At 35.6% G+C, this 62,171-nt stretch overlaps 3 protein-coding genes across 3 annotated transcripts; 1 reads left to right on the top strand and 2 right to left on the bottom strand.

The window, feature by feature from the left end:
- Positions 1 to 22,908: 22,908 nt before the first annotated feature.
- LOC143604385 (FBD-associated F-box protein At4g10400-like) lies at positions 22,909 to 25,785 on the bottom strand. Its single transcript, XM_077080883.1, has 3 exons — positions 25,703 to 25,785; positions 23,301 to 24,325; positions 22,909 to 23,223 (listed from the first exon to the last, which is right to left on the bottom strand). The coding sequence occupies exons 2-3, from the start codon at positions 24,309 to 24,311 to the stop codon at positions 22,960 to 22,962; spliced, it is 1,275 nt and encodes a 424-aa protein (XP_076936998.1). The 5' UTR covers positions 24,312 to 24,325; positions 25,703 to 25,785; the 3' UTR covers positions 22,909 to 22,959.
- A 6,312-nt stretch (positions 25,786 to 32,097) lies between these two features.
- LOC143604387 (putative cyclic nucleotide-gated ion channel 10) lies at positions 32,098 to 44,425 on the top strand. The gene is made up of 5 exons (XM_077080885.1): positions 32,098 to 32,502; positions 33,920 to 34,117; positions 34,239 to 34,532; positions 35,111 to 35,222; positions 44,276 to 44,425. The coding sequence occupies exons 2-5, from the start codon at positions 34,101 to 34,103 to the stop codon at positions 44,423 to 44,425; spliced, it is 573 nt and encodes a 190-aa protein (XP_076937000.1). The 5' UTR covers positions 32,098 to 32,502; positions 33,920 to 34,100.
- Positions 44,426 to 46,370: 1,945 nt separating this feature from the next.
- LOC143604386 (uncharacterized) lies at positions 46,371 to 48,925 on the bottom strand. Its single transcript, XM_077080884.1, has 7 exons — positions 48,642 to 48,925; positions 48,254 to 48,536; positions 47,942 to 48,167; positions 47,817 to 47,826; positions 47,084 to 47,375; positions 46,876 to 47,041; positions 46,371 to 46,375 (listed from the first exon to the last, which is right to left on the bottom strand). Exons 1-7 carry the CDS (start codon positions 48,923 to 48,925, stop codon positions 46,371 to 46,373), a joined length of 1,266 nt encoding a protein of 421 aa, XP_076936999.1.
- Between the last annotated feature and the right edge of the window lie 13,246 nt (positions 48,926 to 62,171).

Genomic DNA, 62,171 nt, shown 5'->3' with positions numbered 1-62,171 from the left:
TTTATAAAAATGATATTGCATTTTTGCATTTTTATGTGATTTGACCCGACCCGACCTGACCCGTCTCTACCATGTCGGATAGTTATTAAATCTAAGCACCAAAAAATTCCGAACCCATATGAAATTTTTTCTGGTTCCGCCACTGACTGCAAGTTTCATAGCATTACACAAACATTTGTCAACATTACACAAACATAAGTTTCAAAACACATAATGCAAGGACATAAGTTTGTCAACATTACACAATAACATAAGTTTCATTACATAAACCTAACACATGTTTAAAAACACTTAATGCAAGGACTAAGTAGCAGCCCCACCTTTTGTTCCATCCCTTTTCCTTTTACCAGCACCATTAGCATCCATAACTTGTTTTCCAACCCTTGTTCTTTTAGCAGCAGCCTTACCAGTCTCAAATGATTTTGCAGCAGCTTTTCAAACAGCTTTAGCAGATCCAGCAGTTTGCTTACTAGCCTTAACAGACCCACCTTGTGCCCTCTTGCCACATGACCTCTTTTTATGTCCCACCTACTTGCAAATGTCACATGTTACAGACCCACCTTCCATTTCCAATTTACCACATTTTGGAAGTTTTTAGCTTAATTCAAGAATCTCCTCAGCAGACTTCTTTTTCATCTTCTTTGATCTACCTATTTGAATGTGATACTTTGGGGCTGTTAAGGTAGTTGGGTATGAAGAGATTGGCCATAACTCCATACTATTAATTGGTTCTAAGGTTTTTGCATAAACCTTTTTCCAAGTCTCTAACCAATAGGCCTCATCCACCCACCTCTCTGTTATCCCTTCATCTTGTCCATTCATGGCCATATTATAAATACAAGCCACTGCATGCCTGCAAGGCATGCCCATAAGTTCCCATCGTCTACATGAGCAAGTCCTCTATTCCATGTCAAAAGCTCTCTTCTCATTGGTAGGACCAGTAACTTGATATTTGGAATTTCCATTTCAAATAACAGTGTATAGATTTGCTTCAGTCTTGGTTTTCTCAAATATTATTGTGGCAATAGGTGTTAATATACCTTGACACTTAGCAATGGTCTTATGCACCACAACCATCATTCTCATCATATATTCCCTAATGAACTCATGCAAGTTATAACTGGTTTGTCCCTTGCAAGAATCAGTTGCCTAAAGACCTCACAAAGATTGTTCAACATAACATCACATTTTGGCCTAATTGCAATAAATTTAAGGAAATATAATATCAGACAACTTATATCTACATGTTAATGAAACAACTGATATATATCAAACAACTTATATCTACATGTTAATGAAACAACTGATATATATCAAACAACTTATATCTACATGTTAATGAAACAACTGATATCAAACAACTTATATCTACATGCTATAATGAAATGTACATACCATTGTAATAAGCTCTTGACTAGTGTTTGGGTGGGATCTCTTTCAACCACTCATGGAGTGCCTTATCTTTATCTAGTATTGTTGTCATACTTCTTTCAAATTCCTGTATTGTGGTTGCAAAGGCACCTTTCTGAAACATGTTTTTGTACATAACACCTCTCCACCTTGGCTTCATGTTCTCATGTATATGCCTTAAGCAATACCTGTGTTCAGCACATGGAAAGCATCTTTTGTATAGTTGGTATTATGCCCTAAACAAAACAATTAAATGTATGTAAAATAAGAAGACAATCATATGTACGTAAAATTAAGCAAATAGTTACATGTGTTAAACAAACCTTTTGCCTGTCATTTATGAAGGTGAAGTTACTATTGGAATACAAATTCAGATCTTCACCCAAACACTCCAAAAACCAGGTCCAACTAGCTACTGGAATGCTACTGGATAAATTTCATTATTTGCATCAATTCCAACAACTGTTAAAATTTGCCCTGGAAAGGGCCCTTTCATAAAACACCCATCAAGACCAAGTAAATCTCTACCACCTAGCTTAAACCCTTCCTTTAGTGCACCAAAACAAATATATATTCTCCTGAACTGTCTTGTGGGACTACTAGGTTGCAACAAGCTTCAACATCTAGCTTCACCGTTGTACATGGATTAGATCTAATAAGCTTTTAGTGTAATCCCTTAGATAACCATATTGAGCCTGAAAATCTCCAAGTACCTTCCTTTCAGCCATGGTCTTAGCCCTGCTCATCTGATATGGGGTAATCTGCACTTGATATTTCTTTATCAAGTCTTCTGCCAAATCTCTTGGCTTAGTGATTGAATTGCTGATTTTAATGGTTGGTTCAATTTCCCTTGCCAACCAATTTATGGTGCACAAGCTCACATCTCTTGTTTGCAAACAAGTGTGCTCTTTAATGTATGTTTTAACAGTCCAACTACCCTAATGTCTAATATTTGATATGTGTAATGTCCAAGGGCATGTGGGAACCTGGTCCTTTTTTTTAGGTTTGGATTTACAGAATTACCCTTTGATGTCCCACTAGAAGATGTTAGAGATTTATCCTTGGAATTCCCAACTACTTTTGTCCCATCCTCTTTACTTTCATACCTAACATGGCTTGGGTCCACACCTAAACAAATTACCCTATATCTATGGTTATTATTTAGTTTAACATGTAATTGTCTTCTTGAATCAAATGCAAGCAATTGCATGTTGCTTGACCAACCACTTTATGGAATCTTTATCATCAAAAGTTTGGCCAATATAAAATGGATAATTCACATCTTTTGTACCATTATTCTTCTTCCTGCTAAGCTTAAGAGCTTGTTTCAATGGTGTCTCATCACCATTATCACCATCAAACTCATCTACATCAATCAAACCTAAATCTTCATCTCCATCTACTTCATATTCTTCACCTTCATCACTCATGTCAAAGTGCACAGCAGCCCTAAATTTATCTTTATCATTGTCACACCCGGTCCATAGGCGGAAACAACCGGTATGCGACTCATGAAAGGTTTTTCGAGAGCGCGGTTAAGCAAACAACTATATGATAAAAATACATGAGGATTTCATTCATGATATAAGTTTTACAAAATACCAATAATAAAGTTTACATGTAACATATTGAGATTTCACAGTTATGTCCCGCCGAAGGGGGAATAAAACCATGAAAACTCCAAAATATAAAATCCTCATACATGAAATTTTCCTAGTTAAACATAAAATCGTAGTGAGACACCGTGACCTCTCCACGTGGCTAAATACCTGAAAGACACGTAAAATAATTTAATCAGTATAAACTGAGTGAGTTCACAAGTTTTGTGACTCGGTAAAATGCTTTCTAATATAATTCTCATAACGTCATGAATGCAATATCCATGACTTGCAGTGTAACGTGAATACATGAGTTCGTAACCATTCCTTGACTATATATATACACCATAAAGCCCCACATAACATCCCACGAGTCCACGAGGGAATAAATAAATCGGAAAACTAAGCACCCGTCTTATAAAGTGGCGCGACCACTTACGAGTGGGTTGGTCAGACCAGTAGTACTACCCGTAGAGTTCCTCGGCTATAGTTGCCTATAGTTTATGGTTACAATATATACCGGGGACTTTATGTACCATGAGCGCGCCAAATATCTCATGTACACGCACATTGTAAATCAAGATATACACCATGATAAAACATATTTAAACACGTGTCCCTCGCCCCGAAAACAGTTTAAAACATAGTGAAAATAGTGAAAATAGGGGCTGTGAGACTCACCTTAAATCGAGGAATAATGTTCCGTTATACTTGGTGAGTTTCCTGTATTATATCGTATACGTACATTCTTCAGTACATAATACTTATACTACTATTAATACTTAGCCCGATACATACTTATGAGGTGGCGGTATATATGTATTTTTATACCTTAGCGATATGGACGTTAGACAACGTCTTATACTTGTTATATATATGCCCGTTATATTCTCTTTATATATATATCCTTCGAGCATTAGGGAATGCTCGATACAAATTATTAGTCGGTAATCATGACGTTCGTGACATGCTTTGGCCTAATAGGTTTTGGAGCTCTCATCGTTAGTCCCCAGGTAGGTAACGGGCCCACCTATGATATATTCAGTTACCAGCCTAGACAGGACGTCCCGACTACCGGCACCTCCACCCTTCCAGTTACTCGCAATGTCCATCACAAAAACCCGTATTTTATATTTATTGCACATATATAGGAATATATGTGTATGACTTGTATACTTATTTTGTTATGTATATATTATAAGTATTATTAATATCCTTTTTAAATCTTATAAGCATATATTATATATATCTTACTAGTACTCATATTTTATCATTATTATTATTATTATTATTATTATTACTATTATTATTACTATTATTATTTTTACTTTTATGACGAACCCGATACGGTTTTTAATACGTTAGTTATATCCTTTGTAAAGTTTAACATAACCAAAATTCCATTTTTACATTTAGATCATCTTGTTTATTTATAAATGGGTTTTACTACTGAAGATCATTTTTACCTTAACCTTCCTTAAACACCCCTTTAAATCCTTTATATCTTTTACTTAACATGATTTATCCTTACTTATATGTCACACTTCAAGTTTATATTCATGATTTATCACCTCATTAAATATATGTATCTTAGGCTTAATCCATGTTTTTCTATTAAACATAATATGATTTTATTACCTTGGAAATGTCGGTTTTTTCGAGACGTTCTTGAGCGTGTTTAGGCTCTTGGATGATGGTCTTGTAGTGTAGGCTCTAGAATATGTTTATTAAACATGAACACAAGTGTTAAAATCAAAGGAAACGAGTGTGTGTTGGCTGGACAGAAAAGAACCATTTTCCAGCAAGTATTTTATGAAGAACAATTAGACTTTTAGGCTTACCAAGTGCTGAAATTAAGCCGGAAATGGATATTCGAAAGATGGTTCGTGATCCTTACGAGTTTCCTTGGATTTCTAAACAAGAATCACCGAAAAATACCAAGTAGTTTGTGAGATATGAACAAAAGAAGAGAGGTGGGTACTGCTGGAAAATGCAGTTTCCCAGCAGTGACCTTCGAAGGTTCAAAGCTTCTTACCGAGTTTTCTGGGCAGAGATCCGTTCAAGGCTTTCCACTACGGTTTAAGGATTTCTTCTAGCTTTCCAACGATATATAGGGTTCAGAGGGTTCAGGGCAGAATTATAGAGAAATTGGGTTGCAAAGAGGCGGTTGCTTGGTGTTGCGCTGCTGCTGTTCTTCAGCCATGAAAAGAGAGAAATTTGGAGTGTGTTTAAGGGTTTGTATGAGTTTGTGTGTGGTGTTTTTCATCAAAATAATTGGTCTTATTTATAGGCAAACCCAAGGGAACACATCCCTTGATTTGGGGGATCCAAAAGATTACAATCCCTTGATTTAAGGGTGTCAAATCTTACACCATAAAGTGAAATAGTTAGTCAAAGCATGGTTTTTATTGTTGTTTATTTGATGGAATGGGGGTAGGCGGCCATAGGGAATGGTTAGGAAGATTTTGCTTGATCTTGTAGTACTTTCAATATTGTGCCCATACCTTGGTAGGTAAAAGATAAGATCTTCCAGAAGCATAGACTGGCTCATTTTGGGCGGAAGTATTCCCTTTCCGCAGGTCTTCCCGCAGGTCTTCCCGCAGTGTCTTCCCGCAGGTCTTCCCGCAGGGTCTTCCCGCAGGTTCTTCCGCAGGGTCTTCCCGCAGGGTCTTCCCGCAGGTCTTCCCGCAGGGCTTCCCGCAGGTCTTCCCGCAGGGTCTTTGAGCACTTTGAGCACAGGGTCTTTGAGCACTTTGAGCACAGGGTCTTTGAAAAGGATTTTTGGTTTTTAGGGTTTTTCGCAAGGATTCTTCCCACGGGTTTCCCAATGTCACGCAGAGTTTTTCCACTCTTCTGTTTGAACTTTGGGTATATTATAGATGATATGGAACCCGTATTTATTTTGGTTCCCGGTATGATGTATATTTAAATTTAGCCCGGAGTTATATTTGGTTAAATAGTGCTCCATATTGTAATCCTTTATGGATTGTTTAAATTATTAACTTCATATTATTTTTGACTAGTATACCTTTAATTCCTTCATAGTTTCATATCTTGGTCGTCTCACTGTATAATGTATCATTGATTTGGCCGGTTCGGCGACTATATTCCATTATTTAAACGTTTATGGCGTTTTGGTCCTAATTAGAGTATTAGAACATTACTGGGCATGGTCTTACCATTACCCCTTATATTGGATCATAGGTATATATTTAGCTTGATATGTTTGTCACCTCTGACTATTACTGGGCTGTCTTTATCATATAGTCGTTCTCATCGGCACTTTATACAATCCTATAGGCATTACGACTGTTCTCGTTCACATTTCAAGTATACTATGGTTTATACGTCATATAACTTATATAATCAACACATAATTTAAATCAAGTATATAGATTAGAGTGTGAAATAATTACCGGGTGTCACATTCTCCCCCTGTTGGAAGAATTTCGTCCCGAAATTTGTTGTTAGTTATCCGTTATAGTTGGGTCCGGGAAAAGGTGTGGGTACTTCTTTCGAATTTGATCTTCTCTTTCCCAGGTAAACTCGGGTCCTCTTTTAGATTTCCACTGTACCTTCACTAACTTAATCCGACTTCTTCGTAGTTTTTGTTCTTTCCAGTCGGTAACGGCTATCGGTTCTTCAACAAAATGTAACCGATCGTCAATATGTACTTCATCTAAAGGTATAATTAAAGATTCATCGGATAGACACTTTTTAAGGTTCGACACATGGAATGTGTCATGTACCCCGTTAAGTTCTTCCGGTAGCTTCAACTTATAGGCCACTAGACCTATCCATTCCAGGATCTCGAACGGTCCGGTATATCTTGGGCTGAGCTTGCCCCGCTTTCCAAACCTTGGAACTCCTTTCCATGGCGAGACTTTTAAAAGAACTTTATCTCCCACTTGGAATTCCAAAGGCTTGCGTCTCACATCCGCATAACTTTTCTGTCGATCGCGGGCCGTTTTCAGTCGTTCTTTTATTTGAAATATCTTGTCAGTTGTTTCTTGAATTAGTTCGGGACCCGTCATTTGTCTGTCGCCAATTTCCGCCCAGCACAAGGGCGACCTACACTTACGACCATACAAAGCTTCGAACGGTGCAGCCTTTATGCTCGTGTGGTAGCTATTATTATATGAAAATTCCACCAAAGGAAGGTGAACATCCCAGCTACCACCAAAATCAATTGCACACGCTCTTAGCATATCCTCCAATGTTTGTATAGTTCGTTCGCTTTGGCCGTCAGTCTGGGGATGGTAGGCGGTACTCATATCTAATCGCGTGCCCAAAGCTTTTTGTAACGACTTCCAAAAATGAGACGTAAATCGACTGTCGCGGTCAGAAATAATCGAGACTGGGACTCCATGTCTTGACACGATCTCTTTTATATATAGTCTAGCTAACCGCTCCATCTTATCCGTTTCTTTGATAGCTAAGAAATGCGCGGATTTGGTTAGCCGGTCGACTATCACCCATATGGTGTCATAACCTCCTGGAGTCCTAGGTAACTTCGTAATGAAATCCATCGAGATTTGTTCCCATTTCCACATGGGAATCTCGGGCTGTTGTAATAATCCGGATGGTTTCTGATATTCCGCCTTGACTTTTGCGCAAGTTAAACATTTTCCCACATAATTTGCTATATCACCCTTAAGATTAGGCCACCAATAGTATCCCTTTACATCTTTATACATTTTATCTGCACCGGGGTGCACGGAATACTTCGTCTTGTGGGCTTCATCAAGTATTCTTTCACGTAATCCTCCCTCGAGAGGAACCCATATTCGGTTGACAAAGTACAGGTACCGTCTTCTTTGGATTCTAAGTTGTCAACCATACCACGGAGACCCTTGTCTTTGATATTATCAGGTTTCAAAGCTTCTCGTTGGGCTTCGTGGATATGGGTGGTGAGGTTCGTACTTATAGTTAGCCCTAAGACTTTAACACGTGATGTCTTCACCCTTTCTTTCCTGCTTAAAGCGTCTGCTACAACGTTCGCCTTTCCAGGGTGGTACTTGATCACACAATCATAATCATTCAATAATTCAACCCACCGTCGTTGCCTCATGTTTAATTCTTTTTTATCAAATATATGTTGTAGGCTTTTATGATCGGTGTAGATTGTGCAATGGGTGCCGTATAAGTAATGACGCCATATCTTAAGTGCAAACACCACTGCGCCCAATTCTAAATCGTGAGTGGTGTAATTTTTCTCGTGCACTTTGAGTTGTCGTGACGCGTACGCGATGACTTGATTTCTTTGCATAAGGACACAACCAAGTCCTTGATGCGAAGCATCGCAATAAACTACGAAGTCATCCGTCCCTTCAGGTAGAGCTAGGATAGGCGCACTACAAAGCTTCTGTTTTAGCAACTGGAACGCCTTTTCTTGTTTATCTCCCCAATTAAAAGGTTTATCCTTCTGTGTGAGCGCAGTAAGGGGTTGTGCTATCTTCGAGAAATTTTCAATAAATCGCCGATAGTAGCCTGCTAGCCCTAGAAATTGTCGTATTTCCGTCGGTGTCTTCGGCACTTCCCAGTTTTTAATGGCCTCTACTTTTGAAGGGTCAACATGAATTCCCTTTTCGTTGACGACATGGCCTAAAAAGTGTACTTCTCTTAACCAAAAATCACACTTTGAAAACTTTGCATACAACTTCTCCTTTCTCAACAATTCTAAAATCAATCGAAGGTGTTGCTCGTGCTCCTCTTCCGTTCGGGAATAAATTAATATGTCATCTATAAAAACTATCACGAACTTGTCTAGGTAAGGTTTGCACACTCGGTTCATTAAGTCCATGAACACGGCAGGTGCGTTCGTTAGCCCAAAAGGCATGACTAGAAATTCATAATGACCATACCTCGTTCGAAACGCAGTCTTTGGTACATCATCCTCGTGTATCTTCAGCTGATGGTACCCTGATCGTAGATCTATCTTGGAATAGAAACTAGATCCCTGTAATTGGTCAAACAAATCATCAATCCTATGTAAAGGGTACCGATTTTTGATGGTCAGTTTGTTAAGTTCCCTGTAATCAATACACATACGGAACGAACCGTCTTTCTTCTTGACAAATAGTACCGGGGCTCCCCAAGGTGAGTAGCTCGGGCGTATGAAACCCTTGTCTAGTAGCTCCTGTAATTGATTCGATAGTTCTCGCATTTCCGAGGGAGCTAATCGATAAGGTGCTCGCGCTACTGGTGCAGCTCCTGGTACTAGATCGATTCGAAACTCCACTTGTCTTTGAGGTGGTAACCCTGGTAGATCTTCTGGAAAGACTTTGGGGAAATCTCTCACTATAGGTATACTTCCTATCTTCCTTTCTTCATCCTTCTTCTCCACCACGTGGGCTAAGAAAGCTTGACACTTCTTTCGCAAGCACTTTCGTGCTTTCATACACGAAATTAACTTCATCACAGTGCCACGTCTTTCCCCTTGAATAGTCAGCGTTTCACCACTTGCCAAGGGTACGCGGATTTGCTTGTCATAACAAATAATTTCAGCATGGTTCTTTGCTAACCAATCCATGCCTATAACGACATCAAAACTTCCTAAATCTATCGGCAACAGATCTACGTTAAACTCATGTTCTCCCATCACTAGTACGCAACTTTCCACTATATCGTCTGATCGTAACTGTTTGCCATTAGCTAATTCTATAGCATAGGGCGTTGCTAATTTACTAGGTGCTAAACCAAGTAGGTCCTTAAATTCAGTGGATATAAAACTTAAATCCGCACCAGTATCAAATAACACAGACGCATAGTGGTTGTTAAGTAGGAACGTACCAGTGACGACATTTGGGTCTTCCTTAGCTTCACCCGCCCCGATAACAAAAGCCCTAGCTTGAGCTGTATTCTTCATCTGCGGACAGTCCTTGATAAAATGACCCGTATTTCCGCACCCATAACAAGCTCGTGGTGTCGTTTTCCCCGGTTCTTGCTTCACAACTACTGCACCATTCTTAATTCTACACTTAGCTTCCACATGCCCTCTCTTGTGACAATGCTTACACACAATACTTGAGCAGTCACCAACATGATAATACTTGCATTTGTCACACCACGGGTTTGACCCTCTATACGTCTTCCGTGGTTGATCCGTGGTCAGGGCGGCATACACTTTCACAGTTTCTTGTTTCTTGACAGGGGGTTCCTTGGAACTTGACCCTTGATTACGAGAGGCCCAGCTCCTCTTGTGATTGTTATGGCGGCTGTTGCTGCGTTGGGAGAATGGTTGGCTTGCTTCCTTCTGAGTTGGCTTTCCTAGGGTGCCAGCTCGTACTGCATCTTCTGTCAGACTCAGACCTAGTTCAACAGCCTCGGCCATGGTCGCAGGCCTAGTGGCCGTGATTGGTCCCCTGATAACTGTTGCTAATCCCCAGATGTACCTTTCAACTCTCTTTTCTTCAGTGGTGGCCATATGAGGAACTATTCGGCATAGCTCGTGAAATCGCGTGTTATATGCTGTGATGTCGGCTCCCTTCATGGTGAGCGTCCAGAACTCATTTTCCAACTTCTGCATCTCAGTCCTTGGGCAATATTTCTTTTCCATCATCTCCTTTAACTCTTTCCAGGTCTTACCATAGGCCACGTCTCGGCCTAGGGTTTGTACTTGTAAATTCCACCACGATAGGGCTTCATCTTGAAACATACATGTCACGTACAACACTTTCTGTTTTTCTGTGCATCCACTGATTGCTATCACAGATTCTGTCTTCTCGATCCAACGGATAACTCCTATGGCTCCTTCCGTTCCCTTAAAGGACCATGGTTTGCATGTCATGAAAGTTTTGTAGGAACATCCTCGTTCCTCACCGCCAGTCTCTGGAACTACATTTTCAGTGTTTGCGGAATTCCTTCGTTCTTGACTTGAGTCGCCCCTACTGGCTTCGTAGGCGGCTATCGCTTGCGCTATGACTTCTTGTAATTGCGCAGGTGTATTAGGTAAACTGTCGTTCCTTCTCCTTGGCATTTTCCTTCAAGTTGAGAAAAAGAAGGATCGGTTAGTATTGGCATCACGCTTGTATGTAAGTAGTTGTAGGGTTCGATACTTATTACATTCACACCCATATATTTGCTTATAGTCATACTTATCAATCATATACTCGCATACATAGATTTTATTATTACATCTCATTATACCACATCGTATACTCATACTCATATATCATAAACATAACTTCATTACATCAAAAGATTTGATTACATAAGTTTATGTTTAAGTCTACTACAAACTCCTACAACATACAAGCGTTTTGCCAAAAGATCGGGTCGTAGCCCGTAATATATTACTTCCCATACATATGATTACTACCCGCTAATACTAGTCTATAGTCGCTTCATGGCATCGGTGGTGGCGGTGGTGGAAACACGTCTCCCAAAACGGCTTGAATCGTCTTAACCTCATTTTCCAATCTCATCACTCTTTGTTCGGCGGCAGCGGCCCGCCTCGCTCCCACATCAGCTAAGTGCAATGCATCCCCTACCATATGCTCCAACTTCAGTATCCTCATCCTTGCATCGGAGATCAAGTCATAGTGATTATCAAGGCGGAGACTGGTCTCACAGGCCTTGCCTTTCACGCTCTCCATAAACACCTCGACCCTCTGCTCCCAATCCATGAGCCATTCCTCAAGGGCCTCGGCAGCTGCTGCGGTCGATGGTACGGGGACCTCTGTATCATCGGAGGTAGCGCGCCCTTGGGGGCGTGAGGACTCGCCTACCTCATGTATAGTCCGGGGCACCTCATCGTCGGAGTCCGTGGCATACCTTTTCAGCCCGGCGGCTCGTATCTCCTCGGAGGGCACTGCAGCCAGCTCCTCCATCTCCTCAAGGTCGTCGTTGTCATAGGTTACCTTGTCGTCCTCATCGAGCCTGATTACCTCGGTAGGCTCGTCATCGGAGATCTCTATAGGATCATCAGGAATTGGAACAACGTCGCTCATATGGACACTGCTGCTATCAGTGTTAGAGTCAGAGCCGGAGTCGGAGTCAGTGATGGCTAGGCCATGATATGGATCATTGTTCGGGAAGGCCATCGCTGAAAGGATTAAGGTTTAATTAGTGATAATATCGCTTTATGTTTTTCCTATCCCTTATTTTGGTCATTCCCATACTAGACCATTAATTGTGATAAAGGTGTCGTGAAGACACGTGCACTCTCGTGTAATGCAAGTTTTGAAAACATGTCATGCATGAAAAACGTTTTCACGAGGGAATCTAAGGGGTTATAGTCTAGACTCATGGTTGAATCCTAGTTCGCTATAACCTTGGCTCTGATACCAGTCTGTCACACCCGGTCCATAGGCGGAAACAACTGGTGTGCGACTCATGAAAGGTTTTTCGAGAGCGCGGTTAAGCAAACAACTATATGATAAAAATACATGAGGATTTCATTCATGATATAAGTTTTACAAAATACCAATAATAAAGTTTACATGTAACATATTGAGATTTCACAGTTATGTCCCGCCGAAGGGGGAATAAAACCATGAAAACTCCAAAATATAAAATCCTCATACATGAAATTTTCATAGTTAAACATAAAATCGTAGTGAGACACCGTGACCTCTCCACGTGGCTAAATACCTGAAAGACACGTAAAATAATTTAATCAGTATAAACTGAGTGAGTTCACAAGTTTTGTGACTCGATAAAATGCTTTCTAATATAATTCTCATAACGTCATGAATGCAATATCCATGACTTGCAGTGTAACGTGAATACATGAGTTCGTAACCATTCCTTGACTATATATACACACCATAAAGCCCCACATAACATCCCACGAGTCCACGAGGGAATAAATAAATCGGAAAACTAAGCACCCGTCTTATAAAGTGGCGCGACCACTTACGAGTGGGTTGGTCAGACCAGTAGTACTACCCGTAGAGTTCCTCGGCTATAGTTGCCTATAGTTTATGGTTACAATATATACCGGGGACTTTATGTACCATGAGCGCGCCAAATATCTCATGTACACGCACATTGTAAATCAAGATATACACCATGATAAAACATATTTAAACACGTGTCCCTCGCCCCGAAAACAGTTTAAAACATAGTGAAAATAGTGAAAATAGGGGCTGTGAGACTCACCTTAAATCGAGGAATAATGTTCCGTTATACTTGGTGAGTTTTCTGTATTATATCGTATACGTACATTCTTCAGTACATAATACTTATACTACTATTAATACTTAGCCCGATACATACTTATGAGGTGGCGGTATATATGTATTTTTATACCTTAGCGATATGGACGTTAGACAACGTCTTATACTTGTTATATATATGCCCGTTATATTCTCTTTATATATATATCCTTCGAGCATTAGGGAATGCTCGATACAAATTATTAGTCGGTAATCATGACGTTCGTGACATGCTTTGGCCTAATAGGTTTTGGAGCTCTCATCGTTAGTCCCCAGGTAGGTAATGGGCCCATCTATGATATATTCAGTTACCAGCCTAGACAGGACGTCCCGACTACCGGCACCTCCACCCTTCCAGTTACTCGCAATGTCCATCACAAAAACCCGTATTTTATATTTATTGCACATATATAGGAATATATGTGTATGACTTGTATACTTATTTTGTTATGTATATATTATAAGTATTATTAATATCGTTTTTAAATCTTATAAGCATATATTATATATATCTTACTAGTACTCATATTTTATCATTATTATTATTATTACTATTATTATTACTATTATTATTTTTACTTTTATGACGAACCCGATACGGTTTTTAATACGTTAGTTATATCCTTTGTAAAGTTTAACATAACCAAAATTCCATTTTTACATTTAGATCATCTTGTTTATTTATAAATGGGTTTTACTACTGAAGATCATTTTTACCTTAACCTTCCTTAAACACCCCTTTAAATCCTTTATATCTTTTACTTAACATGATTTATCCTTACTTATATGTCACACTTCAAGTTTATATTCATGATTTATCACCTCATTAAATATATGTATCTTAGGCTTAATCCATGTTTTTCTATTAAACATAATATGATTTTATTACCTTGGAAATGTCGGTTTTTTCGAGACGTTCTTGAGCGTGTTTAGGCTCTTGGATGATGGTCTTGTAGTGTAGGCTCTAGAATATGTTTATTAAACATGAACACAAGTGTTAAAATCAAAGGAAACGAGTGTGTGTTGGCTGGACAGAAAAGAACCATTTTCCAGCAAGTATTTTATGAAGAACAATTAGACTTTTAGGCTTACCAAGTGCTGAAATTAAGCCGGAAATGGATATTCGAAAGATGGTTCGTGATCCTTACGAGTTTCCTTGGATTTCTAAACAAGAATCACCGAAAAATACCAAGTAGTTTGTGAGATATGAACAAAAGAAGAGAGGTGGGTACTGCTGGAAAATGCAGTTTCCCAGCAGTGACCTTCGAAGGTTCAAAGCTTCTTACCGAGTTTTCCGGGCAGAGATCCGTTCAAGGCTTTCCACTACGGTTTAAGGATTTCTTCTAGCTTTCCAACGATATATAGGGTTCAGAGGGTTCAGGGCAGAATTATAGAGAAATTGGGTTGCAAAGAGGCGGTTGCTTGGTGTTGCGCTGCTGCTGTTCTTCAGCCATGAAAAGAGAGAAATTTGGAGTGTGTTTAAGGGTTTGTATGAGTTTGTGTGTGGTGTTTTTCATCAAAATAATTGGTCTTATTTATAGGCAAACCCAAGGGAACACATCCCTTGATTTGGGGGATCCAAAAGATTACAATCCCTTGATTTAAGGGTGTCAAATCTTACACCATAAAGTGAAATAGTTAGTCAAAGCATGGTTTTTATTGTTGTTTATTTGATGGAATGGGGGTAGGCGGCCATAGGGAATGGTTAGGAAGATTTTGCTTGATCTTGTAGTACTTTCAATATTGTGCCCATACCTTGGTAGGTAAAAGATAAGATCTTCCAGAAGCATAGACTGGCTCATTTTGGGCGGAAGTATTCCCTTTCCGCAGGTCTTCCCGCAGGTCTTCCCGCAGGGTCTTCCCGCAGGTCTTTCCGCAGTGTCTTCCCGCAGGTCTTCCTGCAGGGTCTTCCCGCAGGTTCTTCCGCAGGGTCTTCCCGCAGGTCTTCCCGCAGGGTCTTCCCGCAGGTCTTCCCGCAGGGTCTTCCCGCAGGTCTTCCCGCAGGGTCTGAGCACAGGGTCTTTGAGCACTTTGAGCACAGGGTCTTTGAGCACTTTGAGCACAGGGTCTTTGAAAAGGATTTTTGGTTTTTAGGGTTTTTCGCAAGGATTCTTCCCACGGGTTTCCCAATGTCACGCAGAGTTTTTCCACTCATCTGTTTGAACTTTGGGTATATAATAGATGATATGGAACCCGTATTTATTTTGGTTCCCGGTATGATGTATATTTAAATTTAGCCCGGAGTTATATTTGGTTAAATAGTGCTCCATATTGTAATCCTTTATGGATTGTTTAAATTATTAACTTCATATTATTTTTGACTAGTATACCTTTAATTCCTTCATAGTTTCATATCTTGGTCGTCTCACTGTATAATGTATCATTGATTTGGCCGGTTCGGCGACTATATTCCATTATTTAAACGTTTATGGCGTTTTGGTCCTAATTAGAGTATTAGAACATTACTGGGCATGGTCTTACCATTACCCCTTATATTGGATCATAGGTATATATTTAGCTTGATATGTTTGTCACCTCTGACTATTACTGGGCTGTCTTTATCATATAGTCGTTCTCATCGGCACTTTATACAATCCTATAGGCATTACGACTGTTCTCGTTCACATTTCAAGTATACTATGGTTTATACGTCATATAACTTATATAATCAACACATAATTTAAATCAAGTATATAGATTAGAGTGTGAAATAATTACCGGGTGTCACAATCATTTACATCTATATCATCATCTAAGTAATCTTCATCTATTATGTAGTCAGAATCTTCACTCTCTTCACTACCCACATCACCCCTCCCTGCCAACATAATCTGACCCCTCATCACTCCAATCATCATCCCCCTTATCACCCCCATCATGTGACCTCTCAACAACATGTGACCCCTCAACATCCTTCTAAACAACACCCTCATCACTACTAAATTGATAATCATCCCAACCAACATTCAAATCTTCAACAACTTTATCAACATTCAGTTTTTTTCTAGGATGTGTTTTGAAATGTTCAACATACACCTCAATAACTCTAGTATGTTTAATTTGTTCAATCATTTCAATCACATCCTTATCACTACCTAATGGTCTTAAACCAACATCTAAGTCTACTCCATGGACCCTGTAATGGTATGCAACTACATCTTCTTCTAAATAACCTAGTTCTTCTACCGTATTCTTTAGACAAATCACTGAAAAATACTCAGAATGCACCTTATCAATGAAGTCAATATGACCCAAGTTGTATATTCTGCCTCCTAAACCATTGCTAAACCTGTCACCATGGTGAATTTCTGGTGTAAACTGGTACGGGTTGTTTGCTAATTAAAGTATAAAAAATGTTAGGAACAACAAGTATTTGATTCACATAGTTGGGGATTTGGTATAACTCACCATATTTAACTTCGGGATCGAATTTTGAAGATTCCCGTCTCACAACCCACAATTCAGCCATAATTGTTTGTTTGATCAATCAATGTTTATTGAGTACTAACGAGCGAAGTTGGGGAATACGTTTGGGAATCGATCATCGATTAGGAATAAGTTGGGGAATCAATGTTTATTGGTGTTTAGAGAATTAGGGTTATGATGTTTTGAGGATTCTGATACTAAGTAATAGATAAAGATTACTTAGGATTCTGATAATAATAATAATAATAATAATAATAATAATAATAATAATAATAACAAAATGGGGAAGGAAAAATAAAAGAAATAAACAAATAATAATAAAATTACGCAAATACCCCGGACTTAACGGATGAAAGTTAACGGGGTTAAAAAGGTACTAAAATGCAAGACTTTAGAAACTGATTTAGCTATTTGCACAAAATAAAGAATATATACTAAAGTTGCGTAGTTGTCTAAACCACATGTACTAAAATAACACTTGACTCCTTTAAATTATAACAAGTAACATTAGGTGATAAGATGTTATTTCGACTTTTGTGCTAATGTGTTGTTTATATTTCTAAAAAGTCACGTTAGGTAACATGTTAGGTCGTTATAGTATATGTTAGATGATAAGTCCATTCATTAGGCCTTCAGTAACGTTAGGCCATAACATGCAATTTAGGTGCTAGTGACATACATATGTTAGTTGATAAGTAGTCCACCAGTTGGGCACTGTCATATATTAATGTGTTCTTTTACTAAATAACAAATCACATAAGATCATTACAAGTCTTTTCTAGAGTCGAGGCTGGGTTTCCTTGTAAGCAACTTTTATATCCCTTGAGATAGATGTATGGTTTTTAACATCTCATCCTTTCAGACTTTAACAATAGGTTTGTTATATGTAAGATTTTTATCAGGTATGGTTGCAATTATTGTTGTACATAAGATCATAACAAGTCTTTTGGGAGCTAATGACATGTATTAGATGAGTCCACCAATTGGGCCTTAACGGTCCTTATCATATGTTAATATGTTGATTTACCTTATTATATTATTATACATGATCACATGGGATTGTATTGCCTGTCATTTAAGTGTTGTGACATATGTTATATGATAAACTTTATTTAGTTGAGTCTTAGTGAACCTTGTCATTTGTTAACATACTAAGGACATAATTTATATGTATTTGTGATATAATACATATTCATATATTACAAACTGGTTTTTATCTTTGTATTACGGGGTTGTTTTATGTCATTATTTGTTTTTAATATTTATATAATTTTTTATATTTTAATTTTATTTATTGTAATAAAGTTAATAACATACTCAGGATTTGATGATGAAGGGGTTTCATAAATAAATAATATTTTATAACCCGGTTTAAAAACTACTTGGATTTAGTGAGACTCATGACCCGCTTATATTTTTTACTATAAAATTGTTTCTAGTTATAAACAATATCTTTTTTAAAAAAATCGGATACTAATTTTTAGTATTCATATTCTATAGGATTTTCATATCAGAAATTTGGTGAGATTCATTATTAATTTAATGAGATGTTATAACTCGTTTAAGGGCTATCTAGGTTTGGTTAGACCCATACCCGTAAGTTCGGGTCAAATGCATGAGAAATCTTCATCTACAAATAAAGCAATCTGGTGGCTTGAGAGAATGTAGGGAGGTTTCGTTTATATATATTTAAGATAAGATTAAAATAAAATGCAATTATATTTGTACTACATTATATATTTTCTAGTATTAGAGACAAAATACAAATATTTGATTTGTAATATATTGCGTTTATGTCGAGTGGCCGGTCAAGGATTGCTTTTCAAAACAAGTTGTGTTTTTGTTGATTTCCATCTTCAGGTCCTCCAATATTACGACCCAACCCCTAGCTAACACGACTTCTTAAAACTCGACAATGGTTTCACCTTCTGTCTCCCCGTATTCTTTTCTACTTTTCGTAAGGGCAGGTATGGTAATTCGTCGAATTCTTCTTTCATCGGTAATGGATTATCCAACTCTTTGTTTTTGTCGGATTAATTTGACTCTTGGTGTTGGCTGTAGTTAGAATAGTTTGGGAGTTAGAGTTGTTGCGGGTGTTGGTATTGGGTTGGTTTGTACAAGTCAAACATAGAGTTCGACAAAAGGTCGAAAAATATCACAGATTAGTTCGGGATTGGTGACTGTGGAGTTATTGTTGGTTTAGTTAAGTTTTGTATTTGGATGATACTTGATGCGCATATGACCCAACCCCAATTGAGACGGCAATTGAGACGAAATTGATTTGATTCGAGATTATAAGAACTACCGACTTTGTGTATCTTCGCATCTTTAACCTTGCGTGAAGGATCCATATATTTATAAAAATAAGATGTTTTAAAAGTGTTGAGACAATACCAACCCAACGATTTTAGTAGACCAAAACGAATAAACAAAATCAAGGGCCCTTCCAAAAAAATTGGCTCATGCTTTCGAAAATTTATTTCACTTTGATTCACAATTATTTAAACGAACAAGTTATTAAAAAACCAAAATAATTTTGGTCGTGTTAATGGATGTTCGTTTTGTTGGTAAAAATTTTTAATTTAAAAAAAAAAACTAATTTGTATAGAGAGTCAAAGCTAGTACTATATTTATGTGATTTGACCCTAACAATTTGGGGGCCAAACCCATAACTTTACCTTCCTACGTTTATGGGCCAGCCCTGGAGGTGCACAAAAAACCGGTTCCAGACCCGACCTTACCTTATTCGCGGGTATGGACCAAGCTTTGGGTTTCTCCGCATAATTGTACCCGAAACTGAAACCGGCCCGGAATCGCTTGAATCGGTTCCACCAATACCCGGTAAAAACCCGACCCAACCCTACCAAAAACCCAGAAAACTCGATCAAATACCCGATTATACCCGGAACCGATTCCTACCCGACCCGGTTTTGACTTTTGTTGACCATACACAAAAATCGGTTCCTACGCAGTTCCAGTTCTTGAAAATACCCGGTTTATGCACCTCTAGCCGACCCTATGTTGGGAACTGAGCTAGGATGAATTTGTGTAAAAACCATGTTAAGTTATAGATTTGATTATAATTGTTTTTTTCTTTTAAACTATGACAGTTGGAACATATCACGTTCAGGGAGTTCTCTCTTACTCACCCGGTGACCACTTCGTTCACCCTAATAAATCAACACCACTCGGAGTCACTATCGCGTTCAGGTAGTTTTCACTTCACTATGAACCACCCGAGGTGGTGTTCCCAGCAGAGTCACACCCTACCCGAACCCACCCGATGACCACACCCTACCCAAACCAACCCCATATCAACTCCGTGTGCACCCTAATAAATTAACACCGATATAAACATCCTGTTGAACATTACCATTGACCACTGCACCCTAAAACTTCATTATAAACATATCATTGACCATTACCATTTTATAATCAGTATAATGTTGGGTTCGTAGGCCTTGTTGGCCCGGTTTATTATGAAGTCAAAAGAGGAGACGGGTGTGGGCGGTCAGGCCCAAGCCCGGCCCGGTTTAGATTTCTTGCATAATAATTTACTAACCCTAGTTCAGTCTCTATATAAACAACATTATGTACTTGTAATATTTGTCACTCAATAAAGATATACCTAGTTGCCACCCGTTGACGTAGGTCAGTTTAGACCGAACCACGTTAAATCCTCGTGTTCGTTTACTGCTTTCGTGTGTGTGTTCAGTTTCGTGTGTGCGTTTAATCCTAACAAGTGGTATCTAGAGCTTAGGTTCGGATCACGCGAAGAACACGTTGAACCAGTTCCGCCGTCGCCGCATCAAGAGTCGGAGCTAGGGTTCCGCTACGGTACCCAGTAGCCACCGGTCAGTTTCGTTGCGTCACTGCAGAAGGGTAATCGCCGGCAAGGGTTCTGCCATACCCAGTGCCGACGATCTGTGTAAAGGTTCTGTTCGAAAGTAGGTTCACGCATCACCACCGATTGCTTGGTCAACGTGTATTTGTTTCCAGTTTGTTTGGCTGTATATGATTGACCATAAAGGAGAAAGTTATTATTTATTTTTTCTTTGGAGTTTGGTGTTCTTGTGGCAGAACGTTTGACGGCCGAAAGGAGCAAGAAATCAAGAATTGTTATTTCAACCTTTTTTGGAGTTCATGCCACTATAAGACAAGAGAGTTTTTTTTTTTGGCAGGGAAGAATACGTGAGCAAGGGTTTCTTAATTTTTATTTGTGGGCTGTCTCTTTTGGGCCGAAATACAAAGGGCTGTAGGCCCAGTCTCTTATATTGATGTAGTGCTTGAGGATGAAAAACCAGAAAAGATGTCAGAAGCAGATTAGAAGAAGTTAGACAAGAAAGCTAGGGCTTGTATTACTTTGTCGTTGTCGGAAGATGTGGCGTTTAACATCATGAAAGAAACCACAGCACGTGGTATGATGGAGGCGCTATCCAACATGTATGAGAAGCCTTCGGCAGCGAATAAAGTCTATCTTATCCGAGAGCTAGTGACAACTCGAATGAAAGAGGGTGGGTCAGTTACAACTCATATCAATAATCTTAATTCGATCTTGTCCCGCTTAGTGTCAGTTGACATTAAGTTTGATGATGAAGTTCAAGGCCTCTTGTTATTATCCTCTTTGCCCGACAGTTGGTCGCAAACAGTGACTGCAGTTTGTAGTTCGTCTACAAATATTACTTTCGATGGGATTCGAGATCTGATTCTGGGAGAAGATTCAAGACGCAGAAGTTCAGGTGAATCATCAGGCAATATGCTAGTCACAGAAGGTAGAGGTAGGGGAAAACAGCGAGGCAGTGGGAGCAGGAAGAGGAGTCAGTCTAAGACTCGTAAGGATATTGAATGTTGGGGTTGTAAAGAGAAAGGACACTTCAGGAATCAGTGTCCGAATGGTAAGAAAGAGGTGAACGTTACAGAAGACGACACAGATGACGGGGTCAGTAGTGATGAGGCTTTGGTTTGTAGTGTTGAGAGTAGCGCTGATGCTTGGGTGATGGATTCTGGTGCATCGTTTCATGCCACTCACTGTAGTGAAACGATGAAGAATCTTAAATTTGGGGATTTTGGAAAGGTTCGACTAGCGAATGATGATATTTTAGAGGTTACGGGTATGGGAGACGTTGATTTGATAACTTCAGCCGGTACTTCTTGGACTTTGAAAGACGTGAGGGTTATTCCAAGTTTGAAGAAACGTTTGATTTCAGTTGGGCAGTTGGATGACCAAGGGCGCGATGTTAAGTTCGGGAATGGGCAGTGAAAAGTAGTCAAAGGGAATCTAGTGGTTGCTCGTGGCAAGAAAATGGGTTCGTTGTATATGGTCGATATGTCACCGAAAGGAGTGGATCCAGTTTTGGTGAAAGACAAAATCCGGTTCACAGAATCTCGTGGGCAGAAGAAGGTTCGTTTTGCAAGTAACAAACCCAGAGCCAAAGTGAAGATTCAGGATGAACGAGCTAGGAAGGTTAAATCAGTTGGGGGACATCGTGACAGTGGGAGCACAGGTCGTGTTTCAGTTACAGTTCCAGGTCGACAGTGGATTAAGAAAACCAGTATTCCAGCTGTAAAAGTCTCTCCAATGAATTACTTGCTGAGTATGGAGAGTGTTTGTTCTCAGGTTATCTCAGGATCCGGTAGTTCGTTACAGTGGGAGCCGGTAGGGACAGAGAATGGGTCAGGGGCAGTTTCAGCCGTGACTGACGTGTTGGAGCTCCGGGGAGCTTCAACGGGCCTTCTGTTTAATTGATGAGAAAGCGGTGGCAACTAGAAGAAGTTTAATGTTCAGATTACAGAAGTACAATCAGGAGTGCAGACGAGAATACTCAAGGCCTCCGAGTGGGAGATTGTTGGGTTCGTAGGCCTTGTTGGCCCGGTTTATTATATGAAGTCAAAAGAGGAGACAGGTGTGGGCGGTCGGGCCCAAGCCCGGCCCGGTTTAGATTTCTTGCATAATAATTTACTAACCCTAGTTCAGTCTCTATATAAACAACATTATGTACTTGTAATATTTGTCACTCAATAAAGATATACCTAGTTGCCACCCGTGGACGTAGGTCAGTTTAGATCGAACCACGTTAAATCCTCGTGTTCGTTTACTGCTTTCGTGTGTGTGTTCAGTTTCGTGTGTGCGTTTAATCCTAACATATAAATGGTTAAAAAAAATTCCAACATAACGATGACTTTCTCGAGCATACAAGAAGAGCAAGTTCGATTAACATATAAATTGATTTGTTAAAAAACTCGTAATAATTAGATTCTAATCACATTCGCAGGTGAAATAATGATTAAAAACAGTAAGTACCTGTTCATCTAACAAATCACCACTGATGTTCATTTCACAAAGGCTACCAACCATTAGATGGAGATCAATATCTATGAAAATGGATCTCGCAACACCTCGAAGCCCTAGGAAGATAACGCAACTGTTGATCCAACCATGCTTCTTCTTCTATGCTTGACTTTTCCAAGTAGATTGTTACCGTCTTCAACACCTTTGCATTCCCCAACAAGAACTTAAGAAATGGTATATCACACTTCCGCCATTTGAAATTCAAAAACTTGATGGTTGTAAGTTTCGCTAGCATACAAACGGGAACCAACTTTGGCGCAATCCAACGAGAACCTTGAAGCTTTTGTCGTTAACACAAACAAGTTAGACAAGTGCATTCTCAATAATATATATCTTTCAAACAAACATATCAAGTACCTTTTCGATATATATTTCTTTCAACTCGGGAGAACTTTGAAGAAAACTAGAGATTAGTTCGAGGTGCCAAAAACCTTTCAACTCCAAGCGCTCCATAATCAGAAAGACGGGCAGAGGTGAAGCGGATATGAGCTTAAGCAAAGACGAGTCTTGAGACTGCGTATCTCTTACCTTTTTAAGAAAGAGTAACTTAACTCCACTAATTCCCTTTAAAAGCTCAACCATGTGATTATTAAATGATTTGTCTTCAAACGAAAAAGATGCCTCAACCAAAGATGACACATCTTCCATTACAAATACCGAGTACAGTGTCCCATCAAAAAGCAGACGTTCAAGTTTAGGGACGCGTAAAACAAGTTTATTAGTATTTTCAGACCGAGACAAGTGTAGTTTCAATCTTTTCAATGTAGGTATATCGAATACGAAATCTTCTTCACTACAGTGCATTACAACTTGCAAAGATAAATCTTCAAGCATCGGTGAGCCAGCGATGAGTTTAAACGCACTGGAAAAAGGAGAAGTGAAAACCGCAACATCAAGAGTTTTCAAGCAAGGAAGACTGACCACAGGCACACATTCAGGCGCACATTCCCAAATACTTCCAAGACATATTTTTAACTTTGTGAGTGTTGTGCAAGTGAAAAGGCTTGAAGGCAACTCGAATAACTTATATTGTATGTCAAGCTCACGAGCGCTTAACGTGATTGCCTTATCAATCCAATTCGAAATGCTCGACTCTTGAATACGGGTCCTAAAAAAGTTTAACCGTAATGATTCAATTTGAGAAGATTTGCAACACCCTAATACCCGATCCACAAATGTTTCCAAGGAACTGAAACCGAGGGGTGTTATATCATCAAAGTCAAGATTTGTGATGCTCATCCAAGTGTACCTCCATCTTTTAGATAAAACGCAAGTTTGTACCCCAAATTTTGTAGGCATTAGAGAGAGTATGCGTGATTGAATGTCTTCGTGCAAGCTGCTAATTCGGTCTGCATTCTTGGATCTCATTGTTTATTTGTTTCCTAAAATTCAAACCCAATAATTCATAATCCACCATATTTAAAGAGAAAATTGGGTTCTATTATGCAAACAAAATAATTGAAAACTAGTAAATTAAAATATTTAAATCAGAAAAGAAATTGGGGTTTGGGATTTCACCGAATTCGTTTAGTTTCTTTTAACCAAGGGTACACAGAAATGAGAAAAACCAATAACCGCTTTTTGGTTAGTTCAGCTTTTAGTTAATTTGGTTATATTTCTAGTTTTTGTACGTCCGTTTCATGTATACATGTCTCCATTTAATGTATTTCTAAGCAAAATTTTTAACCAAGTTTGGTTTTGGTTATTGACCGAAAACCAACAAACCAAGCAAATTAACCGAACCGATATCAGTTTCGTTGGATGATTTTGTAAAAAAACGAATTTCATTTTCGGTTAGGGTGGAGTGGAATAACCAAACTGAAACAGATATATGCCCACCCCTAGATTCAACAAGTTATTCCATACCCGTTTTTCCATAAATTCAGAATCAGTGTTTTCGGTACCAGTATGCCAGTATGGTACTGTACGATTGGTATAGTACAATACTCACTACCCGCTTTTCCAATTACAATTTGAATTTAAAAAAAAAAAGTTGGTATAAGTATTTTCGGTACCGGAATCAATACTATTACCAAAAATCAATACTGGTATTCAGTACCCACTTTTCTATAAATTTCGTATTTCCGGAAACCGGGCCACAGTATTTTTGGTTCCTTACAGATCTCATCCCCTAACTACAATTATCAATACAACCTCACAATTACACCATGATTTACACACAGTTTAACTAACCGTTGTTGTCTATGCAGGTTGTGATGGAGATGGTTGTACGGCGGCGGCGGCGGCGGTGGTGGTGGTGGGTAATTGAGTAGGTGTTAGGATAACCCTTAGAGGGGGTCAAGCTCCAAGCAGTAAAGATAAGGAATAGATATTTTGGAACGATTTTTCTTCTCTCATTTCTTAACTTGAAGTACAAATGAAATAAACAAGCTAGCCTACACTACATGCACTTTATTTGGAGAACAATAAGGAAACATGCAAAACAAGCATGCAACGTGGGCTATCCCCACTAACTATTTTCCTAACTTCTATTCCTAACTTGTAGCACATCCATTTGACTGGGATGACCGGGTTGCCACTTTCTGCCTCGGGTCTTAGGTATGGGTCGGTTGAGATGGGTCCGGGATCGCATCAGTAGGGAGCACAAAACAACACAGGGGTTAAATTACATTTTATTAATTAATTAATTTATGTTTGTTTAGTTTACATCATAGAGATTACTTCCCAACAGCTAGCCTAAACAAAATTAAAATTTTAAAACAATAAAATAAAAATAAGATATTGGAAGCTTACCGTACTTTGTTAGATGAATGAATCTCAAGGGATGCGTTTGGTAGTTGTACGGTGGTCGGAATGAAAGTAGTTAGCGGTGGTCTTTGATAAGGAAAGGGAAAAAAAGAAAGAAATGGATTGAAAAATAAGTGATATTATTACGTGTTCTCTAGTTTGATGGAAAGGAAAGGAAATGAAAGGAAAGAAAACATTGTTTGTGTTCCATAGTTAAGTGGAAAAGAAAAGAATACTATAATTTTACCATTATACCTTTAAGTAGAATTAAAATAAAAATGCATTAGTTTCCATTCTCCATTACTTGTTTCTTTGCCTAATTCTTACTTTAACATACAAATTTAACTGAACATGAAAATATAGTATAAGCAATCAATGAAACTAAAAAACTAGTTTTCTTTCCCGACCTGTTATGTGGGGTCTGTTTCGTGTTTAGTAAGAGTTATAACTGACAGATAATAGAGAGGTAAAAGAAATATAACCATGCAAGTGCATAAGACAATTCAAACATCTGCATATTGAATAAAATCACCAATTTTAAACAAATATGAGAATTGTATCTACCATAATGACCCATATAATCCAATCATCCAGACGCAATCATGACTTGCCATATGCTGTGACTCATTATATTCAATTAAATAATAACATAAATATTAAAATGAAAAAATGGTATGTTAAGTTCACATAACTATATTAACCACATTGTCCTAAAATGCCATACAATGCTTGCACAGACATAATACAAACAGGGGCGAAGCACTTTGGGGATCGGGGTGGCCCCGGTCATTGCCATTTTCTCTGTTAGTATGGTAAAATTCGCAATTTTTTCTCGAAAATTTTTATAGGTATTAAGCGCGATCACCCTCGATGTATTTTTCTAAATGCTACCGGTCACCACTGATTGTTTTTTTATATATAATACCCCATTGTTTTTTTATATTCTAAAACCTCGCAGTATTTATAAACAAAAGTTACAAAATAGTAGTCGAATAGTAAAATATTTGTTTTTATAAATATTTTAAGTCTTTGAAATACTTCTTCTAGGTATCCACCCTTATGGATGAGATTGGTACCGTATCGATACCGGTACCGATACCAAAATATTTGGTTCGGTACCGATATTTAAGGTAAAATTTGAGATATACTAGTACCGAAACTCAAAACTTTGATATCTTTTCGGTAACGACGGTACCAAATCTGTACTGATTTCGGTACCGGTACCAATATCAAATTTTGCTTATCCTTACTCACCATTCATCTCGCATTATCATGAATATTTTAGGTCTTTGTTGGTTAAAAAATTCTTTTGTTTTTTTTATTATAAAAACAATTGTTTAAATAAATGAAGAAAAGTAGATATATAGATGTCATATTGTTTGATCCGACCCGACCCGAATCACCGACACGAACCGAATCGTCGACCCGAAGGTTTTGAGTCCGTGACTTCGGTCACCCCCGTGACTAAGCCCAAGCTTCGCCACTGAATAGAAACACAACGATATGGAGAAGACATAGTTTCTAATAATTTAGTAAGCAAATGCTCTTAACCAGCTACCATAGTTTATATTAAACAAGTTCTGCAATTCATTTTTTTTTTATCTAATTTTCAAAAAATGTCTTATGTAATAAATTTAACTTCTCTATATATTGCTTCCACGGGCCGAAACAGCAAGTCGAGCCTAAGAGGTTTAGACTTATACCGACCAATAAATAAATGATGTTAAACATATTCTCTTGTTAAACTACTGTTAAACGAGCTTTGCCTTTATTTATGTTAAACAAATTCTGCAATTTATTGTTCTTCTAATTGTTAAAAATGTCTCACATAATAAATTTAATTTGTTTATAAACCGCTTTAACAGGCCAAAACAGCAAACTATGCCCAATCAGTTCAGATTAATATACCAATCAGATTAAAAAACAAGATTTTAGAGAATGTTTGTACTTTTTTATGAACTATGAAGCTTGAATTTCAGGTTCTTATTTCAAAAGGATAACAAAATAAACAAAGAACAAGCATAGCAAGTAATTCTGTCTTTGAAATTAACAAATTTCAAGTTATTAAATTCAACTCAAATTAACAACTTAACAAATAACGCATTATCTGACAATTAACAAAGAAAATGCATAGCATCTATCGATAACCTCAAAGATACTTTTACCGCATACCTAATTCACCCATATTCTAACACAAAGTGTTTTAATAAAATAAGAATTAAAAATAACTAATAAAAGAAGGATTAAAACAAGCGTTGAGAAGCAAGTGTGACCTATGGGTAAGCTTGGGGCGTCGCTTGTCGTAGTATTGTGATGATGAAATGAACATCAGCTGGTTAACATACAGAAAGGAGCGAAACATATGAAATAAAGATAAGGGCAGCATGGTAATCTGAGTCTAATCAAATCATAACTCTTTCTTTTCTCTCCTGTTCTTTCCAATTACCTTGTATTTTCTTTTCCATTATTTCCCTTTCTCACCTAAAAAAATCTAGGGAACACCTTTTTATTCTAATTTCCTACCCTTTCTTTTCCTTTCTCCTCAAAACTAAGACCCTCGAAAAGCGTGTGAGTGTTGTTGGATCCAACCAACTTTGTTAACAAACCTTAAACACATGCCCACATGGACTTGAAAGGATTTGTTTACTTTTATTTAGGGGTGTGGGATTCGGGATCCAATCGGGATTGCTTATTTTTATCAACTTATAACTTATTATTTTTTTAAAATGTAATAAGATGTTTGGGATTGCTTATATATAATGTGTGAGGAAAAATTTCATAAGTTACAATGTTATAACTTATTAACTTAATGAAAATGAAAAGTTATAAGGAAGTAAAATAAGGAATCCCAAACACCCCCTAAATGGTTTTGATAAGGTCTTGCGAGTTTTGCATGGTTTATGTAAAGATAAAATGGTTAGATAGTTAGACCCGACCTCAGCTTGTGTAATGGTTTTGTTATGACCTTTAAACTGGCTCTGTTGTAAATAACCGAGTATTGTTGTAAAATGGTCGACTTTCGTTACGTAGCCAAAAGTAAAAAAAACAAAAACAAAAACAAAATGCTATGGACCAATATGTGCCGCTAAGTGCCCCGGTGAGGGCTTAGCGGCCCTAAAGGGCAGCTGATAAAACCCAAACTTTATAAACCAGGTGTTGGTAAAACCCGGGTGTTACGACGATGAGTTTGCAAGAATTCGTACATTATCAGTTATGCTCGTTATAGTACAGATACCGTTGACAAAATCTGAGCATTAAAACCTAAAAAAATAAATTCGAAAAATTAACATATAAAAAGATTAACATGTAATATTTGGTCAGTAAACTAGAGCGGTGGTAAAACCCAAGCGTTATCGATCCGGGCATTGAGGCAGTAACTCGACCTGACTTTGGTCGGTTTCAGTTCTTTTCGTAAAGGCACCAAGAATAATATAGAAAATGAGATGGTCTAATGGAGTGACCCGTGTGTTGAGGCCGCTATACGAATTCGATTAGTTTTCATTATGTTCGTTACGGTACTAGAACTAAAATCAAGGACAAATACGGTGCTACCAAGTGGCCCAATCGGCACTTAGAGGCCCCAAACTTTGTAATTGTTACATATAATAATAATACCGTAGTTTGGTCAATGAAGTTTCAGGATTTGGCCCGCATCTACCTTCAGTCGTTCAAAAGCTAAGTAGTCTTTTATGATCTAACTAGCTTGAGACTCATGTATTGTATTTAGTTTCTAACAATATATAACATATAATAGTTAAGCAATCAAACTATGGGGAACGTGAATATGATGCTGTCACGCGTGTAAGCTTACACGGAAAACCTATCAAAACTACGTAGTTTTGATTAAAAACAATCCAAAATTAATTCATTCCAAAGTGCATACCATCACCCACCATCCCCAAAGGTGTCCATCTTCATAGAGTTTTTTTTAACGATTTTTATTCTCACATCACAATTAGTATATGAATTCCCTTTTTTAACGATTTTTATTAATAATAAAGAATTGTACATAAATTGAATATTATTTTAGCTTTTGTTCATACATGGCATACACAATATAACAGATGTAGTAGTCCAATCAGAGAAGGAAGTTCTGAAACAAATCCAATTGACATGGTTCAGTTGTTGAACTAGAGAAAAAATAGCAGTTCGATGTTGAAGTGAAAAAAACAAAAGACAGAGAATATAATAGAAGCGACTTAGGGTTTGAGAATGAAATACCAATCTTATATCATTGAAACACTGTGTGAAAATAAAATTCAAAAAACGTATTTTTTGTTTAAGAAGAATAGTACGTCTCTTACAAACCTGGTGATAGATTGGATTAAGATTTGAATCGATTATTGCTGTAAATCGATGCCTTGGGAGACTATGGGTGGAGACCTAGCATGATAGATGATATGTATTTGGGAGTGAATTAATTTTGGATTGTTTTTAATCAAAACTACGTAGTTTTGATAGGATTTTCGTGTAAGTTTAGACGCGTGACAGCACCGTATTCACTTTCCCCTCAAACTATATACATAAATAGTAAAAATAATCAGTGTTAATTCGTAAATCAAATAGATATTGATAGGTATATATGTATACTATTTTTTTATATAATGACATCACATTATCTTAAATATATATAAATGAAACATTTAAAAAAGTTCTATGGTTATTTTTTACATTTTCTCAATCCATCATATTGTATTATTGTAAATGAAGGTTTATCATGCATTTGACTCGAATTCACGGGTATGGGTATCACCAAACCTAGATAGCCCTCAAACGGTTATAATATCTCATTAATTTAAAAACTAATCTCATCGAATATTTGATATGAAAATCCTATAAAATATGAATATACTAAAAATTAATATCTGTTTTTTTAAAGATGTTATTTATAATTAAGAAACATTATTATAGTTGAAAAAATAAGTTGGTCCTGGGTCTCATCAAACCAAAATAACTTTTAAACTGGTTATAACATCTCATCTATTTGTGAAACTCTTTCATCATCAAATCTTATGTATATTATTAACTTTCTTATAATAAATAAAATTAAAATTTTAAAACATATATAAATATTATAAACGAATAATGTAAAAGAACCACGTAATACATGGGATAAAAACTAGTTGTTTATAATAGCACAGTAACATATTTTTCAATGTGATTGTTTCATAATATTCAAACAACGAATTATAAAAATACAAAAATGTATAAATAGTAAACAAATATTCATAGTTTGACTAATATATGATATATAAAAGATTCTAAGGCATGATAAAGGATATTTAAAATTTTACTATGTAGTTTAAGAGTAAATTAGTTTTTCTTTTGAACGATCAAGAATAAAATTTTATTCAACATCAAAACGCGAAATAGCAAGAAGCTAACCGATCCGAAACAAAAAGGCACCATAAAATCCACCAAAACAAATCATCAAAAAACCAAAGATTACATTTACACATTAATATTAAAAGAACACCATTTTTCCCATGTTAATGCCAACAAGTTCGACCTCGATCGCATCAACAAGTAACCCAATGTTTTAATATTTCCCACCACATTACTTAAATGAATTGGTTTTCGGTTGAACACCACATCATTTCGAGCCATTCAAATACACCACATCAAAATAAGCCAAATAACATAAGAAGAAGGTGATAAATAAGCTTTTTAATTATTAGAGGTTGCATAACTTTAAGATTGCATAGTAATTTTTTGTGAATAAAGTTTCAGGAGTTTGTCCCACAGTATCAATCATTCAAAAGTTAAGTAGTCTTTTATAATTTAATTCAAAATTTAATTTATTGTAGTTTGTGAATAAAGTTTCATGAGTTTATCCCGCAGTATCAATTATTCAAAAGCTATGTACTTTCCTGTAAATTGATTTAAACTTTAAAATAGTGGGGGTTTGTCAATAAATTTGAGGAGGTACCAGCCAGTCATTCAAAAGCTAAGTAGTGAAACTTTATTGTCCGGACTAGTGGCCGGCTCGGACTAGGTACCCGGCATTACTTAGTTAGCCGTTCCAAAAAAAAAAAGCTAAGTAGTGTTCTTTAATTTAATTTAACTTTAAAATTTTGTAGTTTTGTGAATAAAGTTTCAGGAGGTTGTCTACGTTTGCTATCAATCATTCTCAAAGCTAAGTCCTTTATAATAATTTTTATTAAGATTGTGAATTCCATATGTAAAACTTTAGTTCACACTTCACATATATACTTGGCGGGAAGCCTTCACCGTAATTCACCACAACCTTGGGTTATATGTATACTTTTCATTTTCTATCTGCACTTAACTTTTCCTTTTCAGTTCTTTTCTTAATCCTTTTCTTGATAATTTTAGGCAAGCGAGATGAAGAGATTGGTTCCACATGAAACCCCCGCAAGTTGTCATTTAAATTTAAAACTGTTGCAACAAAAATCGGTGGTATGATATGATTTGAGTTCAGAAGGTTGACGAGTCTCAATGAAGTTTTTTGATCCAGAGGGTCCATTTATTTTGCAGTGGAACAAATTTTTTCTAATATATTCTATGGCAGCAATGTTTTTGGATCCTTTGTTCTTATATGTCCCTATAGTTAATGGCACCCAGAAGTGCCTTGAGGTGGACCGAGATCTGGCGATTGTTTTATGTGTCCTTTGTTCTTTTTCCGACATAACCTATGTATTTCATATCATTATTCAGTTTCTAACTGCATATGTTCCTGGTTATGGCCATATACGACTTGGAATAAGAATATTTAAATATGAACCTCAAAATGTGGCAAAGCGTTACCTAACATCGTACTGATGTGTTAGCGGTACTTCCACTTCCACAGGTATGTACTTTTGATATCTTTCTACACAAATTTTGGAATTTGATAATTTCAATCAATCATAACTAGTGTAATCTCCTAGTTATAATAAGCATAACAAACATCTATCCCAAACAATAGAGTGGTGGCTTCTATAGAGACCCCCAACTCCAAAGATCATATGTATGAGGTAGTGGCGGACCCGGAAAAAATTTTCACCGGGTCGGAAACTTTTGGATCAACACTTAGTTGACTATTGCTATATAAAAAAATTCGGCCTGGTTCAACCATTCAGCTTGGATAATTGGTATATAGTTCTTTTGCCTGGTTTAGCCGTTCCAATTAGGTCAAATCATGTATGGTCATAGAAAAAAAACATAATCAAACAAAATGTCAAATAACCATAAAAAATATATGAAACTTCACTAAAAATGTATAATTAAAATACAATATAACTAAATTTGTTGTCTACGAGTTTTTATTTTTTGAATTTAACCAAAAAGTCATCTAGATTGACATTTTCTCAACGAAAGAAATACAACTATAGCTTAAGTTCACATCACCCATTTGATTACGCTAATCAAAATTCATGTAATAAATGATAAATCACTGAAAAACGTCTTCCAATGCTTGCGGTTGAGACGCGTATGAGAGCTAACTTTAATAAACGATGCACTAATACAAATGAAGTTGACAAGAAAAACAATATATGTAGAACGTCGAAACGCTTTCTTTAAGATTAAAACTCATCATCCGTTGAACTAACTTAGCATAGTAATTGCACCATCATAATCTTTTTTTTTTAATTAGGTTAAATGTAAATTTGGCTAAAAGTTTGAGACTTGGGCTTAAAATTGTGTATATGTTGATTGGGCATTTGAGATTAAAATTGTCTCTATTAAACTCAAATTTAATTGGATACGTTATTTACATACATTTATATAATTATTATGTAAATTTACTTTTTTAGGGTCGGTCTCAGAATTTCATTGGGGTCGTTCTTGAAATTCCACATGAGTTGTTATGTCTTTCTCAAAATTTAATTGGGGTCGGCGTCAAAATTTAACGAGGGTCGGTCGGATTTTAAGACATATATATTACTAACTAAATTTCCCCCCCCCCCTCTCCCTCCACATATTAAAGGTCCACCAATGGTACGAGGCAATATAAAAGAAAAAACAAAGTTCAACGTTAGAAGAAAAGCCATAATTAAAATATATTAATAATTCATAGCAAGGGGAAGGTTTATACACATAATAATTTTAACATGAGAACATAAAAAACATTACCAATCTATCAAATGAGAACGTAAGAAACAATACCAACTACAATATGTAAAAAACAGATACATATATTCTATTTTTCAGAAACAAATAATTTAAATTTAGCCATTTGATAGAATGTCCATGGTTTATAATATCTATATGATTTATGTGTGCAGGTAGTTTCGTTAAAGATGCTAATTTTAGATGATTCAGCCTCATTAAATCTTGTAAAATTATATATCGGCACTCAATATGTCCTTCGAGTTTTACAGACTTCGTTGCTCTATCAGAAGGTGAAAAAAATTTCAGATTTTCTCCCTGAAGCATGGGCTAAAGCTGCTTTTTACTTACTTCTCTATGTGCTTGCTAGCCATGTAAGTACTATTTGATGTTGTCCAAATTTTATTTCAAGAAAGATATGCTCCATGTAGATATCTATGTACAATCCATATGGTAAAAAGTCCATAGGGACATAAGAATGATTTTTTTAAACAGGTTGTTGGAGCCCTGTGGTGTTTTTTTTGCAATAGAAACTGAAATCAGATGCTGGAATATTGCATGTAAAAGGCATAACTGTCACTCCAAATATTTGTATTGTGGAGAAAGACGTGTGGGAGATTATGGATTCCTCAATGCTTCATGTCCTCTTCTTGAACGAAATGATATTAAAAATTCAACAGACTTCGATTTTGGCATATTCCTTGATGCTCTTCAAACTCGTGTATTAGAAACGAGGGACATTTGGCAAAAAGTTTTGTATTGTTCATTGTGGGGTTTGCAGAATTTAAGGTTAGTGACCACCATCTATCCACGACACAAACTATTTGGGTGAAATTTTTTCTTGAACATACATCGTCTATACTATATATAAAGCACTTCATACAAGCGTCTTGAAAATGTTATTGCTAATGATACAATACCTTTTGTGTCTTTAAAAGATTAAGAGCAACATATGTGTCTTTAGAAACTCATCCACATTTAGGAAATAACTTATAACTTTGCTCCCTAACCTTTACTTGAAAAGTTAAAAAAATGGCTACAACTTTCCCCTTATCTTCACCTGTGAGTATAATTTTTAATTTCATTCTTAAACGTCCCCCCCCCCATTTTTTTAACGTCATAACCTTTTCATACGTTAATACATTTTTAAAGAAAATTACATTATATTCCTTTTCAACTCAAGAATTTACCATGTTACATGATACATTACCACGATGTGTGTTCCCCATTGCGTCGCGCATGTTCCCTCTAGTGCATCTAAATGAACTAATAAATTGACAAAACAGTAAGTAATGCACAAGCTCCATCATGAAAATTAAAATTGTTTGCCATATCCTCAAGCTAAAAAATGTTCTCACTGGTTATAGTTCTCTTGGTCAAGGCCTTAAAGCAAGCACATTTTATGGGGAAGTTCTTTTTGCATACTTTGTTGCTGTTATTGGATTGGTTCTATTTACTTTGCTGATCGGCAACATGCAGGTTTGTGCAGTTATTTATTTAGTATTGTTTCATGATTCTTGAGCTTGATTAACCGTCTCAAATATCTTCATTATTGTTTCATGATTCTTTGCTGATCGGCAACATGCAACATGTTTGTTTATCGATCAATCCTTTCTTTCCAAGAGTAACATCATAATTATAAAACATTTTTTTGGTACATGAGCTGGGTGAGTGTTTAGCAACACAAATAGAAGCAAACAAACTGGAAAAAGAATTGTTTATAGAGTTCGAGATAAACCTTGCAGTGGAGAGCTAAAAGGATTCTAACATGTTTATAGAGGGCTCTCATAATAATAGCACTTCCTTACCGATAAGGAAGAAATGGGGAGCCAAAACGGTGGAGAGCTAAAAGGATTCTAACACTACTAGAAAAAGAGATGTTTTTCTACAACTGAACTCGTAGGAATTTTGTTGGAAAATCCAGTTTCTTACAGTTTCCAACAAAAAAGTTACGTTGAAGAAACACATGCTTGAAAATCGTTTTCAATCGTTTTCCAACAACTTTTTTTACAAATATGTTACAAAACATGTGGTAGTAAACTTCCGACAACTTTCCTACAAAAACTATTTTGACTTAACAAAATATTTATTAGATAATATTGTAGTAAAGTTGGAGCTTATTTTTTTTTGTTGAAAATCTGTTAGAACTACTTGTCGTAGGAAATTTGTAGGAATTTTTTGTTGGAAAATTACTTGTTTTCTAGCAGTGTAATTAAGCACTCTTACATGCATTCTGTGAGTTATGGGCTTTTTATGGCCTACTATGCACACTCGCATCACCGCTAACCGCTTGAGAGCGACCTTTGTATTTTCAAGGTTGGTTGGCTTGTCGATAGAAAGCTGGTTCGTGTTGAGCACATTGCAACCGTCTCCAAAGTTGGTTCGTGTTGAGCACATTGCAACCGTCTCCAAAGTTGCTAATAAATATTCCAGCTAACAACGTTGTTGATATGTCTAAGTACTGGTACTTAGATGATCTTTTACAACACAATGGTTTTGGTCAGTATAAGCCTTTGTCAATTTCTATATCACATAATCATCGGTTTTCTTATGTGTCTTAACGAAAGGAATTGGTATAATTCTTAAATGAATCCTTAGATTGCATAGTAAAATTCACCAGAGTCGAACAAGTTAAGAAAGAAGATCAAAGGATTATTATGTGGATCACTAGCCGAATAAATATACAAAAGGAACTAAAACGAAATCAAAATCTGAGTTACAAGTATTTGGTATGGAGTCTTTAACTACCGACCAGAGGATGTTTAACTAGAGCAGAGGTTATCCTATAGAAGGGGTCGACTCCCCATTCACAATAGCTTCGTAGAATCTTGTTTTATTTTCAAGTGTCTGGAGAAATGTTCGAGATATATATTATAGCTATTGTAACACCCCGCCAAGGTGGAAACGCGGAATGCACAGTATATTGATTCATCAAGAACACATTGTTTACAAGAGAATGCCAAAAGTGCGTTCTAAACTTACAATTCTTACAAAGTATAGTACTATTACAAGATGCTCAACCGAGAGACTAAGTACTAATTCTAAATCTTCTCATATAATCTTAACAAGCATTCATCTATTTGCGTATCCTGAAAAACATGCTTGAAAACGTCAACTAAAAATAGTTGGTGAATTCGCAGGTTTAAGGTATCACAAAAATATCCTTAGTAAGAGCATTTACATTTCCTTATAAAGTAGCTTTTATATAACTAATTTCATTATTTCATAAGATAATTTCATAAAAAAAACGTGTACATTTGCAATCATAATTCTTCTAAAAAACGTATATGTTATTATACCAAGAATAACTTTAGTTTCATCATTCATGGTTTACAAAACCCATTTCATAAATATAAGTGACATTGACATTTCCATGTCAAGGTTCACCATTTCTTTTCAAAACATGACATTGACATTCTCATGTCTATATTTATAATTTTATTTCAAAACATATATACGTGAAATTGACATTCCCATGTCTATGTTCACAATCCATTTCAAAACATACTTGATATTGACATTCCCATGTCTATGTTTACGAATTCATTACAAAACATACTTTACATTGACATTTCCATGTCTATAATCATGATTTCAACTTAAAAACCAATGGCATAGCTTTCATATACTTAATCATTATTCCATTTTAAAACATCAGTAATATAGAGTCAAAATCCGATAATTTATCATTTCGTATTATGTATGGATTCCCTGCTCATCATATGCCATGTTAATATGCAACAAATCACTTATTTCGAAATCTAGCATAAGCCTGTAACCTAGCCGATTCGTCTCTACCCCGCTAACGCCTTTCCAGGCCTGTTAGCTATAACGTTTTATCGCGGAACGTTAGTACACAAACACAAAATGACAATAAGCATTCACATTTACAGAGTTGGCGCTACCAACCGTGAATGGAGTGGACGTCCCCGATAGTACTATCCCAATGACACCGACTCATATCAACAAGAGTTAAAGGTTACACAACAGTAAATAAGGGGACTTAAGCGACAATTCTAACTTATGCAATCATTCATTCGACATTCATTTCAAGCATAAACATCTGACGTTGAGAGTATCCTTCACATAAGTTCAATTCTATTACTTAAGTAGCTTTCTTTCTGAAAACATATATAATCCTTATAATTCCAAACAATCAATCAATCAATCATACCCAGTAAAGTCCCACCGACAGCAAAGCTATAAGTAGGGTCTGGGGAGGGTGGGATTAGGCACACCGTACCTCTATCCAAAGGAATAAAGAAGTAGCTTCCAGAGAGACCCTCGGCTCTAAGTACATGTGTATGAAGCAAAATAAAGGAAATCAAAGTTTAACAGTTATATAAAAACTACTACTAATAATAATAATATTAATAATAAGATCACAGTTTAACAGCTATATAAAAACTAATAATAATTATAAAAATAATAATATATGTAAGAGAAATACCATTATGGTATGTGACTTAAATAAGTTAAGTCTAAGCCCTAAGGTATTCAATTCTCCCTAAAAATCCTTAACTTTAATTCTACTTCTCCACGAATTTCTATCCTCAACCATGTCCTCGGAGAGGTTTAGGTCTATCAAATCATGCCTAATCCTCTCATCCCAAGTCAATTTCGGTCGTCCTCTACCCCTCCTCCCCTCTATAGTAATGTTTTCTACGGATCTAACAGGATTCATCGTCTGTCTTCTCTTCACATGTCCAAACCATCTCAATCTCCACTCTCTTATCTTGTCTGCTATGTTCGCCACCCCTAATCTCTCGCGAAACACAGCGTTTCTTATTCGGTCTAGCCTTGTGTACCCACACATCCAACGTAGCATTCTCATTTCTGCTACCTCCATCTTCCGCACTTGTGCCTTCTTGATGGCCCAACAATCGGTTCCACATAGCATTGCAGGTCTAACTGCCACCCTATAGAATTTTCCCTTTAGTTTAGTCGGGAAACTCTTGTCGCACAATATACCTGTGGCTGCTTTCCATCTACACCATCCTACCTGAACTCGATGGGTCACATCACTGTCTAATTCCCCATCGCTCTGTACAAATGATCCTAAATACTTGAACTTCGTTACCTGCGGGACCACCTGCCCTTCAATGGTGATGTGTGCGTCGTCATTGTCGTTTATCCCACCAAAATCACAGTGGAGGTACTCCGTCTTAGATCGGCTAATCTTTAAACCTTTTGTCTCTAAGGTTGTTCGCCACTCCTCAAGCCTCATGTTTAGATCTTGTTTTTTCTCAGCAAGTAACAAAATATCGTCTGCGAACATCATGCACCACGGGAGAGTCCCCTGAATCGACTTTGACAACTCATCCAAGACTACTGCAAAAAGAAACGGGCTCAACGCTGACCCCTGGTGAAGACCTACCTCTACAGGAAAGAAATCAGTATCCCCACTGGCGCACGGACACTTGTTTCACTCCTGGTATACATATCCATAATTATCTCTATGTATTTCCTGGGTACTCTTCTACCCTCCAAGCACTCCCAGAGCACCTGTCGTGGCACACTGTCGTAGGCCTTTTCTAGGTCAATAAACACCATATGTAGATCACGCTTCTTCTCCCTATACTTTTCCATTAATCTTCTTATAAGGTGTATTGCCTCTGTGGTGGAACGTCCCGGCATGAAGCCAAATTGGTTGACCGTAACCTGAGTTTCTCGTCTAAGTCTAACCTCAATCACTCTTTCCCATAGCTTCATAGTATAACTTAGTAGTTTGATTCCTCGGTAGTTACCACAACATTGGGCGTCTCCTTTGTTCTTATAGATAGGGACTACAACGCTGCTCCTCCACTGGTCTGGCATCTTACCTGATTTGAGAATACTATTGAACAAAGTAGTTAACCACATGACTCCTTCCTCCCCCAGACACTTCCACACCTCGATGGGTATGTTGTCTGGGCCAACCGCCTTAGACCTTCCCATCCTCCTAAGTGCAGCCTTCACCTCTTCTCGTGTGATCCGTCAGCAGTAGCAGTTATTCGATTGTTGTCGTTGAAAGTTTGTGTTTTCACGTTCTTCTTGGTAAGCTCTCCCATTGTTAAAAAGATTGTGGAAGTAGGTTTGCCATCTTAGCTTGATGTCCTGCTCCTTGACCAGTACATGCCCATCTGTATCCTTTATGAACTTCACAAGTCCTAGATCTTGCCTTCTACGCTCCCTGGCTTTGGCAATCTTAAACATAACATGTTCCCCCTCTTTTGTTTCTAGACGTTCATACATCCGTTTAAAAGCCGCCTTCTTTGCTTCCGCCACTGCCTTGTTCGCCTCTATCTTGGCTGTTTTGTAGTTGTCCCTCAATTCCACTCGCTCCTCCTCATTCGTGCACCTCATTAGCTCCCTAAAACATCCTTGTTTGTCCCTTATCTTGTCTTGCACTGCGTCATTCCACCACCAAGACTCCTTATGCCCACTTGTCTTTCCTGTTGTGACCCCGAGAGTCTCCTTTGCTACTTGAATGATCTTTGTCTCCATAGCTTCCCATATATGAGTTGAGTTCCCATTTAGTCGAGCCCGTGTATGCAGTATGAGTTTATCCAAACAGTAGGAGATTTTCGTCCTTCAAATTTCCCCATCGAATTCTAGGTGTACCTTTCTTCTCTCGAACAGTCAGCTTATTTCTGAAGGCTATATCTGTCACTAGTAGTCGATGTTGAGTCACAACTGCCTCCCCAGGTATGACTTTGCAGTCCTTCCACCAACGTCGGTCTCCTTGCCTCATCAAAAGGTAGTCAATTTGCGTGTCGCGTCCGCCACTGCTAAAAGTGATTAAATGAGAATCTTGTTTTCTAAAATAAGAATTTATAATACCTAGGTCATGTGCCACCGCAAACTCTAGAAGATCTGTTCCGGTCTTATTCCTATCACCAAAACCGAAACCCCCATGTACGGCTTGAAAACCATCGTTAGCCTTACCAATGTGTCCATTAAAATCACCTCCTATGCAAATCCTCTCCCCCAGGTATGCCCCCTACCACTGCGTCTAGGCAATCCCAAAATTCTCTCTTTTCCTGATCCCCCAGGCCTAGATGAGGCGCGTAGGCGCAGACTACTGCCACTACTTCCTCTCCTAGTACTAATTTCAACACCATAATCCTGCCATTATGTCTTATCACCTCCACCACACTAGTGTGTAGTTCCTTAGTCACTAGAAGCCCCACTCCATTCCTAGCTCCATCAGACCCAGAGTACCACAACTTATACCCATTACACTCAGCCCCTCTATGTCCTTTCCACTTAGTCTCCTGGAGGCATGCTATCTGAACCCTATGTCTTTTAAGCACATCTACCAATTCTAGCAACTTACCATTTAATGTTCCTACATTCCAAGAAGCCAAACGCAATATACGCTCCCTATCTTTACCCTTTCCTACACCCCTCGATTCAGGACATGGTCTCAAGTAATAGTCATGGTTCCTACGCTCTATGGTTGCAACTAATCACACAAACACAAGCAATAGAACACCAAATCAATAATAATAATAATAATAATAATAACAAAAACTAATAATAATAATAGTGTGTAGCAATAACAATAATAGTCAAGAGATCTTAAAACGAAAATAAACTCCAAAGATCCGGATCACGTATGTTCTAATGATAATAATAATAATAATAATAATAATAATAGTGATAAAGGAACGAGTATACCGTGAAGATGATGAAGGCAGATACAGCTCAACGGCAGCCAGGTTACAAGAAGCTCACTCTTTTGCTTATAATTCTAAACAAAGCTTTAAATATATTTCAGTAAAACCATTTTATCTCAATAAACAGGTATAGTAAGATAATTCAAATAGTAGCCACGTTTCAGTAAAACAATTTATAACAATATTAAGCATGCTTCTCCCCCGAAATAGTAAATGTAATTAGAGAAAAAGGGGGCTACGAACTCACCTTTTGGTCTTTTGATTCCGAATATTCCTCAAGACTAACAAGGTGCACAATCTACTCGGGTCCTACATTATTTGGGACCTTATATAAGATTTCAAGGACCGTACATTCGTTTATCATCTCATGTCATTTTAACCATTCTAGTTATGTTTTAACAATATTTGTGTATTCTTTATAATTCCCTATAACCCACTTTTATCAAATATCGCTTGTATTATCCTTTTCTTTCATGAACTATGTTCATTTCTTCATAACTATATGATATGAACAAATCAAATATGGTCATTTAATTACTTTCAATAAATCACACTGTAAAACCTTATTTCCATACTTTAGCAAATCCTTTCAAAATTAACCACATGATACTTTTCCCCATCATAACCTAAGTTATATGATATGTATGCTAATACTTGAAGCCATAGAAGTTTATTTAAGATCCTTCTTTCTTTGGCACATAAGCTTATTTATGAAAATTAGGGTTTTCCACCCATCACCTCTCATTTTCAAAGACACATATAATACGTTAGTATGGCTTCAAAAAGTTATAACATACACCCATTATTTATCTTCCTAAGATTATACTTAGCTTTAAAACACTTTATGGATCTTTACTTCAGGTGTTAGTTATACGAACCGGATCTAGTCATAGCTTCAAAACCTTAAACTTTCTTGGCTATACTTTAATTTACCCTAAATTGTTTTGGTTAGAGTTAGGTTACAAATAAGGAGGTGTAAGGTGCGTGGATGATAAGCCACACATTTTTTCTGAACCTCCTAGCTATTCCTTCTTCTTTCTTCTGGCTAGATCCTTTCTTGCTCACCGAAATGAAGAGGCTAATTATATGAAGAAAGGTGTATCATATGAGGCCAGGTTGGGGGTTCTAACAAGATCCAATGCCTTTGAAATTTGGATATGTTATATTTTAATGAATTCTAAGAACGTAGGAAAAAGAATTAAGTGATTTGGAACTCGTTTGATACCTCAAACATAGACATGAACGGAAGATCGACATGCAGCTCCGGATCTGCGCAGTTCTGCCTCACAGCTAGTTCGGTGGTCTAAACCTCATTCAAATTGAGTGATTCCAGTTGGAGGTTTTAAGGAGGAGGTATAAGCTTCATCTCCAAGTGGTAGATCGGAATTTGGGGCAGTATATAGGGAGATATGATCGTTTCAAATAGGCTAATTTTCTGGAATGAAGCTGAACTGATAAACATGAACTTTGGTGTAAACTTTGGTGTTAGATTGGTGTGTATTGTGAAGGGTGTAAGGGCTGCTATATAAAGGGAGCCTTGATCCATGTACTTGCACTTTATTGGTGGATCTAAAACTGATCCAAGGGTCGAAAATGCAGCTGATCATGTGTGTTTCTTGGCAGCTCACAAATCATGTATGTGTGTGTGTGTGTGTGACTTTGTGTTTGTTTGCTTCTCCAAAGCTTGATAGGACTTGTCCAGGTAAGAAGAAGTATAATGAAGGTTCTTGGGCTGTCCAAATTAAATGTAAGAGGCCTATTTTCTGCAAACACATGCTAGTGTCATAATTTGGCTCCATGCTCTCTCTTTCTCTTGCTAGATAGTGACGGTTCAAGGTTCCAGGAAAGGTAAGGTTGCAACTCGTTTTTGGGTTTGAGAGGGTGTGCATTTCCATTTTATTGCTAGTATTTCTAGGGATTCTTGGTATTCAACTCCTACCATGCATGCCAACCCTAATTTTCATGCATACAGTGTCTTGTATAGTGCTCTAGTAAATCATTCTTGTTACTCGTTTAAAATGTTTTCACATGTCTTTTGTCATTATAATCGATTTAGGGAAACCGATGTTGTGATGGTTCCAGATAAGACATGCATAATTTATTAGTGAAGCATTAATGTTCCAAGTTCTTGTCCTTAAGTATTAAATTACCAAGCTTGTCGATTATTTTAAGGGCGAGGCTTATTCCAAACTTTCTCTTTATATGTTACCTCCCCTAATCGTGGTCTTGTGGCTGTAATTACCAAGAAGTTATCACGAACAAGCCTTAGTTATATATGTTGAGTTAATTAGAACACGCTAGCATAACATGTTGCTGGCCCAATCTCATTCGATTCTCTTGACATCATTTTAATCTATCGTTCACAATTATAATAAGTCTTTCAATATTAATATAGTTTCTATATCATGAGACACTAGAATTTCATTAACTAGTAGCTCAGTTTATCATTCTTGTTATCATAAACATCTTGGCACAAAAACATTGTTCTTTCTAAGGCATTTATCCAGGCCTTCACATATTCATGTGCTTTGCGGCACATAATCATATATTTGCTTCTTATTCCTTCAAGATCATGGTCTATTCTTTAACCATAAATCCATGTCTTTCAATCCAATTGACACAATCTCAACTCATCAAAGCACATCATAGTCGTTTTAGAGTTAATTACCAAGTCGTTCTCAATATTAGTTAGGCGCCGATAGTGAGGATTGTCACAACTATTATCTGAGATCATTATCCAGTTTATTAAGTTTTATTTTCACATAAATATTAACTTCAGTATTTAATCATTTCCACTAACCATCAAAATACTTGCATCAATATGAAGAGCTTATATAAGCACTTGTGTACTATTTCTTTCTTTTGTTATAGAAATACTTGCAGTCTCCCTCAAACCTGACCCTTAGAATGGAGGAGCTAAAAGAAAAAAGAGTAGAAGCGGAGGACATAATGTCACATTTATGTTGCCCTGAGGATTTGAGGCGGCAAGTAAGGAGACACAAACAACACAGGTGGCAATGAGTATGATGCACAACAAGAATGTACTCGGGAGATTTTAGGCGGGGTCAATGAGTACCGCTGCGCATATAAGTAACTGATTGTCACAACAATGAATGGGCAACAATTCATCATACGAGAAGATGTTCAAAATCCGACCGAATGTTAGTTATTTTCAAGTCTTTGGATTCGTGTGTTACGTTTTCATCCTGGGGCATCTTAGACACAAGTTGGAGAAAAAGGCAACAAGATGTATTATTGTTGGTTACGGTAATGAAAATAAAGGATGGTGTTGTTGTGAACCGAGTACCAGGAGAATTTATATCTCACGAGATGTCATATTTGATGAAAATTCATCATAGTGGTCTCCAAGTAAATAAGTGTTACCAGACACTCGAGACTTAAGACAAGAAGTGGACAAGTATGTTGTTGTGGAGTTAAACAATGAAGAGGAGGTTGAACCCACTGTTCAACATGTTGAGAATCAAACAGAAAAGTGCAGGTAGCAGCCAACGGATCAGCCCCTGGCATACCGGGTTGTCGACTAGTCAGTCCGGGTCTTAGTCCGACAATCCTAACACTTCAGCAACCATTAAAGACAATGTGCAAGTTGTCCGAAGGTCCGAACGGGCCGGAAAACAGAATCCGGTATGCAAACGCAACATTACTTGTTAGTTGAGAAACTGACCGTGAACCTGAAACCGTAGAGCATGCCAAACGAGATCCTAATTGGATGGAAGGCATGAAGCAAGAGTTAGAAGCTTTAGTCGGTAACGAGACTTAGCATCTTGTTCCAAAGCCGGGTGATGTAAAACCAGTTTTGTGTAAGTGGGTTTTTAAAATTAAAAGATGGGTAGACGGGCCGATAGAAAGATATAAAGCTCGATTAGTGGCGCGTGGTTTTTCATAAGAGTACGGGATCGATTATGAAGATACGTTTAGTCGCGTAGCTAAACTCGTTTCGGTTCGAGTAATTTTAGAGGGTGTTTGGGATTGCTTATTTAACTCTAAAAGTGTTTTTTATCAAAAGTGCTTATTGGCTTATGACTTTATGAAAAGGAGTTTTAAAAAAAGTGTTTGGATTAGCTTATGTGGTTGGAAAAGCCAATAAGCCCATAAGGTATTTTTCTTTAAAAGTGTTTGGCTTTTTATTTACGTAAAATGACCAAAAAGGACATTCTTATATGTTTAAAATCATTTACTACTACATATCTATACTCTCTAATAAAATGCTACAATTTTTGCCACTTGTCACTCCTACATTAAACCTCACCATTTTTAATAAATTTATAATAGTAAAATAATAATTATCATTCTTATAATTATGCTTCAAAATTTATTAATTTAATATTTACTTCATACTTTTTTTAAATATTTTATATTTATAGTTACTTTTACTTTAAAATTGTTTTAAAGACTATTGTACAACGAGCGTATTAATAGTGTTTACGGGTTTATTGTTTTTTGTATACTGATTATTTATTAAATATTATATTTTCAATAATTACTCGTGTTGTACACGGGCTTTAAACTAATAATCTTATATACTTTACAAATTTATTTAGACAAAATTATAACTAAAAAAGTTACAAAGTATATAATGTATATTTAACATGTTATATGTTATATATATATATACATATATATATACTAGTTTGATCCTCCCGTGTTACGGGAGTTTATTTAAAGTTTTGTTTTAAATCGTTTTGCTATTTTATGGTGATTTATTTTATTTTTAACGTAGTTTTGTTTAATTTAATACATATATACTAGGTTATTGACCTGTGGGTGCCATAGGTGGAAAAATATAAACTTTTTAACATGAACCGGTAATATAAAATGGGAAAACATAAGTTCATACATACATGTCGAGATGATAAAAATAATACACAATGGTTAATAACGTGGGTAACAAAATAAAAACTTTACTAAAGATAACTTCAAAAGCAAAATAAATTGCATTTTACAATCATTCTATAGATTAAAAATAACAATTTCATATATTACTAAAGAGTTCCTTATAAACAACATTTGTAGTTTTGTTTGTCACTTTTCCTTGTCTAATATAAGCATTTTAACACCGTCTCTACTCTTCACTCGTGATAAAGCAACATATAGTTGACCATGCGTAAACACCGGTGCTCGTAGGTGTATGCCAACTCTTGAGAGTGATTGGCCTTGACTTTTGTTAATGGTCATTGCAAAACAAATCGAAACAGGAAATTGTCGTCGTTTTAATTTGAATGGCAGTTTCTTATCTATAGGAGTTAGACCACTACGAGTTATATAAGTGCGAAACCCAATATTGGTACCTGAAATTACCTTGACTTCGATAAAACGCCACCCCAAACTAATAACTTGTAATCTGGTCCCATTGCATAAACCGTTCTTCTGATCAATATTCCTTAGTAACATTATTGGCACACCAACTTTTATAACCAATCTATGATTAGGCATACCAGAAATCTTTAAACCATTTAGAAAATCCGATGAGTGTAATGCTGCATCGAAGCCAGGACCAACACTTTCAGATTTGTCTAAACTATCAGAACTAAGATATTCAACTTCTTCTCCAGGAAACATACACAAAAATATGTCATTAATTTCTTCGACAACCTCATTTAAAGGTGCAAGTATGCCCTTTCTTAGAAATATGAAATATCATTACATTTTTCCAATAACAAAATCAATCAAATCAGAAAGAGGATCGGAAGAATCACGAATCAAAAGATCATCCGGTATCTCTATAATGGCGTTACCGTCATTGTCACCACCAAGTTTTCCTTCACCGAGATCCAACAACCATTCAGCAAATCTAATGGTGTCTTCCAAATTTGATGATTGACATCCGACAGTTAACCTCGTATTTTTGGTTAACTTAAGAACCTTGCATTTGGTCCAAATGTGGGATGAACTAACTGAAGCATTAACAATGTCACTACGTGACCCATGTTGTACCACAGGTAGGATTTGTCTGAAATCACCACAAAAAACAATCACTTTACCACCAAATGGATGTTGACAATTGCTACGGTTACCATCTTTTATAACATCTTTTAAAGTCTTATCCAAGGCTTCAAAAGCATGTTTATGTATCATAGGAGCCTCGTCCTAGCTAATGAAATCAGTTTTGTTGATTAACTTGCAAATATCTGGATTTCGTTTTATTGAACATGTAGAAACCTCAGTTAGATTTATAGGAATTAAAAATTTAGAGTGAGCGGTTCTACCTCCATCAAGTAACAAAGATGCTATATCGCTGGAAGCAACGTTTAAAACAATTTTATGTTTTGATATTATGGAAGTCGATAATATCTTCCATAAAAAGTTTTTCCCGTCCCTCCATAACCGTACACAAAAAAAAATACCACCCCTCTTTTGATCAACTGTTTCCATTAGTTGATTATATACATACCGTTGCTCATCTATTAATGAAATAAAAAGAAGTTCAAAAAATAACAAATTAAAAATAATTTGTACCTAGATTTTTCTGGTCATTTTGTTGTTTGTAAAGAATTCCATCAATTAAATAATGCTAACACTTTTCCCATACGTCATCCGGTCTAGATAAACTGTATGTGATTAACATTGTAGCAAATAAACTACGTAAATAATAACCACTTGCAGTATGACTTGTTTCTTCAATAGCTTCTATATACTCGTTGTCATTGTCTAGAAGCCCTTTTTTATAACACGCATCCCTATAAGTAGCACACACTTCACCATCAACAGTACGAATATCTTCAAAACACATAGGGCCTTTAACCTTGTTCAACAAAATTCTTAGATAGAATGTTTCATTGAAAGCCGGAGGGACATGATGAACACGACCAATTGAGAAACCTCATTTACGTAGGTCCCAAACCCTTTCAACGGTTTCCAAACAAATTTTGTTGGAAACTCTGCGTAGGTTAGTGTTCGAGCAAGACCATATTGCTGATTACATTCCATCCAAGCAATGAATTTTGAAGAACCAACACTCGATTTGTTTAAAACGTCTTCCACGTTGTCGTCATCTGCGAAAACAAATGTTTGTTGTCCAGTTAAATGAAACGGAAGCCGAGTCACAGAAGGTACTCTATAATGGACGTCAAAAGCAAAAATTCTCCATACAGCCTCACATATAGAGAGATATCTGCAATCATAAAATGCCTTAACTTCGTCGACCACTTCTCCTTGATTGTCAGTATTGTCTTATGCAAGTGATATAGTAGCACGATCCGGGCCTTTATTAATGTACTTAAATACATTCTTAATCGAACCCTCTTGATTACACCATTGAACATTGATATGGGCCTGATATTTCTTTAACAATATGCTGTTATATGGAACAACATGTCTGTTGTCTAAATTCACCGCAGACTTGACAACAACATTACCCAAATCTCTTCTTCGGTAAACAGGAAACCCATTTGAATCAATTGACGTCTCGTTCTGAAATTTCTTTGGGAATTCTTTAGAACACGAGTTATCGTCTATGCACGAGCATTTTGGATTAGCCACACCGCAAGGACCATGCATCATGTGGTCGCTTACAAGAGAATACAACTCTGGATCTTCATTCCGATCTGGAATTTCTGTTGAAATAAATTTGTCTATATTCTCAGGATTATGAATTTTATGTTCGGAATGCAAAAACAAAGTCGTAGGAATTTCAGCCCCTAGGTTATATACACGTGTTACACACGGGTGGAAAAACATGTTAATAAACATAATAAATTTAAACAACAAATTTAAGCACAAAAAACTTCTTCAACTTTTGGATCAAAACGTTAACCATTTACAATGTCTAGATATTAAAAGTTTAAAGTTACTATAAGTTAGTGTACACCAAACCACAAAAAAAACATCAACAAAAGGCCTAAACATGTTCTTTCATATTAAACCACCATCAACTTCTTCAAATATTCTAACAAAAGAAACTCATTTTGCTTCACCACCTGAAAATTTAAAGAAAAATCAATATAATCCAAATTAAATATACCATTAAAATAATAACATGTTTAATAATGAAAGCACGTGTTACACACGGTTGAAAATTATAATAAAAGTAAAAAAATATATATATAGCATGTAATACGTAAATTGAGTTATATTATATAATTATTTTTATTTATGAATTTTATAATAAGTTTTTGATATATTTATACACTATTAATTATAAACTATAATTTGCAAACAAAACATTGGTGTTTGATTTATTTTAAAACAAAACATTCATACCGATATTATTATACATTTTATGTGTATAAAAATGATTTTTATAACAAAATGTTGTTACATATTAAAAAAATGTCTTTCTATAATGTTGGAAGAATTGGAGACGAAGACTCAAACAATAATGTAAGATTTCAATATCTTTCAATGGCTAGTTACATGTATATCATACGCGTGAAAATTGTATATAAATATATATAGCGACAATGATAGTAGTAGTAGTAGTAGCAGTAATAATAATAATAATAATAATAATAATAATAATAATAATAATAAATTGATAGTGTAATATTTATAAGAACAAATACTTTTACATTGATTAGAAGGTATTATATTATTTTTATTATAATAAAATAACACACCACAACAAATTAATAACGTAAAATGCCAACTTAAAAACATCTTTCTAATTTAATACATGAAGCCAAAAAGATATATCAATAAAAACTACATCATGATATATGAAGTCATAAAGTCTTGTTTATTAAACAGTCATCGAAATAGTAAGAAATGTGTTGTAATTTTTTATACTTATAAAGAACAAAAATTAAAATCACTACAAAATCAAATTCAATGTATTGTTAATAAGAGAAATAAAGGTACAAATACAATTCACAAACTTATAAACAAATCATAAATATCTATGTACATTCTTGGAATGAAAGAATTAATTTTATAATAAGAATTATATAAATATAGTTATCATATTATCATACGGTTAATAATAGAAGTTGTTTGTTAAAATTATTACACGATTTTTATTTATAAATGATTTAGATAAACTTTAATGATGTAATCAAATTAATTATTATGTCAGTTTTGTCTAAATTTGAATATTAATGTGTGTAAGTTTCGGTTTAATTTAAATATTCATATTTTGTCAAATTTGGTTACGAAATAAATCTGAATATTAAATTTGAATATTAAAGTGTGTAAATTTCGATTTTTTTTAAATATTCATATTTGTCAAATTTGGTTACGAAAGATTTATATATGAAAAATGAATATGTCTATTTAGTTAAAAAAAATAGTATAACTTAAAAATAACTTGTGACGACACGAATTCATACCGAACAAATTTGATACTTTTTTAAAATTAAAACAACACGTTTCGAAATAGTTACAAAATATTAAAAAAAATGGTTAATTGGTCAACTTCAAAAAATTATGGAAAGGTTTTTGATTTTTGAAATATTATAATCGGAGGTTTATTTTAGACATTAATTTTGAAATTTAGACATAATAAAAATGGTCAAATATAAGGAAATGAAAAGTTTGTTGAGATTGAAAACTATGTAAAGCTTAAAAGTTTGTGTTTAATTTTTAAAATTCCATATTTAATAGGGCTTAATTATGCTATGACTATTAACCATAAATTAAGCAATTATAGTGACTATTTAAAATTTGAAATATAAATATAAATTCGAAATGATTTATTTCAAATTCCGTATTTAAGCAACAACTTACTATATTTTCAGTAACATTAAAGTTAAAAGTATATGACTATCTAACTATATAACTATAAATATATATAACTATCTAATTATATAACTATAAATAAAGATAGAAGTTATTATAAACCATAGATATGTTCAATATTATATACATAGTTATGCATAAACTAAGGATTAGTTAAAAATATTTGTGTTTATTTTATACATTCATTTTGACATAATTAAAAGGTTTTTATCTTCTTACCACTATTATATGCACAAATTAAGTACCAACGGTTTTTATTTTAAGCCATAATTTTGACATAATTAAAAGATTTTATTATAATCTTTTATTTAAATTCTAACAATATTATGTAACGATTAATTGGTATTTAAATAAAAAGCTGGAAAGTATTTTGATAATAGAAAATTTTAATACAAGTTTTATTTTAACAATTAATTTTGGCATAATCAAAAGATTTAAATTTTCATTTTACCGCTATTATGCTCATAACTATGCATAAATTAAGGATCCGAGAGTTTTATTTTAAGCAACATTTTTGACATAATTAAAATATTTTAATATAATCTTGAATTATTACAAAAACATTAACCTACAAAGTATTTTAAGATTTAAAAACTTGTAATGCGAGTTTTATTTTAAGCATTTATTTTGACATAATTAAAAGGTTTTCATCTTACAACTATTATACTAATAATTATGCATAAATTAAGGAACACATTGTTTTATTTTAAGCAATAATTTTGACATAATTAAAATATTATTATAATATAATATTGAATTCAAATTCAGTTAGAATCGTATAACCATTAATTGGTATTTTAATGGAATTTTAAAAAATCTTGATAGTATTTTGATATTGGAATATTTTTAATAACGGATTTTTAACTTCAAATAACATTATGTAACAATTAATTTGTATTATAATGGATGTTTAACCTTAAACTGGAAAGTATTTTAAGATTGGAAAAATTTTAATGCAGAGTTTTATTTTACGCATTCATTTTGACATAATTAGAAGGTTTTAATATTAGAACTATTATATAATCTATAATTATGAATATTAGTTTGTTGTTATATTTTTTAACTTTTGGGTTTTAACAGTTGAGATATTTAGGTTTTTTAGATTTTTAACGAACAAACATAAACGAGCACGAGCATGTTGATTTTTTTAAACGTACAAACATGAACACAAATATTTGTCGAATGAAAAAAGGGGCGTTGATGTAGTTGACAATGGTGGGTAGTATCGGAAGTTAACCGACGATGGAGATGATAGACCAACAACGGAGAACATGTAAAGCAGATAAATTAAATTAGGGTTTGATGATAAAAGTGTGTATCAATAAATGAGATCTTATAACCCATTTGAGGGCTATTATAGTTTTGTAAGACCCATAACCCGTGTGATTAAGGAGTTATTTCACAAATAAATGAGATGTTATAACTAGTTTAAGGGTTATCCGGGTTTGGTGAGACCCATGACCCACGAAAATTATGTTTGATTATGAAATAGTTTTACAATTAAATGAGATGTTATAACCCATTTAAAGAATATCCGGGTTTGGTGAGACCCATACCCGCGAATTCGGGTCAAATGCATGAGAAACCTCTGTTTATAAATCAAGCAATCTGGTGGCTCTAGAGAATCGAGGAACAACCTGAGAGCGACACCTAAGATTTTATGGTAGACAATTATATAGATATCTGGATGTAGATATGTGTGTGTGTCATGAATTCTAATGTTTTACAACAATCATATATAGTCACAAAAATATTGATGGTGTGCACAACAATCATAATATATATATTTAATAATAGTGTGAGTAGCAGACGAGACACACAAATATCATAATATATATATTTTATAATATTTTAAGTAGCAGACAACAAACACAAATATCATAATAATATAATAGTTTGAGTAGTAGACGATGATAATGGATTCTTGAAAACTTACGTTGGTCGGCAAAGAGAGAAGAATAGCATAGGAGAATTAATAATGAACGTTAGTTTGATGATTATATTTTAGATTAGGGTAAAGGGTGGGTAGATTAGTAATTTCCAATCAAAAAGCCAAAAATATTTTTTAAAACTAGAATTTGAGACTTTTAAAAAATAGCTTTTTCAAGCCAATCAAAAAGCCAACACAAAAAGGACTTTTACATTTGCCAAACACCTTTTTAGCTTATTGGCTTCTTGAATAAGCCAATAAGCATTTTTCAAACTCAATCCCAAACACCCTCTTAGCTATCTTTGCGTGCAAAGGTTGGGATTTATGGCAAATGGATGTTAGTAATGCGTTTTTGTATGGCGATCAAAATCAAATAATTTACATGGATCAACCAGGTGGTTTTGTAAGTCAAAATTTTCCTAATTATGTTTATCAGTTAGAGAAAGCGATTTACGATTTAAAACAGTCACCGTGGGCCTGGTTCGGTAAGATCGGTGAGTTTCTAGAACTTAATGGTTTTGTTCCTACAATAGCCGATACCAGTGTGTTCGTCCGAGCCGGAGGTGACAAAACCGTTGTCCTCATTTATGTAGACGACTTAATTATACCAGTGATTTAGTCTACATGGTTGAGCAGCTAAAAAAATTTGTGTACACGTTTTTTTATGAAAAACTTGGGAAAATTAAGGCACTTTTTGGATCTAGAGCTCTAGTACGAGAATGATGGGTTTATAATTCACCAAAATCAGTATGTCGTTAATCTTTTAGTAAAATTCAGTATGGAAAGTTGCAAACCTATACGGGTACCCATGGAACCAAATGGGTCTCTTCGAGCCGAAGAAGGAAAAGAGTTGGAAGAAGTAACAATGTATAGGCAAATAATTGGAAGTCTTATTTATTTGACCTTGACTCGACCCGACATTGCGTTATGTCGTTGGTGTGCTTAGTAGATTCGTTCAAGCTCCAAGAAAATCGCACCTTGAAGCTGCTCGGTTGGTGTTGTGGTATGTGAAGTCGACTTCAAGCTATGGTGTTAAGTTTAAGAGGGAGTCGAGTATGGAATTAATCGGGTTTTGTGATGCCGAATATGCTAAAGATCCAAACACGAGACGGTGTACAACCGGGTATGTTTTGTTGATTGGTTCAAGTGTTGTAACTTGGTGTACCAAAAGGCAGCCTACGGTGTCGATTTTGAGTACCGAGGTGGAGTATCGGGCCTTGAAAGAGTGTGTGTGGCTGGTTCGGTTTCTAAACGAGTTGAATTAAGGTAAGAACGAGAAGGTAACCTTGTATGGAGATAATGTGTCTTCGATATTGTTGTCTAAAAATCCCACGTTTCATGCGCATTTGAAAAATATTGAAGTTCATTATCACATAATTCGTGAGAAAGTGTTAAATACATAAATTAATTTTAAATACATTAATACGTTGGAGTAAGCTGATGATATGTTCACAAAGAGTTTGTCAAAAGAGAACCTTGTGAAGTTTTGTACTCACTTAGAAATGAAGGAAGCAAATATCGAGAGGGAGTGTTAAACGAGACGATATTTAAACGTGGTTCGGTAAATCTCATGGGGTGGCTTGGAGGAGATTTAAATAATATTTTGTTTATTGCTTATTAATAAGTTAGTCTTATTTTAATTAAGTTAGTCTTATCCTAATCCTTTTTATGTTAGCATTAAACTGTGTGTTTGAATACGAGTAGAACTTGAATTACGGGTATTATATAAACCCTTGGTTTACATATATTTATTAAGTTTTTTAGTTGGTCATTTAAGGAGTCGAAGTTTTGTTTTATTTGTCAAAAGAGTCTTGTTTGCAGATTAAATTTGTGCAGCCTAAAGCAACGTACAGTCCTCTTTTTGGTATTAGTGCAAGTCAAGAAGTCAATATTTATTCTTTGTTTTTTGTACAGAAATAATAGGGTCAAGAAGTATTTTTTTTTTGTTTTCTTATTCTGTGAATAAAATCAAGATAAGTTCTTGATTGTGAGTTGACTCCACTGTATTATATTTAACTTTATATACCTCATTTGATTGTTTTATTTAGGATAAAGTGGAAGACAGGGACAACTCAAACTTTTTTGTGTCTAAATGGATAACAAATTAGAAACAATTTCATAATATATATACTTATTATATTTTGTTGTTTTTTACCTGAAAAAAATATGTAATGTAAATGTGCAATAGTGTTATATTACATATTGTAACATCCTACGTTTGATAATAATAAATAAAAGAATTTCGTTTACTTAATGATGTGTTATTATTTAGTTAAGTTAAATAATAATAATAGAGTGTGGGCTTGGACAATAAATGATTGAATAAGGGATGGTGATGAGGCTTAGGTTCATGGGCTTAGGGGTGTTTAAACACCCTTAAACCTCCCTAAAACCCTTAACCCTCATTTTCACATTTCCCTCCACACACTCAAAAACACTCACAAACACTCTCCTTCAAACTCGGGTCCAATCCGAGCTAAAGGAGGGTAAATTTCGTGATTCAAGCATCATCGAACAACAAGAAACACATCCAGATCTACATCTAGACTTGAACCCGAACCGAAAAAGGTACACTCTTGATGTAAAGGTTAGATTTTAGGTGACGGTTTGTCTTAAGATTTGGTACTAAGGCAAATCGAACCTTACCGTGTAAGAAAAACATAAACTTTGTAATTAACAAGCTGTTTGAGATGAGTCGGAATGAACTAGTGACGTTTGGACCGAGTTAAAGTAAGAAAAATGAAGTTGTTATGGCCCAGAAATCATTTCATCAGTAAAACGGGCTTAACAAGATGTAAGAAAGTGATTAGAATGATATTGAAATAATGAATGAATGTAGAAAGAATTAGAGGTATACAAGTAAACGTATATGAACATATGTGTGTGTGTATACACACACACACACACACACATTGTATGGTTGTATGCTTATCCGAAGCATAAGGGAACCGGGCCCTAATAATATTCGAGGAAGATGTATGGTTGTATGGTTATCCGATGCATAAGGGAACCAGACTCTAATAATATCCGAGGCAGAAGGGAAGTAGAGCCTAATAATATTGGCAGAAGGGAACCATACCCTAATAATATCCAAAGAGGAAAGGGAACCGGACCCTAATAATACTCAAGGATGTAGGACGAAATGCTTTTTAAAACGTAGAAATGATTATGTATGTATTAGTAAGACGAAGCAAGAAAGAAGGATATATGTGTGAATGAACGAAAGGTAAGTTAAGTATACAATATGTGTCTTTGGATACATATGTATGTAAATGTAATGTATGTTACCTGATTAACTAGAACTCACTTAGCGTAGCTGACTTTTAGTATGCACGCTGGTAAATAAGCTAAGACAACTAGCTTGAGGGAGACACATGCCATTGGACTGAAGAGGCTGGCATCTTGAGAGGAATGTTATGATGTTATATTTTATTATGTTTTACTTTGAAGGACAAGTTTGAATGATGTTTAGACAAGATTTGGAATATTATCTAATAATATATGGTTGACTTTTTATATTCCGCGAAAAGTTTTAATTCACTCTGATTTTAAAACTGTGTTTATAAGTAAATTCAACGCCAATGTATGGCACGAGGCTCGGGATCTTACACATATGTGCAATAGTGTGTATTTCATATACTCAATAGTGTTTAATTCCATATATTCAATAATGTGTATTTTGTATGTGCAATAGTGTTGTATTATATACAAAACAAATATAAAAAAACTAAAAAATCTCGATTTACTGCATATGTGCATTCTTATTGTATTACATATATGCAGTAGTGTGTTTACGATATGTGCAATAGTGTGTATTTATTACGTGAAACAGTTTTATATTGCATATATACAATTGTGACAATCAAATTTGTGCAATCATCTTGTATTCTATGCAATACAACACTCTTACATGTATTGCACATATGCAATACTACACTAGCGAGTGTTTTTTTTTTGTTTTTTTTGGACAATATCAACATATAAGAAGAATGAAAGAAAGAAAACTATAAAATATTTTGAAACAAAAAGTTAAAAATAATTATTTAAGAGTTTTAAAGTTTTCTTTTGATCTCACCTACCCCTATGGGTCGGATAAAAAGAAAACTGTCATAAAAGAGAAAACTTAAAAACTCTTAAAGAATTATTTTTAACCTTTTTTAACAAAATGTTTTGTACCTTTTCTTCTTTCATTCTTCTTATATGTTAATATTGGTAAACTCGTCGGTGTAGTGCGTATATGAAATAGTGTGTATTGCATACATGCAAGAATATTGTATTGCATATATGCAAAAGTGTTATATTTTATAGAATACAACATTATTGCACATATTTGACACACATTATTGTATATATGAAACATAAGACTATTGCACATTTGAAGAATAAAAGAAAGAAAACTATAAAATATTTTAAACAAAAAGTTAAAATAATATTTTAAGAGTTTTTTCATCCCACCCCTAAAAGAATCTACTCTTAAAGAAAAAAAAATTAAAACTCCTATAAAATTATTTTACTTTTAACTTAAAAAAATATTTTATACCTTTTTTTTCTTTCATTTATTCTTATATATTAATATTATTTAAAAGAAACCTCATCAGTGTATTGCAAAGATGGTTAGGGTCACCATAGTTGTAACATGCTCTAACATGTACATCAGGCTGAGCAAACAGTATGGGACGAGGCTGGTTATTCGGTGGCACAAACCATTGTGGGGCTGTTTACGCTCCAAGAACTTGACGACAAATGTTGGCTAGATGACCATAACGGTTACAATTTGTACAAAATCGGCAAATGGAGTGAGTCGGGCGATGACATTGGCAAGTGTTGCACAACTGGTGTGAACGAGTATAAGGCTTCTTGTTGGGATAGGTTTGTTGGGCTTGAGGTGAGATGAATTGGGTTGAGTGAGTGCATAGTTTTGATGACTGGCCTTCGAAGAGGTTTTAGGTTTGGATGAAGTTTTAGGCTTGGTTTCTTTAGCAAGCTAAGTAGTGGTTTTCTCAATGGTCTTCTTGGAATCTTTCCATGTCAAAGTCCTGGCTATAACATGGTTCTCAGTTAAGGTAGCAACAAGAGATATGGCTTCAGCAATGGTTGGCGGGTTGCGAATGAGAACAGAGTCTTGAATGGACAAGGGAAGACCCGAGATATGCTTTCATATCTCTCTCGAGAGGGGTAACAAGATGTGGAACCAGTTAGATAAGTTCATGAAAGCGATTCGAATAAGTGACACGACCACCGCCGACTTGCTTAAGTTCCTAGAATTCAGTCTTGACCTTTTGAGTTCATGCAAGGGACATAACTTTTTCTTAACCTGGACTTTGAGGTCTTCCCATGGCTACTTTAGCTCTTTGGATTTTCTTAATTCAGATCCACCAAGTAAGAGCCCTCAAGTCGAAGACACTGGAGGCAAAGCTGGTTTTCATGTGCTCGGGGTACTCATAGTGGATGAAGACATTCTCCATGCTTTCAAACCACTAGAGGAGTTTTGTGACATTCTCCACTCCCAAATAAGATACTTAGGTGGAATATTGCTGGTGAAGAACTTCTTATAGTTACAAGCTGATAAGATGGCAGAGGATGAAGAGTTGCAGGCGTTGATGACTAAGATTTGGTTAAGGAGGGTTGGAATCATGTTGGTCGTTCCCTTGGTGATGTGGGCGGTCAGACGATGGTCGGAGCTCCTTGCGGGATGACGAATATTACGATGAGTAGGGCTGTGCAACGGTTCAGAACCGCGAGAACCGAACCGGAACCGAAAATGAGTGAAAAATAGAACCGGGACCGAAACCTATTATAGTAAACTGGTTCGGTTCCAGAACCGCTATATCCGGTTCCTGCTAATCGGTTCTGGCTAGAACCTGTTCGATCATTTATTTATCAACTGGGTTATGCAAACTTTGCAAATTTCAAAACAAGTTTATACAATTGCATGTCTTCTTTTATGGTAAAACTAATTTAGATTACAACATGGACATCCGTTATATTTTTTAATAAAATCATTAGCAACGATAGATTAATGGAAAATCATATCATTTTATATTAAATTACCTTGGTAGCTTAAATCAAAATTGACCACGGTTGCTAGTTCTTGAACGAAAAGAAAGAAGATTTGAATTAAAAAATGATTGAATGGATGTCGGTTAATAAGTTACTCTATAAAAAATGGGGATTGGTAAATTTATTTAAAACGTTTTGAATATTCTGGTTCTTCGGTTCCTAGTCTAGAACCGCCGGTTTTACCCGGAACCGAACCGGGAACCGTTTAATGCAAATTATGAGAACCGAGAACTGAACCAGCACACACATTAGCGGTACTGAGGCCCCGGTTCGGTTTTGACGGTTCCGAACCATTTTTTGCTCACCCCTAACGACGAGTAGACACACCACATGGTAAAATGTGCAACATATTGTAAGATGAGGGGTAAGTTTGCAAAATATATGAGGTTTAAATAATTTATTAAATCAAAATCATGATTGAAGTTGTGGATGAGGTTGAGATTTGTAACGTTCTTGAGCGAAAACAAAAAGAAAAATAATTTAAAAGTTTAAGGGCTTATTTGTAAATTGAAACATCCATGAATTTCATATTTTCAATTCACAAATAAATAAACAAACAAATAAATAATGAAAATTGAGTGTTGCAACGTTCATGAATCACCATGGTGTTTCAATAAAGTAAATGGACATATAATAGGAATCAAGTTGAGGGTGTCAAGTGAATAGTGAAGTAATCTGGAATCACCCTATCATACAGCTTCACCCATTCATTCAACTAAAATACAATGAGGAAACCGAGTTTAGCCATGAATCACACTGTGAATTAGGTTATAAACGAGGAGTGTAACCATAATGGTCACGTTGATACCTAGAGGTTAGTAGATTCGTATAACATTTGGCCTGATAGTTTCTACTACCCTCACCGACTCCATGAAAACAACTGGATCTCACATTTGATTGAGATTGCATGCATTGAGTTTCTTTAGACTCGCAAGTCTTGGTGTCAAGGGTTCGGATCGCAGGTGTGCCCCCCTTCTAGCTATTACATAACAGTCACACGAATCATCCTCAAGGAGAGTGGAATTAAAACTGGAAACATGGGAGTTCTTAAGGAATTTCCCAAAAATAATATAAGATCTAGGGTTTTGAAAATAAATTTTGAGAGTGTGGCATAACCTCATAGCTGCGCGTGTGTACATCAATAAAATAATTAAATAATATGAGCTAACGAGCAATAATTTAAACAGTTGGACAATCACATCAGCACGTATGGTCATAAGCAATCTATTAGACTATTACGTCTAACCACCTATCCTATAGCCTTCGGATCTGATACTAATCTTTAGCACCCCAACCTACGACAGAATAGCAGGGACATTACTAGCTCATAAGACATTAACTTAATAATATGTCAATATCTAATTATTTGTAACACCCCGGCTAAAGCGGAATACGTCCGAGTGTGACGTATAGATTGCTCAAAACACATGTGACAATATTAAGTGACAATATTATCATTATTTTATTGATGATTCAAATAACAAGTTCTTTTTCAAATAAGACGATTACAAGAAAATAAAACACGTCAAACACTTTATTAATAACCCTGTGTCTAGTGTCTTCTCTTGTTTCATCCTCTAATAATCAAACCTGTAACATATGTATAAAATAATGTCAGCTAACTTAATAGTTTGTGAGTTCACACAGTTTGATATAATACATAAAAATTATATAATTCCATGAAAACTTGGAAAAAACAAATAAGGTCATTTTCAGTTGGGATTGTGCACCAATGTACTTAGATAATGAGGCCATTTTCCACTCATAACAACAAGGTCTTGAGCGCAAAGGGGGCGTACGATCATACTATATTAAAGTAATCCATGAGCAAGAAATTTTGAGCAAGTAACAAGTAAACACACAAGTTCATGTAACTAATTGTAGTATGTAGTAAAATCATAAGTATTTGGGTTTTGTATGATACATATGTTACCCCCAAAAGTAATAAAAGAGTAAAAAGGAGGGTGAGAAACTCACCTTGAAGTTGAAGATAAACTTAAATCAAAACTATGAAACCAAAAACAATTGAATTTCACCGAACTAGAATTGAAAATACAAAATTAAAGACTAACAAATGACTTATAAAGTAAATAGATCGGTTGATATGCAAAAATAAATATATAAATAATAAACACGAATCGCAACTAAGCTTTAAAAACCAAACAACCTTTCCTAGTTCATACAAACGATAAGTGTACCGGTCGCGTATAGCAAAGATAAGAAAATTTCAACTTATCTTTTTATCTCTCTTTTCACATGGATTAGTAAAACAGTTTTAAGTATTAATTATAATATTAAATTCTTTCTACCTATATATTTAAAAATTGTATATATATATATATATATATATTAACTTACACTTTATGGTTTTATTTTTAAACGACTAAAAAGTAAGCTTTAATATATTTATATTTTGACAAATTTGGAAATAAATAATTCTATATTTTTTTGTATTGACTGATTATAATTTCACTTTTAAAAATTCTTGTCAACGTCCAACATTTTGATTATTTTTCTTTCATTGGACATCCGTTAAAAAACACTTAACGAAGTTCGTTTAGTGTTTTTTCTTATTTCAAACCGATGTTTTAGGGCTTTTGATCGGAAGAAACACACTGTTCGACTAATGTAAAACTTATATCAAAACGATGATTCAAATGAATTTATTTTTGTTAATTGGAAATTCAAACACCCGAATTGAAACATTGTTTTATCGTTCGGGTCACCGTTAAGAGATAAGTTTTACATCAGTATACTCGTATCCTTCATCCAATCAAAAGCCCTAAAACTTTGGTTTGAAATTCGGAAAAGAACTTAAGGATGTTAAGTGTTTTTTAGCGAATGCCCATTGAGAGAAAAATAGTCGAAATGTTGGACATTTGGCAAAGATTTTTAAAGATGAGATAATTATAGACAAATACATAAAGTCATAAAGGTAGGGGTGTCTGTGGTGCGGTTCGGTGCGGTTTTTGACTAAAACCGAACCGAAAACCAAACTTTCAGTTTTAGGATTTTTTAAAACCATTTGGTTTTGGTTTTTTCGGTTCTTGGGTTTCGGTTCGGTTTTCTCGGTTTTGCTAATTG

The sequence above is a fragment of the Bidens hawaiensis genome, unplaced genomic scaffold (genome assembly GCF_021521415.1).
Source record: "Bidens hawaiensis isolate Kalapana, Puna unplaced genomic scaffold, B.hawaiensis_p1.1 tig00064950_1, whole genome shotgun sequence".
Lineage (NCBI taxonomy): Eukaryota > Viridiplantae > Streptophyta > Magnoliopsida > Asterales > Asteraceae > Bidens > Bidens hawaiensis.
Note: the sequence above shows the minus strand (reverse complement) of the source record. Positions and strands in the feature narration are given on the sequence as shown.

Excerpts from the sequence above, each read along its gene's own strand:
- LOC143604387 (XM_077080885.1), top strand. Across the intron at positions 34,533-35,110 it reads TGGGGTTTGCAGAATTTAAG|TTCTCTTGGTCAAGGCCTTA; the intron begins GTTAGTGACCAC and ends CACTGGTTATAG. Across the intron at positions 35,223-44,275 it reads TGCTGATCGGCAACATGCAG|AAATACTTGCAGTCTCCCTC; the intron begins GTTTGTGCAGTT and ends CTTTTGTTATAG.
- LOC143604386 (XM_077080884.1), bottom strand. The coding sequence starts at position 48,925 with ATGATGCATGGTCCTTGCGGTGTGGCTAATCCAAAATGCTCGTGCATA. Across the intron at positions 48,537-48,641 it reads TCGATTAAGAATGTATTTAA|ATATCTCTCTATATGTGAGG; the intron begins GTACATTAATAA and ends TTATGATTGCAG. Across the intron at positions 47,042-47,083 it reads TTTCTGATTTGATTGATTTT|GGCATACTTGCACCTTTAAA; the intron begins GTTATTGGAAAA and ends TTTCTAAGAAAG.
- LOC143604385 (XM_077080883.1), bottom strand. The coding sequence starts at position 24,311 with ATGAGATCCAAGAATGCAGACCGAATTAGCAGCTTGCACGAAGACATT. Across the intron at positions 23,224-23,300 it reads AAGAAATATATATCGAAAAG|CTTCAAGGTTCTCGTTGGAT; the intron begins GTACTTGATATG and ends TAACGACAAAAG.